The sequence below is a fragment of the Python bivittatus genome, unplaced genomic scaffold (assembly GCF_059951505.1).
Source record: "Python bivittatus isolate LINGU-HERP-01145 unplaced genomic scaffold, Pbiv_v1 ctg000610_np1212, whole genome shotgun sequence".
In the NCBI taxonomy this organism is placed as follows: domain Eukaryota; kingdom Metazoa; phylum Chordata; class Lepidosauria; order Squamata; family Pythonidae; genus Python; species Python bivittatus.
In genome coordinates this window covers 15557078-15629166 of record NW_028277088.1, presented here as the reverse complement: position 1 = coordinate 15629166, position 72089 = coordinate 15557078, and the positions used below count along the sequence as shown (strand labels likewise).

General features: G+C 41.3%; 1 protein-coding gene across 3 annotated transcripts; it reads right to left on the bottom strand.

The window, feature by feature from the left end:
• Positions 1-44563: 44563 nt before the first annotated feature.
• MAP3K8 (mitogen-activated protein kinase kinase kinase 8) lies at positions 44564-71313 on the bottom strand. Of its 3 annotated transcripts, none has more exons than XM_007426408.3 (9): positions 71119-71255; positions 62661-62750; positions 61035-61399; positions 58169-58333; positions 56593-56854; positions 52837-52943; positions 52046-52198; positions 48639-48885; positions 44564-46011 (listed from the first exon to the last, which is right to left on the bottom strand). In XM_007426408.3, exons 2-9 carry the CDS (start codon positions 62677-62679, stop codon positions 45881-45883), a joined length of 1449 nt encoding a protein of 482 aa, XP_007426470.1. In that variant the 5' UTR covers positions 62680-62750; positions 71119-71255; the 3' UTR covers positions 44564-45880. The 3 variants fall into 3 exon arrangements, with proteins under 3 accessions (XP_007426470.1, XP_025021313.1, XP_025021315.1); XM_025165545.2 differs by lacking the exon at positions 71119-71255 and adding an exon at positions 69405-71109; XM_025165547.2 differs by lacking the exon at positions 62661-62750 and having other exon boundaries at positions 71119-71313.
• Between the last annotated feature and the right edge of the window lie 776 nt (positions 71314-72089).

Genomic DNA, 72089 nt, shown 5'->3' with positions numbered 1-72089 from the left:
GCTAAGATATGAACCGATGACATGTATGGCATCATCCTGTTCCCACTGATGTCAAAGGGGAATCTTGCAGGTGATTTGCCAGTGTTTGTGCTCGTTCAGCATGTCACTTCATGGCACTCAAGTCTTTTTCCATTATACGCTCTCATCTTTCATAGTTTATAACTTGGACATAAATACACCCTTGGCAAAAACGCTTGAGCCTACAGGCAAGAGGAGGGGATATGGTCTTGAACTTTTTTTCCATGGATACTGAGAAAATGCACAAGAAAATGTGTATTTTTTTTTAAGAGTTGTTAAATTTGGATGTTTACCAGTTCTTTGGAATTTTTTTTAAAAAGTCTTATTCAGCTTATAATGGACTTCACTTTTCTTTTCCATAAATGTAAAAAAATATATCATAAATTATTATTGTAAAGAACCCAAAAGAGCACTAAATAAGGATGCAAGTTCCTCTCTAATGAGCTGCTGATCTATATTGCCCAAGATCTCCAGTTCTAGCTGAATTAAAATTGCTCAATGCTACTTCCAGGAAGTGAAGAAAGGCCCTCGCCCAGAGATTACAGGTTTGGATTCCCATGTAGCATGCCTAGGAGAATCATCTCCATACACACACTCTTCCTTTTGACTTACTATATTAGCATTATACAGTAATTTTGTTTTCAAACCTAAGTTTCAGTTCTGACCATAAAGGGTGGTGCAGTTAGATAATTTCAGATTCTGGATTTAATTCATCAGAGGTCCCCAAATTTTTTTGACCATGGGCACATTCAGATCTTTTCAGAGTATGTTGTGGGCGTGCACAAAATTTGAAGCTATTTCCAAAATCTACAGCATACAGACTTTCCACTTAAAAGTTAAAAACTAAAAATAAGGTCAAAGGGGGCAGAGAACTTGATAGGAGCAAGGAGAAATATCTGCAGGAATATTAGTGCCAGACGCACCAAGATGATTACCACTGAGTTAGGTAGACCAATGTAAAGACTTGGCATAAAGCAGCTCCCTGTGTTCTTTGAATGGCTTTTGCACAATTCTTAATCATGTCTGATAGATAACCATACTCCATAGATCAGATCTTCCTGTCTGATGCTCTCCATAGTGTTCCAAATCCACAAATCACTTGTGGGACACAAGAGAGAGGTTGCTAATCACTGAGACTAAGTGTAGGATGGAAATCTAAAAAAAATTAGAGAAGTCACTGATGGTGCTAGCCTACTTCTCTTTCTGTGTATTATTGAACAATTAAGTGCCCTATTTTGATCTTCAGATGGTGGAGACTCAGACTCAAATTCCCGAATTATGTAAGGCAATTTTTATGGTTCCCCAAGGTGTTCATTGAAACCCACCAAAAGTGTTTGTAAGCAGATGTTCCCAGCACAAGATCCATGAAGTGTAGGTGCAGCAACCTTCAATGTGAGCTGCTGGTTAATATAATGGAGGCTGAAGGCTTTGGTGCTAATATTTGCTCAGAATTAGCAATAATTCCACAACTCCTCCAAAATGCAGCATGACAAACTTCCAGCTGCAGTTGACTACATATAAAATCCACTGACTGAAGTCTGCTCCATCCAGGCCAGCCATATACTATGTGAACAAGCCAGTACCATTTTGTTACGCATGTTGATGCCATGATGTGGGCCAAAAAAGCACAACTGCAATGCCTGGAGCTAGATTTTTATCCACTGAGATCTGAAAACTCATTAAAAAATCCATATTCAAATAAAAAACAGGGATGTTGAAAGCCACCCCCTTCTTAGCAAAATGACTTAGAACAACCCACTTTGCTTTTCTCATACTTTTACCTTTAAAGTTGTTATACTTGGGTCATGGGAAAGGCAGGCTAAGAAGCATCAGCCTGTCAGACTCCTGAAATGCAGCTTGGCCAAACATTTATCTTTGAAACCTCTCTTCCAAGAATCCACCAAAAAAATATGGCCTAGTGCCTAGTGAACATTTCCTTTGTTCTCAGCCAAATTTTGCCAACTGTAGATGAGTTCCAGCCACTGAAAACATTCTATCTACCTTTTAGCAAACTGGAATTGTAACATTTGTCCACATTTTCATGCATAATACTTATCCACCCTTATGCCAGCAGAAAACCATATAAATGGCCCTCATTAGTGCTCCATTCCCATCTCATGACCATGGACAAAGAAACCATGAATCGTGGGAACTTAAAAAAAATACTTTACCCATGCACTAAAACTTATCTGCCATACATTTGCTCCTACATAAAATAACAAAAACAAGGCATATATCAGAGTCCATTAGAGTTGGGCAGCTATAACAAATTTGAATAAATAAATAAATAAATAAATAAATAAATACATGAACATCTTTACTGTCTATACCAACGTCTGGTCTCTTTTTAGCAGGTGCTGATATACAAAACCAGGTAATGGAACTGTGGATAACAACGACCTTCTGCATCAGTTCTGCAAAAGTTAGTCTAGAATACCTGAAGGATTGACCATATGATCCTCCCAGTTTTCCAAGATTATGAAGTGGCCTCTGCTCTGGAAGAAGGGACCTTGCAGAAGATTACTAGAGAAACAATGAGATTCAGGCTGTATTGGGTGACTCCTTTTGGGCCACCATTCTCTAGGAAGTTTTTTTTTTTTTTTTAATCTGCGCTCAGTCATTACTGACTCTCCAGTGACTGCTTTTGGATGAGTCCTTGCAGTTTTCAAGGCAAGGTGTTTTGGAAGTGGTTTGCCAGAGCCTCCTTCCTAGAGCAGAGCCCAGCTGGCGAGCGCAGGAGGCGGAGTGTCCGTTGCTTTGCGCCCTTTTCGGGCGAGCGTGGTTTCACGCTTACCGGCAACTGCTCCTGACTCCCTTTGCAAGGCGCCGCCAGCATTTTTCCTCCCACCGGAGTGAGAGTACCCATTTATCTACTCACGTGAGTTTTCGAACTGTTGGGTTGACAGGAACTGGGGAGGAAACAGGAGCTCAACCCTGTTAACGCAAAGGCTGGACTCGAACCGCTGAAGCGTCGACCATTTCTGGCCGGCCACTTTCAGCGTCATTAAGCCGCTGCGCCACCGCGTCCCCCTAGGAAGTATAGTAGGGGGCAATATTGTCTTATCACTTAGATCAGTGTTTCTCATCCTTGACAGCTTTAAGATGTGTGGACTTCAACTCCCAGAATTCCCCAGCCAGCCACTGGTTTATATCCTTTGCTAAGCCCTGGTTTAGATCCTTCAGTTCTGGGAGTTGAAGTCCACGCATCTTAAAGTTGTCAAGATTGAGAAACACTGGTTTAGATCCTTTGCTAAACCCTGTTAGTTTTGAACTGCTTATGACTATACTATCTGCAGCTCTACTGTTGCTAGTAGAGCAAGTAATTTGTTGCTACGCGTTGTTCTTCTGTTATCTGTAGAGCCTATTTTATGCCTTATTTTGTTTTAAAACAGGAGTAGACAGCTTCTAGCATCAAGGGCAATATTCCCTTGGGGGCTGTTGTTTAGAGATGTGTGGTGGACAAGATTAAAGCAAGCTGTGGATGGCGATGCAGCCAAAAATAATTGGCTCTTTCTCCCACTAACTCTCCTTTTCTCTTTCAGACACCCAATTTTGTCCTCTCCCAAGCAAGCAGGAGGCTTCAGTAGAGGGTCACTGAGTTCCCTCTGGAGGTGTGATCTGATTTTTTGCAGGAGAAGGGTTCAGATTAGACCAAGAGTGCATGAAATTAGTCTGAGGGCCACAAGCTCATGTACAGTTGCAAATTGTTTTAAACACTTAACAAGCTGCCATGAATGTCATGCTTCTGGGGAAATGGGGCATATTTCACAAGCCTAAAAAAAAATAAAAATAAAATCACTGTTTCTTACTTGTCATTTATAATCATTGGACAAGTCTTCTGCAAATGTGCAGCAGATGCTTTTCTTATCTCTTAGAAACAAGGGGACCCATGTGGGTTTGCAAAGCAGTTTCAAGGAAGTGCTGTGCTCAAAACATGATGGAATCCAAGCACCTCTTCAAGGATTTGCACAGCTCTACCACCAGCAGAGGTCAAAATGCGCAAGATGGCGGACAGGGCATTGCTGTCAAAGCCCTGTCCTTTTCATTGCATGCAGGTCCTCAGGGCGGAGCATCAATCACAGCGCCATCCCAATCATCTTGCCGATTTTGAGAGAGACACTCTGCGGACACCCCTGTCTAGTACCTCTGTGGTTAAGGGTTGTTTGTTGCTAAGGAATCAGCACGGGCAGATTTAGAGAGCTGGAGGCCTCTGGAGCTGTTGACGGCAGCCTCACAAGGCGGCACTTTTGAACTGTGCCGTTCAGTCAGACCCACAGGAAATGGGGGACAGCGTGGCTGGAACTTTGAAGTTGCCACAGCATAAGACCAAAAAAGAGATTGGCACATTGGCTGTGTTCACAGAAACCCTCCGTTTCTCTTTTGCCCTCCCTGCAAGGATGCTCGCAGGGGAGGGGAGAGGGGGAAAAGCACCTGGTTGGAGAGATTTTAGAGAAGGGGCGAAAATTGCAATCCTTGGCTTCTGCTGACAGTATATCAAAGCTCAGCTCTGCCCTTCATGAGAGTTCAGTCCCTGCTGTTCCCCGAAACACATCATTTCCCACACAATAGAAACATTATGTTGGGGGGGGGGGATACTGATGGGATGAGAATCGTCTAAGAATTAGGATTTTGATGTGGACTTTTGAGAGGCTAATGGCTCTACCACAGAGATGAACAAAGTTTGAGTCTATAGTGACAATATCCTGAGGAGATACTTTGAATCCAGCTCCAATTACCGCCTTCGAGGAGTGGAGGAGAAAGCAAAACAGCTCTATTAAACTCTTCTCTTGCAAACGGCCCAGCTGTTCTAATAAGCGACAGAGCCCTCCAGATGCATCGAAATTGCCTTTCTCTGCTAGGAATTCTAAGAGTTACTATCAGACATTTCTGGAGGATGCTAGGCTATGAACGAATTGTTTGGAGGAGATTTTCCCCCCATCGTTTCACATCAGAGAGGCATGAATAAAGTCAGAATCTGAACTTTGTTAACCTTATATTTCGGCGGTCATTTCTTTTATCATTAAAAGCAAAAATGAATATGCAGATCAGCAACTGAGTGGTCTGGTGTTGATGAGATTTGTAGCATGTTTTCTTTTTATGGTAATTTTATTGAAGATTACAATTGACGACAAAAAATAATACGAGCTAAAAAAAGAAATAGAAAGAAAAATAGAAAAGAAAGAAAAATTAAGCACATAGTAAAGAAAAAGAAAAGAAAAATATAAAGAAGTGACTTCCAACCTTCATTGCAACAAGTATAAACATTTTTAGTAACTTATCACCTCCTCTTAAAGTACAACAAATGATCTCTTCTTCCCATATCCATAGCATCTTTTAAACACAGTCTGTAGAGGCAGCCACTTGTAAAATTAACTTCTGGATCCTGGATTCTGTTCAAAAATATCCTTCAGTGTATCCAATGTTAAAATATTTTGCTTCATTCTGTATTAGTAAGTCGAGTTTGAGTGTTCTCCTTTAATTGTAATATTTAGTTCCTTCTAGTTACCTCTAGTGTCCAATTTTTAAAGTCTTATCTTATTGGTTTTTTTAAAAGAATTCAAAACCAAAGCATTTTTCCATAGGAAGGATTCTTTATAATTAATTCCAAAATCTTATTTCAAATTTATCTGGACTCTTAGTCCATTTGTAACTTTCTAAAATCAAAGTTTTAATCACCCTTTTGCTGTTTATTCCAAAAGGAAAAAAAAAATCCTTAAACTTGTATTTAAAACTTCTTTCGCTAAGGATTGAAAGAAACTCACCTGGTGCTGTAAAACTTGTCAACCCAAAGGTTCATAATAGCTGAAAAGCAGTTAACTATCAATTTCCAAAAGTTATTAGAAAAGGAAGTATGCGAACCCACTGTCCTTTTAAAGGCGCTGACTGCAATTTGGGCAACATGGCTATTCCCTCGTCTTCCAGAGCTCTAAACCCGCTGGAGACTGCTGTCTTGCAGTCTCCTTGTGGAAAGCAGCTGTCTGGAGCACTTGTGGGCAATCTCAAGTCCTCTCCTTGTCCAAAGAGGAATTACAAAGAGCCAGTCTACTCACTGGCTCCTCATTCTGCTGCAGTCATCAAATCCGTCTTCAGTTCGCCATTTCTTCCCCCCAAATTAAGATCTCTGCATGTTTTCTAACCATACAATGTGTTACAAGAATATTTAGATTCTTACAACATAATTCTTTCACATCAAACCACCTGCCTTTGCATGACAAATTGGAATACTAGCTTCCATATTTATACCAATTCCAAAATGTTAAGTGTGATCTAGAGAGAAACAGTTGTATATTAACATCTTCAGTGTTTGCTTTGCTTTCAGATGATAGAACTCACAGCTTCTCCTGGCTATGAGATAGATAGATAGATAGATAGAGAGATAGAGAGATAGAGAGATAGAGAGATAGAGAGATAGAGAGATAGAGAGATAGAGAGATAGATAGATAGATAGATAGATAGATAGATAGATAGATAGATAGATAGATAGATAGATAGATAGAAAAAACAAACTCAGGAACATGCTGAGCCTTGCTAAAAGTGGTATTCATAAAGATGGAATTAGGATGATAATTTTGAAAGGACACAGATCAGGGCAGAGATGAACTCATTAACTAATTTTCCATAGAAATCTTAGAAACCCAACTTCTTCCTTTAGCCTTTGGACAAAAAGGCTTTCAATAATTTATTGACTCTGTTCTGCCTGCCTGTTGACTTCAATCCTATTTATACAGTTACTGGCTGTAAAAAAAGGGTCTGATTTGAAGATATCTGACTCAGAGAAACAAATAATAATAATTTCTTAAACTTGTATGCTGCCCAACTCTCAACGACTCGGGGTGGCTCACAATAATCAAAGAAATTACAATAAAATCAATAAAAGATAAAGATAAAAAATGGCAAGCGCAATGAAGTGAAGGGCAAGTCTTCCTCACTCTGAACTTTGGTATTGCTGGCTTTGAAAGCTATTTGCTAGAAAAGGGGAAATCATACTAGTGTCATAGTGGACTCTACTGGAACGATCGGGAGGCGAGGAGAGGGCAGGAAAAGTCCAGATTTACTCTCTGCACTCAGAGGTGACTATATACACTGCTGATAAACTTGGAAAAATCAGACCAGTATTTGCTTTTGCTGCCCACCATAAAGGATTTGTTTCTGTACCCAAATATGAATGAATATTCCCCATCTATTAATTCAGCCCACCTCAAAGTATATATCCCCCAAGATGCATGGATTTCAACTTCCAGAATTCCCTAGCCCACATGACCATTGCTGAGAATTCTGGGAGTTGAAATCCACACATCTCGAGGGTACCTGAAGAAGATTGTATTAGTTGCAAACAGTTACCTCCTAGTCAGTCCCTGGCTTTTATTTAGGAAGAAATTATTCCTTTGTTGCAAGGATCCGTTTATCTCACGTTGTACCCTAGAACCAGATTTAAAAGAATCAGGATTTGTTCACTCACTGAAACAAGCAACTTTTGAGATCTACCAATAGCTGTGACCTTGCTGCTGAAATGTGGTTTTTCTCAGGGCTGCTGTCAGGAATCAAGCTAGAGTACACATTAAATTCACTTTTGAAAATACAAGCTACATTTCCCAGTGTGTTAATAACTTGACCTCCTTGGCAGGTCCTGCTGTGCATAGTGAAACTGTGTATTAACTCTCTTTTCCACTGCTGGCTTTGGTATTTAATCTCCACCAGGAATTTTAGAAGGTCAAAGTACCCTTCTTTGAGGAATGCCATACAAGCAATAAAACAAGAGCGATCTGCCCACTTTTTTTTTTTTTTAAAGGTATTTTAAGATGAGAGGTAATTGCTTAGTTTAAGTCATGAAAGGAGCAAGAGATGTAAACGAAGCACAATCCGGTGCAGAATTAGATGTACCTGAAATAAATGTGCCGAACCCTATCCTGAACTGATTTACAGCCTGTTGTTTGTAATTTGCTCCCTTCTACCCAATCACCCAAATGACTGGGATGCAACAACGGATGCGACAGAATCGCACAGAGACCATTGGAAGTAAAATTGACCTTGCCTGGTGGACTTGCAAAAAAGCCAGAAAATGTAGGGTTCAAATACATACAACGATACAAAGAATATTAAAGATTAATATTCAACTGAAACCTGAACTTTTTTTGCTGGGACTAATAGATAGACAACTAGAAAAGAGCCTGGAAGATTATTTTTATATGTGATCACCACTGCAAGACTACTATATGTGCAAAAATGGAAAGACTCTTGACATACAGAATCCACAACAGAGGAAGGGTTGGTGAAGATGATGGAACTAGCAGATATGGCAAAATTCACTTCTTTGCTTAGAGAAAGATCAGCGACTACATTTATTAGTGACTGGAAATTCCTTATGGACTTTTTGCTAAAAAAAGAAAAAAAGGAACGGGCGATGTATGGATTTGATGATTAGAATGGATAGATTATGGAAAGAAGGAAATTATGATGTAACCTCAGAGAGAGGATAAAATGTAAATGTTCTTAACTGCTGTTAAGAAGATTGGAAGCCCCTTCTTTATTACTTATTTCTTTTTCTTCCTTTTCTATTTCTTTTGCTCTATTTCTTTTTCACTTTTGTATTACTTCTCCCGATTTTTTCCCTCTTCGATTCAAAGTTTATATTATTTTTATTCTGTTGAAAACTCCTTTCGTAAAAATTATTTTTAAAAAAAGGAAGTAAAACTGAGCATCAGATGAACTTCTTAGGTCAAAAAATCCATCGCATAAAAATATATTGAATACTGAATATTGCATAGAAATAGTAGCTTACCTTAGGGAAGCCTGTATTTTACAAGCCTGCATGGTGGAAATGTAAATGTCAAAGAATGAAAGCAAGGTAACTTACATTTTTTTAAAAGTTTACAGCCAAACTTACATTAACAACTATATCTATATCTAAATCTTAGGGGAGGATGCATACAAAGAGGAAGTAATGCAAATGTTCACATTTTCTACCTATGTTTTATTAGGAAATCCTTTTTAAAAACTGGCAAAGGGTTTTACTAACTAAAACTGGCAGAGTTTTACTAATCCAGGCTTACTTCCCTGCTCTCAACCCAACTGAAATACTAAATCATCCCAAATTCCTTTTGCTCTTGATGAATTTAGTGAGGCCTGTAGGAAGTCACTGACCTGATTTATACAGTGTGTGCTGTGTAAACATACGATTCCTGTGCAAAAGAACACAAGACCGCAGTTCTCCCTGTATCCTCCCTCTAGAACTCTCTTGTTCCAAATATATTTCAAAACGCTGGATATTAACTGACGTCGCTGTTTTCTGTGATTCATTTCTACCCCTGGCAGCTTAAATTTCAAAGTTGCTTAAAGCAGATCATTGGAATGTTTCCATTCCCCTAATTAATAATAATGTTTTTGTTATTAATGCTTTCATCTTGGGGTGGGGTGGCTATGTCTTCTCTATTTGATAGTATATTACTATATTACATTATTTTTATTACAATTATTCCTTCAGTTTGTACCCTGCCTTCTACCCCTGCAGTATTCAAGGAGGCTAACAGGTAAACATACACAAAGGCACAAGTACAGAGAAATAGCTGCAGGGCAGGTCAAAAAAGTCAAGATGGTGGCTTTGCCATGCCCCTTTTTCACATGCACCACAAGATGGCGACTGCAGCTGTGCAACTGAAATCCTGTCCCTTTTTTACATGGTTTGACACCAATAAACATGGGGCAAGTCACAGCCACCATCTTGACTTTTTTGACCACAGCCTACAGTCACCCTTGGGATCAAGTTACATGGAGGGGGGGGAGATGGCCTGTCATTAACAAAAAGCATTTCATGGGAACTTCTTAAGAATTAATAGTTACTAGCCACCATAGAAGGCTCAAAGGGTATAGTGGTTAAAGCTGGATAAGAAACGTGCCATCTCTCTCCATCAGCAGCAGTCAATTGGGGACCAAGCCCAGCGCCACCTACAGGCTAAACAAGAAGGTGGCAGCCCCTGGATGGCCTTGTCTGTGGAAGCTAAGCAGGGAGGCCCATGCAGATCCCAGGACTTCAGGCTCCGTCAGGAAGTTGAGAACCATCCAGGAGAAGCCAGCGGCAAGCCAACATCATACCCCTGCCAAGGCAATCCCCGAAATCCTTAAGAGTCAAGCCTGACTGAAAAAGACGATTTCACAATCATGCACCGAGCCACTTGCAGTTGCACCGCTGGCCACCGTCGGCACTGATTGTCATGGATCAGAAGAAGGTGATCTCGGGGTCTCTAGATCTCACTTGGTTCTTTAAAGCTGGTTCCTCTTCTCTGCAATCTCTCTCCTCGATTCCAGGGTTGAAAGAACATAAATACACCAAATGCCAAAGACATGATGGATGGAGGGCAGACTTGATCCATTCTCCGAAAGCAGCTGAAGCTATTTTTCTCAATGCAAATGAATAAATGGGACAGGTTTCCTTCCCTTTATCTGGCTATCTGCAAGCCTCCGTCTTTTTTTTTTTTTTTAAGTGTATCAATTTTCCTGCTTAATTGTTTTTATATCATTTTACTCACTTTTAGAAAGTTTCAGTAAAGCAGCAGAGAGAAAGAGAGAGAGCAGAACAGGGCTGTAGAGGAGGTGAAGGAAGATGCCTTCCCCAACCTGGTGCCCTCCTGCTTGCTGGACCCATAACCTTGTTATCCCTAGCCAAAATGGTAACTGCTTCCAGCACATATGGAAAGCACAAGGAGGGGGGAGGTAGTTAAATTCTCCCTTGGCTTCTTCCAGAAGCATTCTTTCTCCTGAGAAATTAAAATAAATCATGGTTCAACTTTGGACTGCTGTTCTTTTTTCATTCTGTGGAAACTGAATTTTGTTTTGCTAATATAACATTTTTTTAAAAAAAATCTATTCCCCCCCCATTTTGCTCTTCTCCCTCTGAATGCTCCAGATGTAGAAGAAAAAGAAAAAAAAGAGGAGACCATATTTTGCCTCTTTTCAAAAAAAACCCTGCCATTGCTGTTTTATCTGTCGCGAGATACCATCAAGGGCAAGTCGAGTGTTGGGAGATTTCTTTGACAGTCCTCCCAAACATCCGATTACCAGTGGACGTCTCTTGTTCTCTACTTCAAAAGAGCTGCCTCTCCCTGCCACCACTCTCCTCCCAGACGGCCTTCTCTTCCAGCAAAGACTGTGTTTCTCCAACCAGCTGGAGAAGACACCATCCTTCTCCTTAGGCGCGCAGGACTCAACTTGATGTGGAATCTGGGCTAATGGCCTGGCAAACCATCCTCCGAGATGGGCAGGTCTTGTGGAATTTTGTGGTTTTTGAAAATCCTTCAAATCCTTCTGTTTTCATCTGCCAGGTTCACAAAAAGGAGTTCAAGTTCATGAACCTATTTTCCTCGTAAGTTGATACCCTGTTTTGTTTTCCCCCCGGGTGTGATTCATTCGATTAGTAAGAATTTTTTTTTTTTCCAGTGAAAGGGAAACCGTGTGCTACTTTTATATACAGCATGGCACTAGAAACAGGAGGAAAAAAAAATTAAACGAGGCTTGCCAGCAGTAAGTGCCTTCTAAACTGTTTATTATTTGTTTTATTGGGCTTGCTTAAATGTAGACACCCACTGCCTCAATTAGAGACAATAATGCCTATAAAAAAGCCTCTTCCTCTAACACAGTGTTTCTCAACCTTGGCAACTTTAAGCTGTGTGGACTTCAACTCCCAGAATTCCCCAGCCAGCATGGCTGGCTGGGGAGTTCTGGGAGTTGAAGTCCACACAGCTTAAAGTTGCCAAGGTTGAGAAACACTGCTCTAATATATCTACTTCGGGTTTAGAAGAGGTTTTCTCTTCTGAGAAACTTTTGAAATGTTTTGCTAATGGAAAGGGCTAGACTTGGCATTGTTCTGGTTTTATCCCTCTCTTCCACACTGGAGGCCTGAATAGACAGACTATGATCTGCTTTGAAAAGGTACTTTGTCCTGGAGTGACTTCCTCCTGAGGAAACATCAAGATGGGAATGATCTACTTATTTTACAGATGGGCTTCCTACATATACACTGAAGCTGATCAGAAGCAGGCCCACTTCACTGTGCATGGTGAGCTGAAAGGGGTGCTTTGCTTGAATCTCTGATTATAGGCGATGTATCCCTTTGAAGACCTGCACAGTCTTAATACATACTGAAAAGACTATTTCAATATGACCGTTTCACATGTTACAGTTTGTGCTAGGCACCTGAACCCCACCAACTCAGGGCTCTGAACCCCTGAACTTTCCCCCTGAGATTCAGAAAATAGTATAATTTTGAATAGATTTCCAAGCTTCTTCGTCATCCTATCAGGCCCACAACAATATCATCAGGAGCATCATAGGAATAGATCCCTCCCCAATGTTACAATGATACCCCAAAATTAACTGCTGTCCCCCAATGCCCTGCCTCCTCCTAAACTCCCCCCCCCCTTTAGTTTTGGCAGAGTCAGATCATGAATACTGTACTGTATGCCCCAAACCAGTGTTTTTCAAACTTGACAACTTTAAAATGTGTGGACTTCAATTCCTCTCAATCCTGGGAGTTGAAGTCCACAGATCTTAAAGTTGCCAAGTTTGAAAAGCATTGCCCTAACCATATTCTGACCATGCTTGTTCAAGTATAGAGGTTACTGAGCCACAGTTCAGAGGGCAGCTGGAACATCTGGCACTGTACAATATCTCTGAAATATTTCAAATTAAGAAGGACCAAGCCGATAATTTCCCTCTCTTCAAGCCACCAGGAAGGGTAGAAGATGAAGAATATTCAGAAGGAACTAAAAGGCATCAACTTGCCTTTGTTACGTGAAATAAGTCTTTTACTCTATAAAAGCAGGTTGGAGGAAAACTAGAGGTATTTGGGTTAATGTACACGAACAGGAGGGGGATTAAGAGGCCCAGTCAATTAAGGTGATCCCTTTAAGGATTTGCCCTTTCACCTCCCTGTGCTTGGTTTTAATTCCGATTCAGACTGATGTGACTAAACTCATTCTAACCTGACAGCTGACACAGGTCAAAAGTTAACTGCGCTCAGGCATTAAAAGCCAAAATTCTCATGGTCTCAGAAGGATCACAGAGATAAATTACACTGAAAGGAAACGAAAGGAAAGGGAAAATCTACAGTAGTTTTCCTTTGTGGCTGCAATACATTTGGGCTTGATCTAAATCAGTGTTTCTCCACCTTAGGAACTTTAAGATGAGTGGACTTCAACTCCCAGAATTCCCAAGCCAGCATGGCTGGCTGGGGAATTCTGGGAGTTGAAGTCCACTCATCTTAAAGTTCCTAAGGTGGAGAAACACTGATCTAGATACTTACTACCAAAGGAGAATGAGCCATTCTCCTTGGAAGTGGGCATGTATTGAGAGGCTACCTGCTACAATGTCAAAAGATGGGTAAATCTAGTTCAATACTCCAGCTTTTCCCAATCTGAGTACCATCCAGAGTAGTAGGTTTCAACTCCCAGGATTCCCAGCAAGCAATGCCACTGCTGAGAATCCCCAGCATTGAAGTTCATGCTTCTAGAGGGTATCAAGGCCGGAGAATCTGGACTGCTTGTGTGCAACGTTCTCTAGAAATTTGGTTGCTCAGCCATACTGTCCTTCATTGACCTGTAGGCCCCATTTTGGTCAACCCATCTGCAGAGTTGCTTTCCCAACTGAGAAAGGACTCTTCAGCGACACATGCAGTGAATCCCACACTGGTTTCAATGAACAAGGGTAGAGCTGTGAATTTTGTTTTGTTTTTTTTCAGGTAGAAATTTCCTATAACATAAGGAGAGGGTTGGGTATCAATGACACTCCAGGTGTTGTTTTAAAAACAACCCTTACTACCCTTCAACTTTGGTCATTCTGGCTAGGACTCCTGAGAGTTGGGGCGTCCAGCCCTGCTACCCAAACATTGCATGTGAAATAACTTTCCACCTAAGGAATGTTCCCTTTGGTATAATTAGGATTTTTTTTCTCCAATAAATTGCTAATTCGCATGACTACAGGAATTAGAAGGACAGCCCTTTGAAGGGAGAACATGAATTTAAAAGCAACTCTTTGCTTCACAGGTAGGCAATCGAAATCAACTCCCATTAGCCCCATCTACATGGCCAATAGCGAGGGATTGTGGCAAGTATAGTCCAACCCATGCAGAAGACAGCAGGTATTTTACCCTAAATTATAGCAATGTAGGAGCCATGCAATTGGATTCTTTTCTTATTTAATGGGAGCAAATCTCATTGAACTTGGTGGGAGCTTGCTTGCAAACTGTTCCTATTTCCTAATCTTTCTAAAATGTAGGTTCCCTGGGAGAATATATATCTTTATATAGAGTTCTTTATATAGTGTTCAAATACTTCTTCTACAATGTTTTATTGAATCATTACAATAGTAATGGCATAGGACAGGTCAATGCCTTTTGCTACTGAGGAATTGAGAGGGGGTGGCTTTCCTTAGGCCACTAGTAAATTTTCACCAACAAAGACCTTCCTGGGTAGCCTTAATTAAAGAGAAAGTTCCTTTACAATCCAACAGTATGCATGCTTACCCAAAAGTAAGACATCATTATGGGTTCTGGGACTTATTCCCTAATTGATCACTTATAATGCAATTCTAACTATACCTCTTATTTGTTGCATTCGTACAACTTAACTTGAATTGGTCACCGAAGTAACCCATAGTCTGGATTTAATACATTGAGCCATAAACCAAGCAAGCAAGCAGGATTCACACAATATGCTAAACCATAAAAAAAGAAATTGCTGTTAAAATGAACCAATCTAAGAAAATTTAACATATTTATGCACATGCAGCCTAAGTCTTCAAGCAACCTGGTAAAGCATGTTATATGAACATAGGAACTTAATTCAGTGAATTGCAATTTTAGTTTCAAAGAATCTGGACCAACCATGAAAATCATGATTCAACTTCAAACGCTTTTGAAGTATCTGGTTAGATGTACAATATGCACTATGGAAAGCCCATAATATAAAAGAAGTTAGGTTGTGGTGATTTTTCTTTCATTTGTTGTTATTTTAAGCCTTTGAATAATTTCTCATTGCTTTACAGAAGCCACTCTCTCTTTTATAAGACTGGGGAGTCTTACGGGCAGGGGTGTCTGTAGGGTGTGGTCAAAAAAGTGAAATGATGGCTGCAGTGATTTTTTTATGTGCTTTTCTTGATTTTTTTATGTGCATCAACATAAAAAGCACAGTCATGAGTGCCATCTTGACTTTTTTGACCATACCTTGGAGACACCCTTGCTTGTAAGCAAGCATGTGAATAACCAAGGAGAGAACAGAGCAGCCTTGATCTCCATGGGCTATTCTGTGTGCATCTAAAAGACTCTTGATGGTCTGAGCTGTGATCCACAGTCTACTTCTGGCCGTATGTTAACTACAGGCTTCTCAGCAGCTTCAGAAGCAGCAATTATAATAGACTTCAAGCTTCAGAAGCAAGGCTCTGCTCATGCAGGATCAAATAAACAACATGCCTTATGGATCATAGAGGTTTGCAGATCCAAGTACAGATCACTAGAACATTGAGCCCCTTAATCCACATTTGATGGTGCAAGATAAGATTCCCTTCCATTACTACATATTATTTTATTTCCAGTAACCCTAAGCAAAGGCAGAATTGGCAACTCTACAGAAAATGACTTATGTTAGAATTTAGCTGGTATTATGTTTCCTACAAAGACAGTTTCTTAAATGAGATTCATTTTGTATCTGGCATCATTAGGCTTACATAAACACTAATACATACAGAGAGAGAGAGAGTTTTTCCCTTGCATTGCTCCAAAGGCTTTCTAGTCATTTTAATTTTAATGGCGTTTTAATAGTTTCAGGCTGCTAGCTTCTTTTCTGGTGTCTGAAAATTTGCATTGTGTTCAGCCTTTGGAAGAGCACACAACAAACCATTTGAAAACAGACTACATTCTTGCTAGAGTTCAGTGGTTCTCAACCTTAAGATGTGTAGACTTCAACTCCCAGTATTCCCCAGCCAGCATGGTCGTAAGTCAAGGACTACTTGTAATGCATTTCCTGTAAATCTCCTTTCGGTTGTAGTTATAAAACTACTTCACTAACCATCACCCAGGTCAGATTCCCATTCACAGGGAACACTCTCACCCAGAATATTTCACCCTCTAACAAATTCACCTGTTATTCACATGCAGAAGGTGGTGAAGCGTGCAAGGCAAACACAACTGTAGTGAATGCAAGCCTATGGCCGTGCTACTCAGGCAGTGGTTTTCAGCGCAGGAGCGTATGAAACAGGGTGGACAGCATTTTTCTCCATGGCTGATCACATTTTTTTCAGTGTTGGTGTGTGGAGCCAAATGCAAAAAGGGATGAGGACACCATTTTCTCCTTGACTGTTCTTCAAGCATTCTCTGGTCGGTCTCCCCACTAGCAGAGTGAACCGAAGAGAGAAAAAGATGGAATGGCAGCGGGGGTGGTGGTGGTGGCATTGACCCAGAGTGTCCACCCCAATATAACAAGATTTGGAACGCACAAGGAAGGCTAACTCAGTGATACCAAGACATGGACATAGGAAGCAACTGTACAGTGGCGAAGGGGGAGGAAAGAAGAGCAACACTGGGCAGAAACGTTAAACAGGCTTGGATAATTACTTTATAGGTTTGTTAGCCAGTTTGGACTGCAAATCTCCAGCTGCATTGACTACAACACTCTAAACCAATGTTTCTCAACCTCGGCAGCTTTAAGATGTGGGGACTTCAACTCCCAGAATTCCCCAGCCAGCATGCTGGCTGGGGAATTCTGGGAGTTGAAGTCCACACATCTTAAAGCTGCCGAGGTTGAGAAACAGTGTAGTAGAGAATGGATCCCTTGTTTTGACATAAATATCTTCAACAGGGCACATACTTTAATTTCTACCAAACTGCTTCGATTCTGTCAACATACAGAGATGATAAGGTCTTTGGTATGGCATGCTTGTAATTTTTTTTTTTTTTTAACTGCTGCAGCTATTTATTGCATAATGCATCCTTTGTTAAGGTATTACTATGACAACACAGTTCAGGCCGCTAATGGATTGTACATCACACTTAAACAGTTTGGTACAGAGTACATTCACGCCAGATGCTTTTCTCTTCCTGCAGAATTTTAATTTTGTTTTTATTTTTCCCCTATAGCAAAATAGGGAACAGCAAGATTTCAAGATGTTTTTTTTAAAAAATGTTGGATTCATTCCTATAGCCCAAATGACATTAGCTGTGTACTGCTAGACCCGTGTTTTTCACCCTTGGCAACTTTAAGATGTTTAAGCTGGCTGGGGAATTCTGGGAGTTGAAGTCCACACATCTTAAAGTTGCCAAGGGTGAAAAACACTGTGCTAGACCTTACAACCAACCAACAGGCATTGATGCATCAAGGGTATCCATGCTGCGAGGGAATTGCCTGTCTAGGCAAAATGAAACTATCTCTTCTAGTAGCAGAGCAAGACAGATCAGTTAGACCAGTTCTCCTTCACCTAAGACAGTGTTCCTCAACCTTGGCAGCTTGAAGATGTGTGGACTTCAACTCCCAGAATTCCCCAGCCAGCTTGAAGTCCACACATCTTCAAGCTGCCAAGGTTGAGGAACACTGACCTAAGACATTTGACTCTTCTGATTCCTGCCAGTCTTCATGGCTACCTGCTTCATGACTACCTGTTAGGCATGACCTTGATTCAGTCATCAGAGTGAGATGTTATGAAATGCCTGTCTTAGCCACCTACCCAGGTAACCATGATGGTAACCATTTCGCAATTGCATCATTCTGAGGATCCTTCAGAGTGGTATCTCCGGGGCAGCCAGGTAATTGCTAGCTGGTGGGGGCATATCTATACTGCCATTACAGAAGGAAAGCCTTAGAGGGAATGAATGCATAAGGAGGAGGAGCAGTTAGATTCAGCAGCAAACCCTGGGTCTTCTTGGATTGCTCCTGAGGAGGAGGAGCACAAGGGAGGAGGTGAAGCGTCAGGGCTGTCAGGGCCAAAACCTTCATCTCTTACCTTAGGCAGCACGTATTTTCAGTAGGCTCTGGTTCACAACATAGTTGGAAACAAAATATAGAAAAGCCAGAAAGATTGTTAGGATTTGAGTAGGCGGGAAGTTCTCCTGCAAAAACCTACTAAAATGAATGGCAAGTGGCAAAGGGTGGGGTGCTTCGTTGTTGGCCTAGTGATTGAATGAAGCTTACACTGAAGGTTATCCTGACCAATAAGCAGTGTGAGATGGAACATCTGGGAATTCCCTCAAGGGGCTGGTTTATATTCTCAGGGTGTGTGTTTTGGCAGTAAGAGGGGGGAAACCGTCCTTTGGATTTTCTGCCAGGAATCAAAGTGACTCTGGCTATCATGGCTTATACAAGGAAAAACAGTGGAAGAGAGTTATGGGCTCAGTGTAATCTGTTTTGGTTTGTTGTTGTTGTTGCTTTTTATTAAGAATTTTAATTACAATAGTAAAAACTAATACAAACTAAACTTAGAGAAAGAGAAGAGAATGGAAAGAAAGAATAAAAAGTGCAGGAAAAAAGAAAAAGAAAAGCAATATATAAAGAAGTGACTTCCAACCTTCATCACAACAAGTATAAATAAATTTAATAACTCTTAACCCCAGATATCTCTTCATCCCATATCCCATCCCTTATCTATAAGCAATTCCATAAAACATCAACTTTTCAATCCTAGTATCAGCAAAAAGTCCATAAAGGGTTGCAAGAACATTACAAGAAAAGGTCTTATTTATTTATCTATATGAAAACATTTTCTAGGTCATTCTCTTGGTTTATCATTTGTATTTCCCTGTTAATTTTTAAAACTTCAGCCAGTTTCTTTTGTATATCCAGTAAAAAGTCCTTTTCCAAACCATTCTCTTGGCCTGTCATTTGTAGTTCCATTTTCAATACTTTCTCTGTCTTGTCATATAATGTTTGTTCCACATCTGTCATTTCTTCATTAACATCTTTTAGACATGGTCTATCCATAATTCTATCATAGAAGCAGACATCATTACTGACAGCGTTGATATTGTATTTACTAATTTCTGGCTCCATTCTTCAAAGATCTCCTTTAATATTTCCGATGTTATAACGTTTTGTGTCATTTTGTAAGTCCCAAAGAACAAGCTTGTATTTTTTTTCTTCTGCTTAAATCTTTAGTCCCCTCTAGTGTCCAGTTTCTAAAATAATCACTTATCTTTTGTTATGACTTGCAAAAGCCAGGACAGCCCAAATAAGTCTGTTTCCCACAAGAAGCTGTTTATTTTTTTATAATTAATTCCAAAATATTATAGTAAAAGTCAATACTGGAAATTTATCTGGACCCTTAGTCCATTTATAACTTTCTTAGATCAAAATCTTATTTAGCTTTTTGCTGTTTATTTCAAATTCTTTAAGTTCTTAAGCTTATAATTAATTTTTCTTTGGTTCAAAGTTGAAGATAAACTCATCACATGAAGACTTTTCAAATGTGTCATTAGTGTCCTTTAAAAGGCTCCTCCGCAGTTGCGAGCAAGATGGCTGATCCCATCACCCCCTAGTGCTCAGACCCACAGAAAACCGCTGTCCTACAGTCTCCTTACAAGGAGCAGCTGTCCGGAGCACATGTGGGCAATCTCCCACCCTCTCCTTATCCGGAGAGGTTCCAAGGAACCAATCCACTCACTGGTTCCTTGGTCTTTGCCATGGTTGTCGCTAACTTCAGTTCGCCGTACCTCCCCCACAAGTCTAGCTCAGACTGTAATCTGTTAAAGAAAGCTAACAATGCCTGGATGAGGGACGGTTGCTTTCCTATTAAAGGCTTTTTCAGGATCTTCCTAAAAATATACTCAGTCTGATCAGGATGAATTATGCAATATTTATATTGGCATTAAGACTCACATGACTGCCATCACTGTGGTATTTATGGCCCTCTGCCATTTTTATAGATTCCAGACATATATAACCAAATTGCTTTCAGATTATTGTTGTTTGTTGTTGCTATTTTGTCAGGAAATTTTTTTCTTCCAAAGAATCAAATCTAGGAGAACTTCTTAACTCTGTACATGTAGCTGTTAAACATCTTTCTGTCAAGCAAATATGTTTTTCGAAACCCATGTTAAGAATATGAAATTTACCTTATTCTTAAGTATCGTTTTCCTTGGCACTTAAGTCACACAGATGGCAATGGAATTTCCCAAGAAACGTAAGCACTGAGTTCATATATTCCATGTATACAAATCTTCTGTATCAGAAATTTCTGGAGATGTTGGGCTATCATGCACAGTCAATGCCCGTGGTGGGTTAGAATTATGGATGGGTAGCCTGTCACAGCTGGATGACAGTTGGAAGAGGAATGTTTATCAGATTATAACTATAGAATTAAGAGGTAAGAAATTCACATGGATGACTATTGCAAACTAACCATAGCTGACAAAAGTTGCTTATTTCTACCACCACAATGCTTTTCTCATACCCAGGTGAAAGTCCCCAAAACAATACAAGAAGGATGAACCTCGATGGATCCAAGGCCTATGTCATCCAGCATTCGGGGACACCCAGAGGACAGCCAGACATATCTGGAAACTTCACAAACATGGATAGATGATCATTCATTTCCATTGTTGCTCTAGTCATCTATTGTTAGGGTAGAGTGGCTTTGATTCTGGAGCTATGTCATTGCTGTTGAGACTAGTAATTGCTAAGAGCCCTGTTTAGCACAATAGGAGATATATTTTATGTTTAATTGTACAGTATATATTTACCATTTATTTCCCAATACTTAAATTTTGTCCCAAAGATACAGGATGGGTAATTTCAGATTGTCACAATCTGCCCAAAATACAACCTTATTATGTGAAAATAACTACCAAGACTGGTTTTTTTCTTTTAATTTCCTGGGTCAGGAATTTGCTCAGCCTAGAGCTCTGGGACTTCTCCAGAGGACAGCATTCCTTACATCTTACAGTGACGTCTAAGAATATTTCTTTTATATAGTCCCTCTTTACCATTCATGTTTGTACAGGGATGGTGTTATTAGTAGCACTTCTTTGTTCAGTTAAGAAATGATTGTATCCAAAGATATCCAAAGTGGGAGGTCAAAAAAGTCAAGATGGTAGCTGCAACCATGCGATCAAAGCCCGGCTGCTTTTTCATGTGTGTTGCGCTCCCAGTCGTACAAAGAACAACCTGATAAAGCCAACCTTGGAAGAAAAACCAAGATGTGAGACTGGAATAATCAAAGCAGTGATGTTGCCCTCAAGCAGGGCAAAACAGTAGCTCAATCACAATGCCCAGCATCCCCACCATTGGCTTAGAGGTTGGGGCTCAACAGTCCCTTGGAAGCCCCAAGGCTCCCAGTCCCAGCATATAACATTTGAACCTGAAAGCAGAACTTTCTTGGTATCGGAGAGCCCCTTAGGTCAGTGTTTCTCAACCTTGGCAACTTTAAGATGCGTGGACTTCAAATCCCAGAATTGAAGGATCTAAACCAGGGCTTAGCAAAGGATATAAACCAGTGGCTGGCTGGGGAATTCTGGGAGTTGAAGTCCACACATCTTAAAGCTGTCAAGGTTTATGTCAAAACAAGGGATCCATTCTCTACTACACTGTTTCTCAACCTCGGCAGCTTTAAGATGTGTGGGGAATTCTGGGATTTGAAGTCCACGCATCTTAAAGTTGCCAAGATTAAGAAACACTGCCTTAGGTTAAAAAAAAAGAATTCACAGTGCCACAGCTAAATATTTGTGTGGGGTCATTTGGAAATCAAACAAGGTCAAACCATCTACAACAAGGAGTCAGTATTTCCATTCTGGAACCCTGGGCATTGCAGTCCACCTGGCATTCGTCTCTGATCCCAGAACTTGGCTAGGATTTGGCATGACAAATCATGTATTAAAACTCAGCCAATCATAACAGCCATTTGGTACGGCTGGGAAGATAGCATCCCATTGCCAAACGCTGCTCATGGGGGAAAAAATTACATAAATATTCTGAACGTATATCAAAATAAATATTACCAATTGCAGGAAATATGTTTAAATTACTCCCATTAATATTTCAGGGTGGATTTGCATTATAGTGATGGTTATAAAAGGGCCCCCTCTTGTGTCCTTTGGCTGATTCTCGAGCCCAACTTTTACAACCCCAACCCCAAAATATGCAACGAGGCATCGGTTTTCTATCTCTAGGAAATTCCCCAATCTTGGCATTTCTCAGCCAGATTCCATCATTGTTTGGTATGATCTTTGTGGCCAGGTTCTTTTTATTGCTGTAACTCAGAGTTCTTGAGAATACAAGGAAGAATAAAGAAAGGAAAAGCTTGATATCCAATAGTGAAGAAGGGTACAAATGCCGGACAGTGACAATCTCACTATGAACCATAACAATGTGTCTGGTTTTGCTTTAACCAATTTGTGGGAAATGAGTCACGGAGATCTGTAAAACCTACTTCACAGTTTAGATGGTGACAAAGCCAACTAGCGTGCTTATACCGATAGCACAATTTGACAGGAGATGCAACAAATGCAATGGGGGCAGGATAGGGATCGGTGATGCAGACAGACAATTTTATGATGGCACTGTTTTGCAGTGTCGTAAGGAACAGCAGACAATACTTTAAGTCAGTACAGTAGTGTTGAAATAGCCTGTGTTTCTCATTCCAAGGACATCATCTTTTTATCTTCTGCTCTGTCTGTCTGCTACATTCTTGCATTAATTGCTGCTTGGATTGCCCCATGTCCTGCTCTCTGTTTTGTTTTGTTTTGCGTCTAATTTTCCAGCCATTCTAGTACTTTTCTCCTATAAAAAGTTCTTTTATTTTCTCAATTATTGTTATCTCTGAGCGGTTCCCAGCCACAGCTTTTCTTGGAGGATCACAAAGTTCTTCCAGTACGTCTTGCATGTCATTGACTTCTCTATTTTTCTCATTTTATTTGTTATTTATTATTTATTTGGATTTATTGAATTGAATTGATTTATTTGAATCGATTTATTATATTTTGAATATAGTCCAGAGAAAAGGTAAGGTGGGTGGTGTTGCTGTGGGCTGTAGTAATCTAAACGGTGACAGCTAATAATTTGGCCAAACATTTCCCTATTACTAAAGCATATTTATTTATTTTATTTATATTTCAAATTTGTCACCGCCCATCTCTCTGTGGGGTGACTCTGGGCGGTTTACAATAAAAATAGAATAAATATTGATTAAAATAGATAAATATTAATTAATTAATTAAAATATGTTAAAAACACACTTCCTTTATAATACTTCCAAGAGACAGATGTTAATTAGGTGTTCATAAACTCAGGGCACATCGTCAAGGTGCCAGTCATCCCCAGAGTCGATTGTATCTTTCCTCACCCCAGGCAAGTTGGAAGAGCCAAGTCTTCAATTTCCTCCAAAAAATTGGGAGGGTAGGGGCCGTTTCACCTCTAGGGGGAGAGTGTTCCATAGGGCGGGGGCAATGGCAGAGAAGGCTCTCCTCCTAGGACCCGCCAGTCAACATTCTCTCACTGACAGGATCCACAGTATGCCTTCTCTGCAGGACCAGGTGGGACGGGTCGATGTAACGGGGGTGAGATGGTCCCTCAGGTAACCTGGACCCATGCCATGTAAGGCTATTGTATGATCTGACCTTGTGGTGGGATTGCCATTCATGGCATGCAGAAACAGATCCAAAGATCTCCTACTCCATACTGATTTCACAAGTTGGTTGGATAGAAATAATTTATGGCAGGTCAAGAAAAGCATCTGTTCTCAACTGCAAGCTTTCCCCTCTTTTCTCAACAGCCTGCTATTTCTGTATGAGATAAATGGCAAAAGAGGTGGACCAGAGGTGTCTATCAACAACCATTAGATTGGATGTTCAGATGGAACTTCTGTAGCAGATCTAACTCTCAGAGCAGAAATTGGAGTAGTGAAGCAGAGACAAACTATTTCATATCCATGCCACCCTCACCCCCCACCCCAGTATCTGGATGTTAGGAAATGATATGAGCAAAATATTTAGAATGGATAAAATGTTGGGAGGAAGGCAGATAAAAATAATTAATCAAAGATTTAATAGAATGCCATACTACTTGAACGCATATTGTTTTGTTGTGAACCAGTGTTTCTCAATCTGGACAACTTTAAGATGTGTGGACTTCAGCTCCCAGCAAGGCTGGCTGGGGGATTCTGGGAGTTGAAGTCCACACATCTTAAAGTTGTCCAGGTTGAGAAATACTGGTGTAGACTGATCCTCATATCCTCATTAGCTTCTGTTAGTCCACACTGGAAACCAAATGGTAGATTACAAGAAAGCCCTGCCTTTCCCCATCTGCTGCTCCAGGTATGTTCAATTCCTATGTTCATTATCTCCCCAGCCAGTTGGAAAACTAAACTGGAAGAGTTGAAGGCAGAATTCCGGGCCTAATCTAGTAGGATAATTTTCCAAGACTTACAATGCCAGACAAGTATAGATAACAGCTGACAAATATCTAAACTTGATCTAACGGGGATATATACATATACCTCAAGCCATATTTGCTGTTGCATTGATTGGTTCCTCGCTTCCTTGGATTCAGAAATATTGCACCGATCAGATCACTTTGATTACCACAAGGAAAAGGAGATTACTCTTTTCTGTGCAATTCATCTTCCCTCAAACCTGTCTGAAATATAATAAGACCACTTACATAGCATATTATATTATACTACAATAGCACTGGTCCTAGCTAGGTGGTAGCCCCTAGCTGAATTTGATGGATCTTGAAAAGTTAAGCAGGACTAGAACCTGATTACTACTTGGATGGGAGACCATTAGACAATCCCAAGGCTATAGGCCAGACTGGAGTTGGGAAAAAATGTAGAAAAAGCCATAGCAAGGCATTTTCATATTCTTGCCAAGGCACTACGTGGATGTATCCATGAGGTCACCAAAGAGTCGTGCTTGATTCAAAGGAACCTTTATTTACTATGTAATACTACCATACTGATATTATAAAAATTCCTGGTATGTAGATGAAAAATCGATAATCTTTTCTCTCAAATTTCCATAAACTTCTATTTACTTTCAAAGGAATAAGCAATTTGGTGCTTTACAAATGTGGACTGCAATTGTCCTCTGGGACAAGTTGGCTGGAGCTTAAAGGAGTCGACTTTGAAAACATCTGGAAGGTACTAAATTGCCAGTCTCTGATTTAAAACATGCTTCTAACCACAGAAACTGCTCCTTGCTTTCGATCAGCCTTCCCTAAGCTTATCCAGCACAACTAAACAACATGGAATTCTGGGAGCTGTAGTCCCAACACAACTGCAGAGCATCAGATAGGGGAGACTGATCTAAAGCTACAGCAACAACAATGTTTGACAGATCAGCAAACATGCACATATGGACATATATTACATCACTTACGGGCTTTCTCCACTTGCAGCTAACCAAGACACAAACATCCCTGGTAACCTTTTTCTTCTGCTGTGCTCCCATGAAATTGACTTGGTCTTATCCCTGGCCCAAGAGGGAGACAGTCTTGAAGTCATCCTAAGCCTTAAAGGAGTATTTCCCTTCTTATTCCAACACCATTCAAGAGCGGCCTCACAAGGTATGTAAAACCTGTTGAGTTTTGCGACCCATTATCTTGAAGGGAAGTTGGTAGTTTTTATGTCTTTGTATCTTTTGTCCTTTTTTCCCTATTTTTCTTTTCCTTTTTTCCCCTCCTTTCTTGCACTTTTAGCTTTCTTTTTGATTTTTTTCTTTTTTCTTCATATTCGTTTGTATTCGTCTTTTACCTTCTTTTTTAAAAAAACGATAATAAAATTATACCCTCCCCCCCCCCAAAGAAAAGGAAGTTGGGGACTACAGTTCCTTGGGACAGAGGCAGGAGGATTGGCAACAGGGGCAACACGTTTCAGGTGGGTACAGTTTTCTGCAACTCAAGGGTGGTACGTAGCACTTCAGCTCAGCAGTGAGGAGACTCATGATGACTAGCATACTGCTGGAAGAGCATGAATTGTCAACTCTTTTTGTCTAAAGATCTTTTAAGAGTCTTGGATTGGATTTACTTGAGGATTATTTTGCATTTTTCACAAACGTTCAGTGCATGGTTTAGCGCCCTCTTGATGTTTTGGAGATTGATTTTTGCCTTTTACCAGGCTTGACTAACCAAGATCGGTGACTTTAGAAGTATTTCCATGGGAATCCATCTTAGCAGTCATTTTCAAATAGACAAGCGCATGATCTTTTATGTTTGTGTTCATTCGTAATTATAGGTGTCCTGCTTGAGTCGCTCTTTCTGCAAGAAGTAAGTCTATTGCTATTTTTATCCAAACAGTACTAAATAAAAATGGTTGTTCAGCAAATTTCAAAGGAAGAAATACTCAGCTTTAACAAAATATGTTATATCTGTCTCTGGTTCCTTTGCATTTCTGATTCTCTCAGGCCAGAACAATGTTATGTATCCAACTGCCATCTACTGGAAAGTAAAAAAATTAAAATAGATATATGCAGGGGAAGGCTGACAAAATGCAGGCAGTCCAAAAAGCAGTATTTGTGTTGCATGTTGATGTTAGAAAATGTTTGAATAGTCACGGTTTATTTTTATTTTCCTTTTTGCCTATAGCCTAATTCAGTGTTGTCCAAACTTGGCCACTTTAAGATGAGTGGACTTCAACTCCCAGAATTCTGGGAGTTGAAGTCCACTCATCTTAAAGTGGCCAAGTTTGGACAACACTGGCCTAATTCATACATTACACTAAAGATACTATGGTTTGGTTTAGGTCTAGCATGTGCATGAACCCAGCCATTTGATTGGAGAACCATGGTTTATAGCTTTGAGCATTGCATAATACCCAGTCAATTGCAGTTTATTTGATCACCATCAAGCAAATCATGGCTTAGCCCACTAAGAGCCAAAGGAAATACTATTGGGTTTTTTTGTCTCCCCACTCCCCCCTCTGGGCAACCTGGAAGTGCTTCTTAACATAAATGTTCAGAAAAGCAGTTACTGCTAGGCCAAAAAATAACATCTGCCAGAGGACAAAGAGGCAGAAGATCCAGCCTCCCACTAAGTCATTATAGGAAATTGTGGACCAACTCTTTCAGGGGTGTCTGTGGCCTATGGGTTTGGGTGGCCTGGCTTGGCTGCTGGCATAGGTCAGCAGAAGGAGCAAGAAAAGTGTGGAGAAGCAGTTCAGGCTGACTTGCAAGCGCAGCTGGGCCGATGAGCTGACCTGGATGCTAGCCAAGACTCTTGTGGGGCAGATGCAGGCAGCAGTCTCATTGGTCAAGCCTTGTATATAGGGGTGAGGACTAAAGTTCTGGGGAGAAAACCCACTGTCTCAGTTGCTGGGGAACATGCTGCCAGTCTGACCTGTGAAGGAAAGAAACAGATAAGTTGCCATGTTTGCTGCAGAAAGTGCTGTTGGCTGCTAGATTCAGTTGATATGCTGAACATCCACTGAAGCAGCCCTGCGTACAACAGCCAAACATCCTGATGCAACCACACCTTGCTTTTCACACATTGGAGTGAACCATAAAAATGGTTCAGTCATGCAAACGTGCTTACCCTGTCACAAGATGGCGCACGATCCTCAGGCGTCCTTATCCCTGAAAGCTTGTAAGCCTTCGGCCCTGGCTAACTTCACAGAGGACAATGCTTTTCTTTCCTTTTTTGAGGTTGGGGGGGGGGAGAAGGGGGGATTGTTGCATGCACACATGATTAAAGAAACCCATCCTGTACCATCTCCATCCAGTGCTGCCTTGAGAAGGTCACCAAGAGCCCATGGGGCAAAGGTTACACACTCATGCTATTACGGTAGTCGCATGGTGAGTGGGAAGCAGTTTCAAGAATTGATCATTTATGAAAAGGTTAAAGATGTCTTTAAGTCAAACTTGCTCCTTAGCAATTTCACAGATACAATCATGTAATGATTTCAGCAGCAGGACAGAAGTGGTTGACCATGATCATCTTCCAGCATACAGTATTTCTCAACCTCCCGGTCTAGCCAAAGCTCTAATATTCCTTGGAGATCCCCCATCCAGATACTCACCATGCCTGAAGCTGCTTAACTTCCACAGCCAGCCAAGATCAGCCAAGTGTTGCCCCCTGCTGAAGGTCTTTGTAACTTAAAGGAATCAACAAGAGTCCCGAAGCAGCCCAGATTTAAATTTGGCCCTTGAGTGGCAGACTAAATGATGAATCCAGTGGCACTAATTTGCCTGTGCTGCTTTTCCAGGAGTGTACACAATATAGGATACAATTACACCTCTTTTCAAAAGATAGGTTTCACTCTTGTCGAAAGATGGAGCTGGGCAGAAAAATCAACCAGTGGGAGGAATGCCTCTTAAGGCATATTTTAGAGTAAATTCATCACAGAGGAAGTTATTTGCTTGATTTTCAGGCTGTTGATTCGCTAGGTTGGCAAAATGTTTTTGTCACGTGCCACAAACACAATTAAACCTGCTTTTCCACATCGCTGCCCTCTCAGTTCTTCTGACTCATTGTTGTTGAACAAAATTGAGCAGGTAAAAAAAAAAATCAGAATGAAGCTTGCTGCAATCAAATGTACCAATAATAATAAAAATAAAAAATGGATCAATTGATCATCGTTAGAAAATAAGCTATCTCAGAGAAATGCAAGATGGAAAAATATTGTCCTCATTTGATCCCAGGGCCCTGGAAACCTGTTGCATCAACTCCAGTGTTAATTGTCTCAGTCAGTTAATCTAGAGAGGCATCAGTGTCTGCTCACTCTCGCACTTTCATCATGAGGTCTCTATAAGCATCTTGTTTCATTTTTCTTTTTTCAATGGGGCATTTCAGTTTCATGTCACAGAGCACAAGAGTTCTGAAAGACATACCCTAATGCACAACTAGATCTATGCACAAAAATCTGGAGTGTACCTCATTACCTTTAAAGCCCTACATAGCTTAGGGATGGGTTACTTACGGGACCATTTTTTTCCAGTTGTTTCTACTCATCCTATCCCAGTGTTGTCCAAACTTGGCCACTTTAAGATGAGTGGACTTCAACTCCCAGAATTCCCCAGCCAGCCATGCTGGCTGGGGAATTCTGGGAGTTGAAGTCCACTCATCTTAAAGTGGCCAAGTTTGGACAACACTGTCCTATCCAATCTGGCGGGAAAGGCATGTTTGCGAGTACCGTTGGCCAAGGAGTGTTGGCTGGTGGGAGGCCTCAGGGAGGCCTTTTCTGCTGTGACACCCACCCTTCGGAGCATCATCTCTCCTGAGAGTAGGTTCCTCCCCCCCTCTGGCGTTCCAGAAGCACTTGAAGTCCTGGTTCTGGGACCAAGCCTGGGGTCCTGTGTGTGGGATGGAGCCCATTTTTGGCTATGTTGAGGGAATTTTAGGATTCTCCGGCTGCTGTGTGTTTTTATTTTTTGTATGTTTTATTTTTTAAGTTCATTTTAGTATATATTTCTATTTATTTTAAAGTCGTGCACCGCCCAGAGTCATATATGTGAGATGGGCGGCCATACTGAATCAAATACATAAATAAAATTACTAAGTTTGGACAGAGAAATAACTAATAGTAGACTTAAAGAATGTGGAAAAATAAATGTAAGTTTCTGGCTACACCTTTACTTATCTCTAGAGAGATAAAAGTCTCTTTAAACAGATGGCCCCTCTGCTAAAGGAGATGGTACATACAACTTGTTTTCCAGCCTCGGTCCAACAACTTCTGCCTCATTTTAAAAGGGCTCAGCAAAGAGGGGGGAGTTCTGTATCTGGCAAAAAGAACAGGGGTGTTGATTGGGGATGTCAGAATCTCTGTGAATGTCTGAACCTATCAATGGTAAGAAGGCTACATTCACAATAGCCCTCCACATAGTCAAGGGTAGCTAACTTCAGTCATAATCCTCCTTCTCTCTCTCTCCCCCCCGCCCTCCGGAAAGGAATAAAAAAAGAAAATAAAAGACAGGAAATGGGAGGGAAGTAATAACTATCCAGCCTCCTATTTGGTGGCTGGGTGGAGTAAAAGATGGTCACTGGCTGAGTGATCCCATCATCATGGATCGTGTGTTGATGACACGTGAACTTGGGTGAATGGACTAAGGTAGGATCACTGGGTGAGCCATGTCTTGCAAACAAAGCTACTGAAGGAGCTTTATCAGTCTGTAAAAGAGATTTTTGCAAGCTGCGTGCAACTTACTTCACAAAGAGGTTTTTCAGGAGTGCCATGGACAAAACTTCACACGTTATCCATTCATGAACCATGTGGCCACAGGAGAATCAAACTGTTACAGTATCTCTTTTGCATAACTCTAAAACTCTTAAATTCATCCAGATAAGGAATCAAGTAGGATACAGAGAGAGAGCCTAAAGCATTTGCTTTGGATTCCTTGTGAATACAGCAGGATTCAAGATTAACATACCATATATCAGGTTTCCTAAACCTAGTACCTCCCATTTGTCTGGACCATGCTAGTTGGAAATTATAATCCAGATAGATCTAGATGGTGCCGATTGAAAGGCTGACCTGTATGATGTTCTCTTCTGAGAAATTAAAACACGTGCAAACATGCTTTAGCATCTTCATGTGCAATAACTAGGTATCAACTCATCTGAACATTCACTTTGTGACATAGCTATCCTGAATTGCACAGATTTTTTTTTAAGACAGGGAAATGGTATCTACCGAAAGATCAAATTTAAAAAAAAATGGCAAGCCATGAACTCCAGCTTTTTTGCTAGATGTCTTTCTACATTTGCTGGAAACAATTGCTTCTACTAGTCAACAGCTCCTTTGCTAACCAAAAGTAGCACTTTCTATGTGTGGTCCCCACTACTGTCTAAGTCCTAGCATGAGAATAAATTGTGGAGTTTATTGTATGGGGAAAGGAGAATCAGAATCAGAATTAAGAACATACGCAGAACCTATTAGATCAAACTTCATCTACAGGTACAGCATGACATTTGGTTAGCTAAATGTTTCTGAGGAGGTCACGTGCAGGGCAAGAAAGCAATCAATACAGAGGCCAAGAATTTGGGCTTTCTTGATGTAGAACTACAGTGATGTACCTTTCTTCTGTTTTGGAGAGATGGAAAGAGAGAGAGAGAAGACTCCTTAGACATTTCTTCAGCAAGTAAGGCTAGAATGCTTCCATTTAATACTGAAAGTTCAAGATATCAGTCCAAGCACTTTCTGGCTAGAAAGAGAAATCAAGTTCATTGTAACTTTTCCTTTACTCTGATGACTAAAGCCATTTTAGTTCTTTTTAGGGAGGCAGGGAGCATAGTCTCCTAGTGGCTTACAGTCCAGACTTTCATTAGTTTCATTTTAATTCTGTACGTTTACTCTGTATAGCACATAGGCAGGGATGTCTGGAAGAAAGGAGTCCGAATATCAAGATGGCAGCCACAACCATGTAATGAAAGCCCCTCCCTCTTTTTTATGTGCATTGCTGGGTGCAACATTGATTCATTCGTCCGACAAAATATCCCCCTGCTGTTAATGTGCATATTATAAAAATGTTTAATAAATTCAGACCCTTACTTTAGACTAAGACCCTAACTTTTTACAATAATCTAGGATGCAGTTTAAGTTAAGAGCAAGTTGGATCATTAATTTGCTGAGCAGTAAATTACTTTTCTTCAGGTAGAGAAAAAAAAAAACTTTTTTAATGTTTTTAGCAGACTCTTGGTTTCTGTTCTCATTCTGTCTATGAGGAACTTCAATGTGTCACATTTCTAAATCATTTGTAAATAAGGATATTGAAACTCTGCTTTAGCTGTTACAGAAAATCATGCACTGATTGTGGCAAATAAGTCCATCTGTTTTTTGTTATAATGAATTATTTCTCCTTCATGGGTACTCTGCCTTTGGAGCTGAACACTATTCAAAGAGGTTCATACTGCATAAAACATAACATTGGTTTCACCATAAAATACAAATAGACTGGGGAAAAAAAGTTTTAAATAGTAGCAGTTATATCCTTTCAAATCTCCAAATGTTTGACTGAATAAATAATTTGAGCTGTTCTCCTAAAAGCATACGTATGGTACAGCTTTCTAAAAGTTCTACACTGCAGACGACAGGACGTGTAGCAACCAGATGTAGGTCCTCCTTTGTGGTGGCACCTGGCATAACATTTGTTCTCCTTTCAGCACCAGATTGAAGGATTTTGGACTTGTGGAGATTTTTCATCCTATACATTTTTAGCATTGCTTTCTATCTGGTTATGCTGTATGGTTTGTTGCCTTAGATTTAAGGTTATTTACATTTGTATTAATTCACTCTGAAAAGTTCTGTCCTGAGGAGCAAGGTATTAATGACCCTTCTCCCCAAATCCTTAAAGGATGGCGGTTTTTTTTTTTTTGGAGCAGTACAGCTATGAAATACAGAAAGATGAAGTACAAGCTGAGCAAAAGCCTGAGAAAGAGATATTATAAGGACATGAAGGTACGCTTCTTAAGGCTTTAAAAAGATCAAAATCAGAGTATTGAATATTGCACCCAAATAATCCCAGGCACCTAATCAATGTACTTAGGTCATGTGAATGTATCTATGAAGGGGGAGGTGGTGTGATGGAATGCAGTGGAGATCCAGGTTCTCAGGAAGAGAGAGAGCACTCCAGGAAGGAAAGTGGGGAGACAAGAGGCAACATAGTCCAGAGCAAGAGTGTGAGAAGAAGAGACGTAGGATAGCCACTCCTTAAATTATCCCTGAGTATATCTATTAGGTTAGCATAGTACAGATTTAGTCTGGCAAGATTCTGTCTACATGGTGTAAGCAATAAAGAACTGAACTTGGCTGGATTGTTTCTCTGTTGTTCTTGGGCTGGGCCAGACAGATCAACACGTTAGGCCCATGATCTACATTCCAGGACAGCTCACTCCAAAAAGCGATACCTCAATTAAGACAACCAAAGTATGGATGACACAGTTAATTTACCTTCCTCCTAAATAGATTAATGTTGGGTCATACAATGACCAGGGCTTGGGAAGAAATGGCAAAGGCCTGCTATTGCCCAGCATCCACTGCTTCATTTTGCTGAGTAATAAGACTGGCCCAACCACACCTGAACCCTGACTCCAGGTGCAAAGATAAATCAAAAGCACTCCCAAGCTATTCATCTGATCCTTGAAAACATGCACCCACATTCCAACCAACATACAACTTTTGACTAGGTCATGCCAACATTCTGTTGGCATCTTCATTTTATCCAGACTCATCTTCTGCTTGATAACCTGCAGATGCTCCATAAACAGTGTAGGTTGTAGATCAGAACCATTGGTTCCACTCCTGATCTTCACAATATCTAATTAAATAATTGGCTTATTTTGATGCATTGCAGGTATTACATTCTTGTAGATTTGCCTACTTGATCACTTATAGGCAAAACTACAATCTCTCAATGCAACTTTTGCTAGAAACTGTTCAGATGTATAATATCCAAAGATGTTAAACCTCTAAAGTTAACTTTGGACTGAATTTTGCTTCTTTCTCCTTTGTTTCCACCTTGTATACAAAGCTTTATTTTCCATACTTGTTCCTAAGTAGTTGAAAGTTCCTAAGTACTTTGTAATCTTAGATTGATGTACTTGTTTCTGGCCATGAGTTATTAAAACATAAAACATCACCCTATAGACAACTCCTAATGTTGGACACCAACAGAGCTTCTGTTTTTCCTGACCTAAGTAAGTAGAAAGGCTGGTTAAGCAGCTGTCTTTCGTGTGCATTTGGTATGGCTGTGCTGTGTCACTGATGGGAACTGTGCTAATTTATACTTGCATGTGTTGTGAACTGGCCAATGTTATGAGGAACCAATTTTAAAAAGCAAGTTATGAGTCAGGTCTCAAGAATGAACATCAAGTAAGATAGATGCAAAGCTAATTTTAGTATAACACGGATCTTATCTCATGAGAAGCACCAGGCTGGAAGAAAATTTCCCCTGGACAGACCAAAAGAATCGGTTGCACCACCAGAGGATTATAAAACATTTATTGGACCAGAACTGATCTAAGGACACAAACAACCCATCCATCAGTTACTTCTGTGGGAGAGCTATCTAATTTTAGATCCTAGATCTAATGATCCTACAACCCCATTCCTTGTTTGAGAGGATAACTTTGTGTGCGTAATTGTATTTTTTTTTTTAATTTGATTATGTGCCTTCGAGTTGATGAAGACCACATTAAGATTACTATTAGACCACATAGATAAACTTCTCCTGGATGATCAGTCCCCAACCTGGCCCTTCAGGTCACATTGTGACTATAATTGAGCCCGTCCACCTTGATGGTGGTTGTCCTCTTCTTTTCTTGTACTTTTAGATTATCTCAAAATGCAGGACTCTGGGAAATGTACACAGGTATTAAAATATATTATTAAAATGGGAGAAGCATACATACCAAACCCAGAAAACAGTACAACAGAGATAGTATAATAAAGAGCAACAAATAGGAACCCAGCATAAGAATCACAATAACAAAGAAACATTCAAAACAGTGACCTTCTAGAAGCACTAAAATGGTTGTTTAAAATGCATGGGGGGGGGGAAGGGAGGGGGATCTGGGAGCAAAAGATGCACTGTGTAGGCACCAGATGAGTCTCTTTGGGGAGGACACTACATAAATTGGGCACTCTCACTTAAAAAGGCTTTCTCTCACCTGTCTTGCCTCTTCTGGGGACGGTGGCTCTGGGTCAATTGATATGAGAAGAGGTTCTCCTCTTTCAGATGATCTTCCCCCAAGGTTTTCTGGGCTTCATATCAGCATATTAAATTGGGATTGAAAATGGACTGGCAGCAAGTGAGCAGGCACAGTGCTGGTCTAACATGATTGTATCTCCAGTTTGGGTTATAAGCCTAGTGGCCCTGTTTTCAGTTAACTGCAGTTTCAGTTAACTGGTTTTCCAAGGCAGATCCCCATATAACACTTTGCAATCCAAGCCAATGTTGGCAATGTGAGCACCACTGAGCAGGGATCGCAGATGGTATAACAGGTTATGCTGATAAAAAGTGAACCAGGGAGGCCACTTAAGCCACCAGATCACGCTGGACATCCCCAAGCTAAACACCTTCTTCTCTTATGTCATGTGTGCAATGGACAACAATATTTCTTTTCTTTCTTCACCCCATGATTCTTGCCATGCTTTACTCTATCTACATTGTTGATCTGGTAAAGAAAAAAAAAAGATGAATCAAACAACCCAAAAGTAGTTTCTAGAAAGGCAACTGTGTTCACCTTTTGCAGCAAACTCAACCAAGAAGCTTGCGGCCCTTTTTATATAAATGAACCTGCCACGAAAGTTTAGTTTGTTTGTTTATCTGACCATGGGCATTTCTACAACGTTTGGTCATAATCATGGGAATGCAGCTGAGTTTCCTTCGGTTGTCTTGTTGCTAAACACATTGAAAGAAGCAGAAAAAGGCTGCTGTGACAAGCAAGGTGTGTGCCAATACTCTGTGCATGTCCATGACAGCCAACACGATGATACTAGTCTCTTTACTATAGGGCCACATAATTTGCCATTCCAGGGAGCTGGGAGCTGAGCTATGAGTTTCTGGCATCCTTCCCTACATTCCTTGTTGAATCAGCTTCCAATAAACAGGCTGTGAGAGTTATGGTGCATCATTCTCAGCAAGGTTCATGAGACTCCAGCATCCTCAATATCATAAGGAATTGCATTGTGACTATTTTATAAAAGAGCAGCCACCTGCAGCAGAAATCTCTCCCTGCATGAATCTCCACCGTGTTATCTCAGAGGCATATTCCCTTGACAAGGGGAACAAACCAAATTACCTCTTGGGCAGGTATACAACACCCTTTGTTAAGACAGAGGAGCCAAATTAGCTGAGAGAGCATCAGCCTAAGAAACACACTTAATTAGCCTAGTATAGAACCATGAGTCTCCTCCTAGATAGGCTGAAATCCACATGAGTTTGCTCCACTCTTTCCCAATTCTCATCTCATCTTTTGAGTCATGATTTGGAAAGATGGAAGAGAAACTTCAACTTGAGTGAGCACTAGAGCAACTACAAAGCAGCATCAACATACGCGGATGCCACTCAAGATTCATAGGCCATGTGTTCAGCAACATTTCCACACTTCCTTCCCATACTCAGCTGGCCATGTTGCTCTGAAGCTGAAGGCTGTTTGCACAACCGTCCCCTGGGTGACCCAGAAACAACCTAGCTCAGCATCTTCCCAAGCTCAAGAGCAACATTCTGAAATAATCACAAGGAAAAGCAGATCAGATTGTTACACATTAAGGATTTGGCCGGAGAACTGTCTCTGCTAGCCAAATGAAAGGAATTTGTAAAGGAAGATTGGTGCAAAGTCTGAACATGAGAAAATCCATGTGAATAAAACTTTTTTTAAAATTAGCAGAATAAATAGAAATAAAAATGACTTTCTTAAGGACGTTTTACAACAGTCACAAAGTAAGCGGTTAACAGCTAGAACCAGGCTATATTCAGCCTTCTTAGGCACCCATGGTTTCCAAGCCCCCCACCTGCATTCCTTACACAGATTTCTATTACACATTGATGATATGGTGAAGAGAGGATTGGGACTAGAGGAACACAACATGGCAAGGAACACTTAGGTTTTTACTTAAGTAATGGCAGCTCATGGAAGGAGAGGAAAAAGCATGATCAACTCCTTCCCCCTTGCACAGTGACTATAGTCAATTCATAAGGGTTTGTAGCAAAAAGGAAAATGAAATTTGGAAATCTCTAATGAGACTGTCACAGCTACCTACACCTTAATCTCAGGATGGAAAACCACTAGAAGTGAAGATGAGAAATGAATCTTCCTCTTGTGATACTGAACCGGCCTTCTGCAATCTGAAGTCATCTATAGTTTTAGACTGCAACTCCCAGTGCCCCTAGTCAACAGGCAGGGATGATGGAAAAGGAAGTTCAAAATACTTGAGGTCACCTAAGCTAGTGTGTTGAGGGAGAGGCGTTCATAAAACTGCCATTTTTCTCTCTCATGAGCAAGGGGAGAAAAACAGAGGGCCTATGGTGGGATTTGCTTCAACCACAGAATCCCAAATTATGGGTCATTGTGACTCTACAAAATAGCCCACTGGGAAATGTTAGTTGCTAACTAAAACCAAACATTTGGCCAATATGCTATCTACCAAGTAAACTTTATCAGCCAAATTCAAACTTATCAGAAGAAATAAAATATAGAATGTAGTTGCTTTTATTTTCAGATCACATTAACCACAGTTATCAACACAAGGAAAGAGAAGGGAAGAGTTGCAGTTGTGAGATGGTCAGTATATAAATTGATAAACAAATAAATAAATCAACAGAAGCCATCACTGTTGGGAACTACATACAGGTAGTCCTTGTTGAGTGACCGCAATTGGGACTGGCAACTCAGTGGTTAAGCAAAACGGTCACTAAGTGAAACTGCAACTGTGCTTATGGTCTTATTTCAGTTTTCCTTTGCTTGACAGACTTGCGAAGGTTGTAAATGTAAGGATTGGTTGTAAAGTTACTTTTTCATCACTGTTGTAACTCTGAATGGTCGCTAAATTAGGCAGTCACTAAACGAGGACTACCTGTATTTCTTGTCCTATAATGTTTATTAGAGTCAATTGGATGTCTATTGGAGGATGACTGCTATACTGTGGCTGGTGGTGTTCAGTGCTTGATTTGTATGTTTTTATTGTTGAGGTTAAAGTCAGTTAACACACTTCAATATGACATTTCCAACAAATGCCACCATCTAAACTAGAGTACTGCTGATTTGTAGTTAGGGTCAACTTTTTGAAAGTTGCATGAAAAGGTATACATGTGGCTCCTGTGTTTGTTTTATGTGTCCAGAAGGATAGTCCTACTAGTCTATTGTAGCTAAAACAATCAAATAGTCTATGGCACCTTTCATGCTAACTAAGTAATTTGGTACATGCTTTCATGGACTGTAGCTTATTTCATCAGTATCCATTATCATCCAACTAGGGGAATATATGTGTCTGTCAAGGTAGTTCATGGATCTAGTGATGTAGTCCACAATATGTAATTCACAGTCTTTATGGTGCCACAAGATTCTTGGCTCTTTGTATGTGGGTGGAAAGTGACAAACCACTCTTGGAATGTCCTACACGTACCAGAGCTGCCCCCCCCCAAAAAACTTGTAGCCCAGATAACTTCAGGAATAGGGTGAAGAAGAGAAGGAAGCAGACAAGAGAGTGAAGAAGAGAAGGGAATAAATTAAGATCCAGACATCCTGATTTTGCAGAGCTCCAATGTATTAGAATTTAAAAGATCTCTCATGTGGCTCCAAACTGGTCCTTGCCAGCATGGGCATTGAAGATATTGTTATGAATGCTGTGTTAATTGTGCCAGCCATATTCTTTCCTAAGGAAATTGTTTAGTAATACTCAACTTAGCTCATGGCTAAGGTATGCAGAAATTTGTCCTTTGGATGGGCAACACCATTTGGGGAATGTGACTCAGCTGTTATATTATCTCAGTTAAGAGTAACTTCTAAAGTATGAGTATGAAAGAAATGGCAGTTTGGGGAGACACAGAGATGTCAAGAGCTAGTTGAATATTATAAAGCAGCTTTTCCTAATCTAGGAATTTCAACAAATTGAAACTATTCGGAGTTCTAGCCTTGACTCATTTGGAGAGTAACCCATGCTAGATGAGACTTCAGACCTACCACTTGCCTCCACCCGTGCCTACTTATGTATGACAAATCAAATATTACAAAACTATGGCCAATTCACAGCGCATGTCCCTGTAATAGATCTATCACCACTTGGAAAAGTGGAACATAGAGGAGTGCATAACAAGGCACTCTATAGCAAAGTTTTCATTGATTGCTTGGTTTCATAATGTCTAATCCATATTTAGCCTTGGTATTATCATGGCCTACTCCACACTTAAGAAAGAACAATGGATGAGCTCAGGTGATTGATCTAGCTACCCAGAACTTTTTACTCTGGCTTGCAGCTAACTTCCAGGAATCAGAGCTCTTTCCCGGGTATCTTCTGGATCAGGTCAAAGGCCCATCTAATTAGACACTGCATCATATAATAGACAGTTTCATGCGTTAAGAAAGCTTTCAAGCTTAACATGTAATGATAACCTTCTTCCACTGATGCTCCTCAATAGCTGGAATTTAGATTCAGGCAGTGCTATGCCGCTGTCAAAACTAGTAGCTATTGATAGTCTCATTATCCATGCATTTTGTCTAGTTCCTTTTTAAATCCACTAAACTGGTGACCCTCATCAAGTTTGATGGCCCCAAAATCCATAATTTAACCATGCAAGGCATTGTTGTACCACAGAGCTGTCTTTTCCCGATGATGATAGGTATTGTATTTCCATTTAAATGATAGTAATTATTTCTAAGTTTGTATTTGTATGCAGCCAAATTGTATATCTATAATGGGGGTGTAATTGTTCCTCCACCTTATTCCAGCTGCCCTTTGCCACAAAAATGCTGGATTCCAATTTGAAGTAGGAAATTGGTTAGTGTAGGAATTCACTCCAGATCAGAAGCACACTCTAAATTGTGACTTTGGTGCCACGTTTCTTTCAGGTTAAAAGTGATTGGTTTAAGCACATGTTTTTTAAAAAGTGTGAATGAAAAATCTAATGTGTTCTATGGCCATGACCTTCTACCCAAATCTGAATTTTGTGACACATATGATATTTTCAGATCATATTGCCACCTGCTAGTCAACATCTAATAAACTTATGGTTGAAAGAAGATGCAAAAGGCAGTTTGATAGATCTAAATACTTAGATGATTTATATTAATTTAGTAACTTAATTTTTTTAGGCTTTTTTCTTTGTTTCTTTGTTTAATTGGTTAATCTCTTTTCTGTATGTTTTGATATTACAATTCCATAATTAATTAATGTGTTGGATATTATAGTTTTTATTTTAATTTTTTTCTGTTTTTCTGTATATCTCTTTGAAAAATTACCATGAAATTAAAAAATATATATTTTCAAAGTTATTCTTTCCTCTTTTTTTTCTGCTTCTAATGGTACATTAACCCAACAGAAGCATAACATATCTTTGAATTGTCAGTGCTAAAAACTGCATTTATTGATACCCAATGACATACTTCTGAATTTGGGGTGCTCAGTCTGTCCACCTTTGTCCGCTGTAGGAGGAGTGTAAGTAAATTGAAAGTATCTATAGATTTTATTAAATCTATTCCTGGAAGTCTAACAGTGGTGGGTTGGTTTGTTTTTCTTTTCCCCCTGTTTACACAAGTTCTAAGATGGCTTTTCCCAATCTGGATTCTCTCCAGGAGGATCATTTGGTGGGCAACGTGCATTGCTCATTGTAGTTACAATTATGGAGCCTTTAGGCAATGTCAACCATCATCAACCTGTTCATTTAAAAAAAAATCTTAATGAAAATATAGCAGAATGATGAGTGATGGAAGCACAAATGTGGATGTTCCATAGTGTCATATTCCAAGATTTTAGTTGCCTATGGCATCTATCTATCTATCTATCTATCTATCTATCTATCTATCTATCTATCTATCTATCTATCCATCCATCCATCCATCCATCCATCCATCCATCCATCATCTATCATCTATCAAACAAATTCTATGGCCATTCATCTACCAAAAGAACTCTGGACAGCAAACACAGATAATACAATACTGTACAATTATCAAGTTACTTTTGTGATTGAAACAACTTCAAACATTCCAATAGAAAATGTCTGAACTATATATAAAGGGAAGAGACATTTCCTTTATGTATGTTGATATATTATTAAATGATTCTGCTGTTAAACTTTTAATTACAATCTATAATAGTCTGTAGTTCTGTTATTATTCATTCATTCATTCTTATTGTGACTTTTATGTTGAGAGTTTAAGGTGACTTCAATGGAGGTCTTCCCTAATTTTATCCTAATTTTAGAAAAAAGTAGGCTGGGCTAAGAAAAAAAAGTAGGCTTGGGCTATTGGCCCAAAGTCACCAAGTGAGTGAGGACTTAAATTTGGTCTCCCAGGTGCAGATCCAAAAACATTCTCACTTGTCAGCCCCCCTTGATACACCAGACCAGGAAATCAATCCCATAGGAAAGTTGAAACTACTTTTATTGAGAGTGGCTATAATAAGAGAACTGTAGAGAGCTTGGTTGTTTTCTTGCAGATGTTTCATTACCCAACTAGGTAACATCTTCAGTGCTAGAAGGGAGTGGGGTTTGCTCTCTGTTTATATACAGTAGCTTGCCCTGTCAGTGTTGAAGGGGGTGCTGTTTTTTTCTTGGTAGTTCCTAGATTAGGCTGTTGTTTACTGCTTACTGGGAGTTGAAGCCCACTCATCTTAAAGATGCTAAGGTTGAGAAACACTGGTCTAGTAGATCAGGCACCAAGCAGGATGGGGGACCAGATGACTTCTAAGGTTTTTTCCAACTCTATAAACTATATCTGAACATGAAGAATAAGGCACTGGCATTGGCAGGGCATTGGCAATGTCCTCTCCCTGGGTATTATATGACGAAATCCTGGCACATACAGTACTTTCCAATATAGAGTCTCTCCAAGGGTTTCTAATGGCCAGTTACTTTACTGTGTGTACATAAATCTCAGAAGCTTCTTCTGAAGCTAATTGTGATTTATTGCTTTCTGTATGTAAGAATGAAAGGGGAAGAGAAAATGTCTTTAGAGGCATCACTTTTTCTGAGCATTTCTCCAACTCGTGACAACTGATGACTTCTGCTGTGCTGGGAAATATATTGTGTTAAGTTGATTCTGTATCAGCTAGTAAGTGGGAAAACCTCTTCAGAAGTGAAACTCAACCCAAGTGATAGAGACATCTCAATTAGACTGAATTCATACATTGTGAAAAGCTCTGCTTTGCTTAAGGATAGTTTGTTGAGTTAACTACAACTGGCTAAGATTGCACAACATACTAAGCCATCTGCCATGGTTTACAGACCATGATGAATGGAATTCCACAACATATTAATCCAAAACCAAACAAAGGACATTGTAGTTTAGTATATGTGAACCCCACCTTTCAGCTGCACTTATACTAAAACGGAAGTAAGTCTTACTGAACACCATGGGGCTTATTTCTGAGTAAACTGAACTTTGGAAGTCATCTTGTTCAGCTTCCTGAATACAGAAAACTAGGCTCAGACTGTCTTATTTTATGTATGGCAATGCACATATGCTAAGCTGCATCTTCATGTTGAATAAGACATTTCAAATATGAGATTACCGGAGAGAAGGTTGGAGGATTGTAAGAGTAGAAATAGGAGAACTTTGCCTTCCAGAAATTTCCCACTCCCCTTAAATCCCACCCCACAAAACAAAAGGAGAAAGAAGGGCAAAGATTTGCCCTGAGGGGTCAGCATAAGTCACCACTAGCCAGATTGCTGGATGTACATGGCCAAATGGAGTGAGGAGATGTGAGGGAAGGCAAAGGATGGGATATTGGCTCCCATGTTAGGTAGGTCAAGATTGAGTTAGGGGAGGGAAGCAGCTGCAATATTCTGTTCTTGTTGGGCTGAGGGAGATATAATGGGAGGCACTGAGTAAGCCATTCCAGGCAAAGAATCTCCTCCAATTTTGTAGTAGCTCCTTCTTCTGACTTTGCTGCCTTTACCTAGGGACCTGTTGGCCATATTGTTGGGATACCTGGCATCAAGGTGTTGGTTAATGACTGGTCTGTCTGTAAAAAGACTAAGTCCATCTATGATTTGGTGATGAATGAAAGGACAGATCTGCTGTAAATCACTGAGAACTGGCTGAGGGGTAGACAGTGATGTTGCCCTCTGGGGTATCTGCCCAGAGGAACCTGTTTTCAGGTTCTGTACCAACCTTGACATCAGGGCTAGAGAGGTGGGATGGCACTGATCTGTCAGGCTTCTTATCTGTGGTCAGGGTAACTGTTCCAAAAGTGGCTGGGTATGAGCGCCTATGTGTTTGATTAGGCTATAGGGACAAGCTTGATATACTGGGTATCCTGCTGCTTGTTAGGATCCCTTACTGAGTCCCTGGACCTAGTGGCCAGTTTGGTGATGGAGACCCGCTTGTTGGTACTGGGGGACTTCATTCTTCAAGTAGGTGGAGCCAGGTCTTGTAGAGATCAAGAATTCATGATCTGTATGACAACATGGACTTGTCCCAAGTCATCTTGGCTTTGACACATATAGATGGGCACATATTAGACCTGTTTTTCACCTCCAAGCAGTTATTGTGTGATCTGCATGTGGGGGTATTACCATCTTCCATATGTTGTGGTCATATTACTTCCTGATCCAGATGTGATTGACTGCCACTCATTTCTTCCACAGATGATCAATTCAGATGATCTGCCCCAGCCACCTTATGGATCCATCTGGTTTCCAGCAGGTGTTTTGGGATTTCTCTGACAATCTTGTGGGTGACTCAATTAAGGGCCTTGTCATTGCTGGCATGAAGCAACATCTCAGGCCCTTGATGAAATTACTCCCAAGCAGCCTTTTTCTTCCAGTGATTCCAGGTGGTTCCTTGGTTTTCTAAAGGCTTCCAGGAAATGAACCCATAGAAATGATGCCTGGAACGGAGGTGGAGAATGATTAAGACTGAATTTGACCTAGCATATGTGCGTGTCCAAATTCAGGCCTACTCTGTAGTGGTAAGGGAAGTGAAGAACTCTTACAATACTTCTCCCCCCCCTTATTGCATTGGCAGATGATTGTTGAACAGCCCTTTTTCAGGTGGCCAATTCCCTCAGGTAAGGGCTGCCCTGTTGATTTACCATCTGGCCATTGTGACCATTTTGATACTTTGCTAGCAAAGTTATTCAAATTTGCTCTGATCTGAACTCCACTTGAGTGGAATCTTGTATAGTGACTCTCTTGCTAAATTCTGGTCTTCCTTTTAGCCTGTTACTTCCAAGGAAGCAGATAGGGTGCTCTCTAGGATGTCTTTGACCATGGATCCTTGTCCCTCCTGACTTCTCCAGACAGGTGGGGGGTACTCTTGGACTTGCAGCTCCTGCTAGATCAGCAAGTGGAGGCTGTAGCCAAGGGGCCTTTACTCAGCTTCAGCTTGCGGTCTTACTTGGTAAGGGAGAGCTAGACTGAAGTGACTCCCACCCTAATGGCCACCAATTAGACTACTGCAATCACTAATATTATGCTGGGGAAAACAGGCGGTTGTTCCTCATCTGAGGGGAATGAGGGGGACCAAAGCCAGAAGCATTGTTTTTCTGCAGAGGACCACCTGTCTCCAACATTATTGGCCTTCCTGAATAAGTTCAAAAAAGAGTTTTTCTGGAAGGCTTTTATGGTATGACATGTATTGTTTTAATGTATTTGTGAGATTTTTGTTTGATTACTATGCTTTCTTTACTATCATGAGCTGCCAAGAGCCTTGTATGATTGCAGTGGGATGTAAATTTGATAGATTGGACGGACTGACGGATGGATGGAGACAGACAGACAGACAGACATATGCCCACCCTTCTTGTCACAAGAAACCTTCCTGTGACTCTCCAGAAAGCCCAGAGGTTAAGAAGCAGCCCCTGACCTCTGAAAAGTTGCCCAGGTCTACTCTAAGGTTGCCCTCCCAACGGCTTTGAAATAAGCAAGTATGTTTAATAGCAAAAAGAAAAAAATGGAACAAAACAAACTAGTAATTTCATATCACTTTCATCCAATGCAGTAAATATGTTTAACAGAGATTTATTTTTTTAAATAGCTGATTCAGGATTCAAGACTTCAAGAAATTAATACAAATGCATTGTGCATACAAATACGTTTAAATATAAAATCTAAACCATGATTTCATTAATTATTCTATTTATAACATACATAGTATGTTACTTTTTAAAAAATGCTTCATAAACTACTGAACAGTTTTATAAAAGTTGATATAGTCATCCCATAGGATGTACAAAGCTATGTTCTTGAACCAGTTTTACTACCATTCAAAACACTATGTTTTAAATGTACTCAACATCTTCAAGAGCAAAAGGAGAGGCTTTCTTTCCATAGGAACATAAAATAACCTAACTACATGTCTATTTTTAACAACACATAGTCCCACAGCCATAAATTAAGCTCACCTTCATGAGTCATCAGACATTATACAATATGTTAGCATTCAAATAGCCTATGATTACAGTTACTAAGTCTTTATGTTAATTTAAATTCACATGACAGAGTTTATCTCAGGATCTGGCATAGTTCCCATTTGTGCCAAAGAACTACATGATGGAAAATATTGCAACCTTGCAGCCAGCATGGGGAGCAGGCATTTTGACAATTCCCTGTCTAGCAGCTTCACACCTAAAAACTTTAAACAGGAGATGCAGCCGAAGTCACAATAGGGTTTTTTTTTCCTTCAAAGCCAGTAGACATAATAAACTAATACACATTAATTAGGAAACTAGGTGACCCTGAATTCTATAAGGTTTTCTTGGAAACGTTCTTAGCTTATGTACAGAATTCTTAACTTTGCCAAGCTCTCAGCCTGAAAGAAAGGAGATCACTGCAGCAGCACTGAGAGTTAGGAAGTATGATAAGGAACATGAGAGAAGCCCCAGAATGTTATTTAAAAAGGAGCTGTTTGTCTCTCTTCATAACCAAAGCAAGCCATCAGCAAAACTAGTGGGCGGTTGCATAAAGATATTCCTTTGTTCCACCACCCCTTCATCCAAGCAAAACTTCGTAAGATGACAATGGGCAAGTAGGAGTTGAATTCCAGGTTACAAAATTTCAGATCTTTTTAGGTAAGCCAGATGATAGAATCCACGCAGAGGATTCACTGTCAGTACAGCTGTATTAAAAAACACATTACCAGGAGCAGGTGGTGGTTAGAAGTAGCAATGGAACTTCTCCAGAATGTTCATTAAACACTGTTAGAGTTCAAGGAATCCAAGCACAGCCAATTAATGCTCTCGTGCTTCTTTCTCTCTCCCATCCCTCTACACACATTACCCCTCTTCAGTTCAACACAAGAGACTCCCAAATCTATTCATAGTCCAGTGTTGTTGGGCCCCGGACAATGTTAAAGTAGCCAGCTAATGCTCCAAAGTCTATATATAATGAGCGTTGTCTCCTAAGCAGATCCGACTCCTCCGTAATCCCAAGGGTTGAAGAATCTAACAAGGAAAAATTAAGGAAAAGACATATTACCTACTTGAAAAGTAACTTCAGAACAATTAACTATGTATGTTTTTTGTTTAGCTTAAGTTTTCTAAGCAAGCTTCTTTTCAATATCCATAATAAGGCAGTAGGTTTCCCCAGGGCAAGGCCATTTTGCTTAAAGAAGAGAAACCACAGTAAGTTATAGTAGCTGCAACCACTTTTAACAATACTGGGGGTGCTTCACCTCGAAAATGGTATTGTAGAGTCAGTAAACGACAGAAAGTGATTAGGAGGCCAGGACAGCTCTCTCATGGGGAAAGGCATTTGGAGTTTTACTTTTCACTTGGTTATAAAACAGGCAGGTGAGGAGCGGGATAAGAGATGTATAAAATTAGGCATGAGAGGGAGAAAATGGAGAGAAATCTAACAAGACTTGGGGTTCTCCATCTCTGGAGGTCTTTAAGAAGAGGTTGGTCAAGGATTCTTTAACTGGTTTTCCTCCACACTGCAGGGGGTTAGACTAATTCTGTGGTCACTTCCAACTTCACAGTTCTGTGATTCTATGGTTCTATGAAATCTCCTCCTTCATTTACAAATATGTAGAGCAGTGTTTCTCAACCTTGGCAGCTTGAAGACGTGTGGACTTCAGCTCCCAGAATTCCCCAGCCATGCTAGCTAGGGAATTCTGGGAGCTGAAGTCCACACGTCTTCAAGTTGCCAGGGTTGAGAAACACTGATGTAGAGGAACTGTACGCATAATGATGGCTCCCAACTAAGATGGCTTCAAAGGGTGATAAGACATGGAAGATAAGGTTATCAGCAGTTTTACTCTTGTTAGCTAAACATTATCATTAACTAAATAGATGTTTGTTGATCTGGTGAGCCTCAATGTGTTCTTCATTAAATTCCTCTATGCCATCAACTAAATGAACAATGAGCATGAGAGATTTTTCATTTTGTAAATTGATTTGCGGTGGGCCCATTTTTAGTGAAGTTTGATATCCAATATAAAGTATGAAACAGAGCCATTCTTGTACGTGCTATAGTAAATATATGGGCTGTGTGTGTTAGAACAGGAATTGTTCAACAAACTAATGCAGGGAAATCAGGAATGAAGTCCACCATTAGTCAATTAAAAACCATGTGGTTGATGCATTTGGTTAGGAGAAAGGTGATGTCAGGTCCAGCCCAAGAACAATGATGAAACAGTCCAGCCTAGTACAGTTCCTTTATTTGCTTACACCTTACAGACAGAATCTTGCCAAACTAAATCTGTACTACAGCAACTAGTGGATATACCCTGTGAGATTTTAGGGAGTGGCTATCCTGAATCTCTTAGTCTTCCCTGCTCCCCCTGTGGACTGTGCTACCTCTTGTCTCCTTTCCCCTCCTGGAATGCACCCACTCCTTCCTGACAGCCTTGATCTCCCACAGGTAGCCACATTCCATTGGTGAACTGTGAAATTTACTTCCAATTGCACTATGAAAGGGCTAGGAATATAATTATGGAAAAAATAATGAAATTCTAAGAAAACTGCCGAAATCAGATATAGCAGAGAAATTCTGTGACACCTACTTCTGTCAGTTACCTATTTACAAGCTTCAGTGCTATTAGTCCTATACTTTGGCTCCTATATTTTAAAACATACTAGGATTCAGAAAAGCTCTGCACTGTTTCAAGTTTGTCTTCTATTGCTTATTTCCCCTCTGTGTAGCTGTCAGCCTTCCCAGGTAAACCAGACAGGAAACACAACCAGACGAGCTAATTCTACTTTATTGCCAGGCTACATTAGCAGAATCTTGCAAGTCTGAAAGTACAATCTCCCGCTGTCCCTTTTTACTGCCTGATCAGTCAGGACGGGTCCTTTCTAAATTTCTTTCTCTGCCCATTACTCAGTTGCGGGCTCCTCCCCCTTTTATCTCATTGTTCCCTAGGCAGCATCTCTTCCCCTCATCTTCCAAGGTCATTCTCACATTCCATTCCAGTAGCCTTTAAAAAATAATCTTATATTCCAGATTCTGCAAAACATTACAGGTAGTCCTTGGGTTATGATGGCAATCCAAGCACCTGGATCGTGATCATGTGACTATGGGGACACTGTGACGACCAGAACTCCAAGGACCTGTTGTAAGTCCCCCTCATTCAGCATTGCTGCAAGTTTGAACAGTCACTGAATGAGTGGTTGTAACCTGCCGTGTTGCTGCCTTGAACCATCGGCCTCCTGGATTTTTTTCCTTTTATTTTTGTAAACGTGTGCTGTTATAAATTTTAATTGTATATCTATTTATTGTTTTAATATGTTGTGAGCTGCCCAGAGTCCCCCATTGGGGGGAGATGGGCGGGGACAAGTTTAATAAATAAACAAACAAACCTGAGGACCACCTGTACTACACAATTTTGGAAGCTCCAAAATACTTGTTGAGATTCTGAGATGTCAATGTGAATTTGTCACTGAACTGATTTTGCAGGAATCATACATTTAATCTAAAGCCTTTTCTGTTGAGAAGTCAGGGAGGTTTCTGCCTTGCACTTAGATGCAAATTTTGCTGGCCTTCAGACTTTTATTAGTAGGTTTCAATGGGAAGTGCTTGGGTTTTTGCCTAAGTATAGAAAATAGCGAGAGATAAGAGAAGACTATACCCGAAATATTCTCTGATAGTTCCAACTCATTCTTCTCCAGCAACCTCTTTCGTTCAAAGAGAGCTGAGTCCAAACTCTGACACCGAGGCTGTTCCTCCCGTGGTGGGTGCAAGGCTTCGTGCTTGAGCAGTTCTGTAGCTGAAGGTCTCTGATTTGGGTTCCTTTCAAGGGCAGCTTCCAGTAACCGCCTCATACTAGCACTGCAGTCCTCAGCAATGTCCTCAAGGGGTGGAGCTTGCTTATGGATCTACCAAAAGAGTGTTAAGAAAAGGGAGGTTGTAACGTGATGCTCAAGAGGAGGTAGGGAAAGGTTTCCGAGAGTTGCATGAGTATGTGTGTGTTATAAAGTTACCGCCCTAGGAATTTCCTCACCCTGATTCACAGGTTGGAAAACTGCCACTCTACTCCTGTGACAAAAAGCCACAGGAAAGCTAGAAGCAGAGCCAGTTTCACACTGAAATGTGAAACTCGCCTCCAAAACAGCTTCAAGTTCAACCAAAGGTCTGCAGTCCTAACTCAGAAAATCCAAGGCAAACAAAGATAAATGCATAGCAACTGCAAGCGAGCCATCTAGCTTGGGGAGCAAAAAGGAATGGAGACGGATGAGCAAACACAGTTCATTCGGTTTAGGCTGGTGTTGTCAATCCTGCAACACAACACAACCTCCCAAGGCATAATTTGCCAGCTTTGCATCTGGAAATACTTAAGTTAGTCTGGAAGTGATGCGGTGGGGAGGGGGGAGAAGGAGTCTATACAGGAATATTGAATATATTTTTAATGTTCTATTTCTGGTCCTGTAGAGAAGAAATTCTCCAGAAAAATGTTACCTAATTTTAATCCATTGATAGCTCTGGCTGGCAACGATTTTTCAGTAACTTCAAAACTGTACTGGTGCATTTGATAGCTCTGGCTGGCAACGTTTAAGTTCTGTGCGGACAATTAAGCTCCATCACTCAGAGCTGCTTTTTCAAAGTTCATCTTTTGCTTGTAATTTTCTCAGCTTGCAGTTTCTATCTACCTCCCACTCAGATCAACAAAACATTATCATTCTCCAGATTGTTCCTAGTTCCACAGTCTTGTGAGGTTTACCAAGGTCTGCACAACAGGAATGCAAAAGGCCTAAGAGCCAGCACAGCAGCATTCCAGCTTCCTGCATAGATTCACATCCACAATGTTTTGTTCCCACAATACAGTGGAACCTCGGGTTACGAAGGCTTCTGTTAACGAACTTTTCAGGTTATGACCAGCTCCGGCCGCAAAATTTTGCTTCGGTTTGCTAACTCCGCCTCGGGGTACGAACAGGATACGCGGCCATTTTCCCTCCCGTGACACGGTCCGCGGCCATTTTTCTGCCCCTGACACACGGTCCGCGGCCATTTTTCCGCCCAACACGTGGTCTGCGGCCATTTTTCCGCCCCTGACACGTGGTCCGCGGCCATTTCTCCGCCCCTGACATGTGGTCTGCGGCCATTTTTCCGCCCCTGACACGTGGTCCGCAGCCATTTTCCGCCCCTGACATGTGGTCGTAGGGAGGGGGACTCTCCCTCCAAGCAATAGCTGCCTCCCTGTCCTCCACGCCAGAACGGATTAACGGTAATTACATTGGACCTTATGGGGAAATTTCCTTTGGGTTGCGACCAATTCGGGGTGCGACCAGAGTCACGGAACGAATTAAGTTCGTAAACCGAGCTACCACCGTATTTTAGTAGTCAAGCCTCACGGGGACTAAGTACACTTCCATTGTTCCCCCTCCCAAATACCAAAAACCTCCCCTCTGACTATTGCTTCCTGGGAATAAGAGTTGACTTTGTATCACTTGATATATAATTATGGGACCACCATCTCCATTGTCTGGACTGTATAAACTGCCTGTGCTAATGTTAATGCTAATGCCAAACAATGGAAACATGGGAGTTCCTGATCAACCAGTTGGGGAAGGTTCCTCACAGAAATTTTGATTGTAGCGGTGCTACTGCGAGACAACCCCTTAATCCTTTTTCCTGTGCCACTTGACAACTGGAACGGTCCCTTCCCCACCTGCTAAGGGCTGGAAAAGCAAGGAGTCATACACCGGGAGGGAATCTCACAAGCCTTCGAGTTTAGCTCCTTGCATATTTCAAGAAACCCTGAGTGACAATCCTTTCCACCACACACAAACACACACGTACCACATACGAACACACACACACACACAAATGTCCTGCTATCAGCTAGAAGAGGAGAGACATTCTTTAGGTTACTATGGGAGTAAAGGATGACGAACACAAACGTATTGAGTGTGGAAGCACTGATTAGAGTCCCTTGCAGCTTCTTTTAAAGCAGCGTTTCTCAACCTTGGCAACTTGAAGATGTGTGGACTTCACCTCCACACATCTTCACACACACCTCCACACATCTTCAAGTTGCCAAGGTGGAGAAACACTGCTTTAAAGTGTTTAAAGAAATAGGATGGACACATAGGATTCCAAGTCTCAGGCAAACCATTCTGGGGGAACTACCTCATTCCTTTTGCAGCAGCCTGTGTTCTTGTTCTGGCCACTGCCAGATGCATTATGTGACCCAAATTGTAAGGCTGCATTTCTCTGGAATGAAACTCCAGTATTAAATGTAGAAGGTTTCAGACTGAGTTTCTGTCTAGTCCATTTAATAGGTTCAGGATGCCAAACCCCTTTGTCTTAGGGAGGCAAAGGACAGAAAATACAAGGAGCTTGACCTGGCTTTCAAAACTTCACCTTCTCATTACAGTTTCCAAAATGGCGCAGCAAATGCCTCTAGGATTGGATCCCCACATGGTGCCCAGGAGCAAAAACACGGCTTTTCCAATGTCTCCTTGGGGACTGAGGTAAGCATGGGAGACATACCTGAGCTTGGCATGAATCTAGCAGTTTTTTATATTCTAAGGCACTATATTTTTATAACTGTAATATGATTTTGGTTAACTGCACTTACTATTTAGTATATTGGATAACGCTGATAATGTGATGATTATCGCAATGTTATATATCATATGTTGTTGCCGCAAGCCTCTTTGGAGGTAATAAACTTATAATAAACAACAAATAAACAATGTAATTGCCAACTCATTCTTGTGCTTTGCCTGATTTTATGTTCAGGGATTCCTTTACGTAAAACACAATGAGCACACTCCCCAAGCATAACCTAAATTTCCAATGGGCCTGACCACACTATGATTTTCTTCCAGTTCTGCTGCTGAACACACCCCTGCTGACACCAAGAGCAAGCCAACACAGTTCCATTTCTAGCTTCTAAAAGCCTCATTACCTTTACAAAACCAAGAGGTTTTTTTCTAGCCACCATACTACCCTAAAGTCTACAGAAAGAGTTTAAGGCTGTCAGTTGGCAGCTGAACACCACAGGCCTATTGAACGATCAATTAAATAACTTACTATATAGAGATAGGAGGGATAAGCTGCCCGGGGATATCGACTGACCCATGGGGGGATGCCAGTTTGCATGTGGATGATGGTCGCTCCCAGGCTGTAGATGTCAGCTTTCGTACTGTGGCCCCGGCAGAGAATCACTTCCGGACTCATGTAAATCTGCAAATGGAATCCAAAAGGAAATTAGCTTCTGCGCCAACCTTACTCCAATCATCTTTAAAGCAAAGCCGTATGTCACAGAGGAAAGGGTTTTTTTAAAAAAATCTGTGCCCTTTTAGCAGATCTCACTCAGAAAATGCAAAATCTGAGATAGGTGGAGCTCAGAAAAACCCAGTATAGTCCACCATAACTGCCAATTTTGATGCAGTGATATATTGCTAGCAACTAACGAAGGGCAAGAAATCATAACACACTTCCCATTTAAGATGTAACAAAGGTTCATATGGACAATAATGAACAAATATATAGGGTCACTTGCTTCTGTCTGGGTCTGAAATATTCTTTAATGGAATTTCAGCAGTTCCCCTTACCATTAGACAATAAGATGCTGGTGTAACTCTATCCCACAAGAATGTTCACCTAATATCAATCTTGATAAACCCTAGATGACACGTCAAAGCAGTTTAACCAAAGTATGGTGGTTATTTTACTAATGCATAATAAATTGAAGGGGACAGAGAAGGAGGAGAAGTTCATGGCAGACATTCTCATTGGCCTATGCTCCATCCCATTCTTCTGTAATTACTATGATACAGATAAGGCAGCAATTAGGCTGTCTTCTCAGGGGGAATCATTACCTCCGTTCCTCGAAGTTCTTTGGGATAATAAATATCTTCCGTCATTTGAACGCTGAGTCCAAAATCCACTAAAACGGCTTTGGTTGACATGAAAACAATGTTGCTTGCTAGAAATTAAGGGAACAAATGAGGATTAGGATGTGGAAGGGACATCTGCACATTCACTTTAACACGGAAAATAACCCACAGGCAGGAATTAAAAGGAAAGCAATCATTTAGCAGGCACACACCAAGCAAAAACATACTTGGGAATTCTTCTTCCAGTGATTCATAATTAGACAGAGAAAGAGCCATTATAGCTGCTTTGCCCCAGTCCCTGCATTTCAACAAGTTTGTAGACCGGTGTTTCTCAACCTTGGGAACTTTAAGATGTGTGGACTTCAGCTCCCAGAATTCCCCAGCCAGCATGCTGGGGGATTCTGGGAGTTGAAGTCCACCCATCTTAAAGTTCCCAAGGTTGAGAAACACTGCTGTAGATGGACTACTTGACACAGATGTGGGGTTGCATATTACAGAGGGGAGCCTCTGCACACAGAGCATGGGCATCGACATATATCAAAAGAGATAGCAGAGATAGAGGTGGGGCACTGACCTTGATCCCATTTTCCCCTAGGCCATTGCCCCACAAAGGGGTACACCCCAAGAGAGTCTAATTATGGCTTTTCAAGAAGCTCAAAAGGACAATCCCAAATTAAGAGACTCCCCAGGCTTCCAGCTGGACGCAGAAACAGCCCAAGGCGTGAGAGACTCTCAGCAAAAGACACTTTGGTGGACCTCCAGCAACAAGCTGAGTTGCTGGTAGACCCAATACACTCTTTGGGTGTTTCACAACATTCCAGACTTTGTGGGGATTGTGGTCCTATGGCAAATTAAAATTTTGAGTTCTGAAATGCCTATTTTTTATATCTTCAGAGCACTTCACAAGGATCAAACCATGACTCCTCAGATCTCTATGTTTTTCTAAGTTTCAAAGCAACCCCAGTGGTGGCAATGATGGGAGAACTTCCTAAACTGATGAGGAAAAGGGAGAAAGGGAAATGTTTCCCCCTCCCCCATTCTCTCTTCAACTAAATCTTGGGGAGATCAATTTAAGCAGGAAAGCATGGGGCAGGCAAGAGACTAATTCTCATTTTCTCTAGCAGACCTTCCCTAGACAAACAGGAGAAGAAATTATTCAGTGATCAAAATCCTGTATCTTCTCCATCATGGGTGGTGTAGTTGGTGTCTCTGGTTCAAATCCCAAAATGATTCTTTAGCAACCCCTTCCCCTGTTCTACAAGAATAATAAGATGGACCTTTCTTGCTGGACTTTTTGAAAGATTGTGAGATGACATAAGCTAAAGTGCATGACAAACTCTGTGTGGTTTGGAGCTCAGACTTCTGATTCCTACCTGTTGAACAGCAGCATTTCCCTGCTATCACACTCCTCCAGCCAGGAGTCCTTCAGATGCATTTAGGACTACAGTTGCAGACAAATCTAGAAGGTACCAAACTGGAGGAAATTGGTTGGCCTAAAATACGCTACTGAAATGAAGTAGACCTGGGCCAACAAGGAATAGAGTTTTGCTTAAAAGGATGGTGATAACTGCAACTTCCAAGGGTTTTTCCTCACTGCTGAATTCAAGTGCTATCTACCCAGCCTTCACTTGGTAGAAATTTTGTTGAACTGTTGTGCAATTTTCTACCCACATTGCCAATCTCTATCCTGCCTCTAATGCATCTGTTCTAAGCCACTGCTACAGGCACTGTTGTGGTTTTGGATGATGGAATGGGATAATGAAGCCAGTCGGTCAGTTCCTCCAGTTTCGCTGCCCTCTTCTGCATGACTTCAGCTAGAAAAAAAACCTCTGCCATTTGCAGAGCTGCAACAAGAATGGGGCAGCTCTGGCTGAAGGACTCTGTCAAAGTTCCTTCCTGTGTCCTTTTCTGACCCCCCATTCCTTCCTAACCCAAGCTGAACAAAATAAAAAATGAACAGAGCAGGGTCACAAAGGAAGCTGAGTCAGAAGCAGCTCTTTTACTTAGGAGTTTTCTTCCTTTCGCTATACAGGCAACAACTGCCATTCCAGGAAGGCAACACATGGGGATGTGGCTGAAAAAAGAGGCTGAGTCTTTTGTGTCTCAGTCAGATGCATGGAGAGAAAAGCCTGGAGTGTGTATCTTTGAATATAGAAGGATATTAAAGTTGTAGTGGTGTTGGGCAGGAATCTGAATTGGCTTTTCCTTGCTCTAAAGCAGCGTTCCTCAACCTCAACAGCTTTAAGATGTGTGGACTTCAACTCCCAGAATTCCCCAGCCAGCATGGCTGGCTGGGGAATTCGGGGAGTTGAAGTCCAGACATCTTAAAGCTGTTGAGGTTGAGGAACACTGCTCTAAAGCACTTTGTAAATGCTAGATATGAAATGTCTTCAATAGCTAGGGTTTCTGCCACATTTCTCTTTGCTGGAACTTCTGATGCATTTCCATGCCAACATAAACATCACCCACTGGATTTTTGAACGTCAGCATAACTTTAAAGAGAGAGGAGCCCTGGAAGGGACAGGGAGGCATTAAAAACAGGGAATCCTGTTTATACAACTTTATACATTTGGAGCTTCTGGATAAATTTAAGGAAATGAGGTCCTTTCGGATAATAAATACTAAAATGACAGATACAGCCCTCATGCCAAATATTACTGAATTTTGAACAGAGAACTTTATTGCAGTTAAACTGCTTTGCAAATATCTACCTAAACCTAATGATGCAGAGCAACATGATGCCCTCCAGATGTGCTAGACATCTATACCTTTCAACCAGGAGGGCCAAAAGACAGAGAAAGTGCTTCTTGAAGTGTAGGGTGGGAGAAGTTCCAACTTCAGTGTTCCTGCTTTTGTAATCTGTCAGTCATGAATGCAAAACTTCCACTGCATACCTTATGCTATGCCGTAATGTGGTTTGATTTTGGCTTAGCATTCTGTGTAAAACTAGCCAATCAGGCCTGTAACATGTATTTACTGCACTATCTAAACCAGCCAAGTGAATGCCATGTATAAAGTGTAAAAGCATGGTTAAGCAAGTATAAAATCATGGTTAGGCAAGTCATGGCTTAGTGGTATGCATGAGCCCAGAAAATGTCTAATTAAAACAGAAAACCTGTGTCAGTAATTGGTGACCCCCATTCTCAGAATGTTTAACCCTACTAATTATATCAACTTCTACTTTCCAAGGGGTTACTTTAACAGGCAACATAACAGTATGGGAAGGAAAAAATTCAGAATGTTCTTTGATAGCGATCCTATATAGCAGCAGGAACCCGCAGACCTCCAAACTGACAATAAGCCTGCAAGCTTCTGACAGCTGGCTAGGCCCAGCTGTTGTGGAATCCAGTAAAAGCTACAGCCACCCCAACTGTCCTATACCTGCTTACATGAACAAGACCCACTGAATTTCATGGGACTTGTTTCAGAGCAGCTATGCTAGGGTTGCACTGCATAGAGTCCATCTAGCATCCAATTCATTCCATTTCCACATAACATATTGTCCTTAAAATGCTCTCAACTGTTTTTTTTATCTACTCACTGCAGATGAAAACATTAGTAAAAGGTAAATTCAGTATACCTTGTTGCCCTCCCCCCCATGTGCAGAAATTCAGGTAACGTTCAGTAAGTAAACTCCAAATAATCTTAAAAGAGGCTTGGATTATCCTGAATATAGTTTATATTAGTTTATACACTCTAGTTTATAGTTTATACACTCTAAGGACCATGCAAACCTACGTTTGATATCCTGATGAATAACTCCCTTTGAGTGAAGAAATTCAAGTCCTTTGAGGATATGTTTTGTCAGCCAGATGATTTCAAATTCTCTCAAAGGCCCACAACTTTCCACCTTTTCTAGGATAGAGCCTCCTTCTCCCGCCTCCATGAAGAGATGGATTGTCTCATCCCACAAGATCGCTCCATAAAGTTCAGCAATATTTTCATGACGGAAGCAGGCTTGGATTTCAACATCTGATGGCTTGAACTGTTCCACTGGGACCTACGATGCCAAACATAAGCTGATTAAACTGTGATGTCCAAGCAAAGATTGTCCTACTAGAATGCCTGCAGCACTTAGCTTGATGATCTACATTGGTGGGGTGCTACCCCATGTTCACATAACTGTCTGGAAGTGCTAAGGTTATTATGTTGAAACAAGCTACAAGAAAGCAGGTCCAGCAAACATTCAACTGTTTGGGGAAGCAAGAGTTCATTGTTTTGCTTGGCACTGAAAACCCTGAGGCATCACACTGATTTGCATTCAAAAGACCAACCCCACCCTTCCTCTCTGGAGTCCCAAGGAAAAGCTAGGGCTTCTTTTAGCTTCTTTGAGTAGGCAATTCTATCCCAGCCTTATTTAGCTAGAATCGGGGGGGGGGGGGGGGGAATCTTCCTTCGTAGTTAACAATAGACAGAGAAAGCCCAGCACAACTGCATTACCCATCTTCTTAACCACTTTGCCAAAGAATGATGGGAGTATCTAGCATGAAGAAGGGGGATGAGAGCAGGATTGTGGACTATTGATTGAAGTTGTTGCTTTAATACAGCAACTCAGGCAAGGTGTTACAAATAAAAATCCTTCTACATGTTTCTACTGTAAAACACTGAGTGATTAGCAATAGCACTCATACCCTTCAGAAAACTTAGATAATCTCCTAGGCTTACAAGAGTTCCAAGGCAAGATTTATTCTTGTCCTTTACATATTATCTGGTGACTCAGTGATCCTGAAAATACCAGCCAGAGTTTTGCAGGAGTTAATAAACGTGTCCTTACTTCTAAGTCATATGCATGCTGAGATCAGTACACAAATTTTCATATGCAGAAGCTTCCTGTCCTTTTTTATGACAGAATGCTCATAATGTCCCATCCTTTCCCATGGCATTCACAGCTTTAGTTTACTCATTTCTTCTAGCACTATTCCATCTTTCCTCCATGGATCTCTCATTGACAAACCAAGATTATCCAAGTGATATCCTATCTTATCCTGACCAGACTCAATTAGCTTCAGCATAGTTGCTCTTTTATCTACCTCCAGACCACTGTTACCTTATTTATTTATTTATTTAGTTAATTAATATAGCCACCCATCTCACATATGTGACACTTCAAAATTTGTTGACAATGCACATATGGAGTCTTTCCCAAAGAAGAAGAGAACTAGGTAGGCCCTCCTTAGATGGAGCTCCAGACACAGACTTTAGTCTATCATGTGCATGTTGTTTCTATCATAAATGGAAAAACATAGTCTCATTTATTACAGCATTATAGGGAAGGCCCAACCTGTCACAGGCATTACCAAAGACAGAACCTTACCAGCTTGCAAGCCATCCGCTTTTTGGTTTCTGTATCCTGTGCCAAGTACACTTTCCCAAAAGCTCCCCGTGGAATGAAGTCAGTCCCAATATTTCTGTACGTTAGCTTCCAAGGAAATAGCAGCACGTCCGAGTCAATCTTATAGCGCCCATTTTTAGGTTTGATCTATTTAAAGATAAAGGAGAAAATGAAAACAGGATACAGTACTCCCTCATGACCTCCATATACTGAAATATGGATGTGTTAACTGGAATACACATACCTGAATTAACCCATATACGCCAACCTTCTATACCTTTACCTTGCAATGCCTTTTCTAGGCCTTGCATTTTTTCTCCCAGATCTTTCCATTGCAAATTACTAGGGCCAGAGTCTTGGCAGGTAACAGCAGCTACTCTACCTTGGCTGATCTCAGAAGCTAAGCAGGATCAGCTCTGGAGTGTGTCTAGATAGGGGACCACTGGGACGTCTATGGCTGTTGGCTAGACTGGGAAGGAGATAAAGGAATCCCAAAACAATCCCAAAACAAACTATTTGTGTAATGCTGCCAGGAAAAATGCATGGATATGTCCATGCAGTGGCCAGAGCTGAAGCTTGATTCCAAGGCATTTTTACCTTTATCTAGGACAGAAGCTACGCCTTACCTATACGGTGGCAGCAGCCCCAAGCTATAGGTCTGCCTCTAACAGAACACTGCTGATGTTCTACTTTCCAGAACATAGCAGTCTCATGACTACAGCAGTCTTTATATAGAACAATAAAATGGGAACAGCATGTGAAGCATTCAGTTTGTCTTGGAAATATTTACAATTCCAAGTGGTGATTAGCCTTGCATAAAGCATAAGTTGCACTTAATTGTCTGGCAACAACAGCCTGATTGACAGCCTAATCAGCAGGCTTACGTAAGGAGTCCTCCTGGTGGTTTGTTGGTTAATTCTGGATACCTCCTAACCTGTTGCTCTACAGAGTTGTGAGTTTGGCTATGGAAGGTAAGCAAATGCAACATATTCCACCTTCAAAGGTTGCATGAGGGGGTTGGCGGAAGGGGAGAAGCCATTTTTTCCCCAGAATAGATGATGCAGAGAAGATTTAAGATCTAATGATTCATATACTACAATGCCTGAATGGTTCTTTGAAAGTACAAGAATCTCTTTAACCAGGTAAAACTCTCCAAACGAAAACTGACCAAGAGAAAACTATCAGAATACCTGGGGATAAGAAGTAGATTGCTATATTTGATCCGGCCTCATACGCTCTAAAGTGGCTGGGATTTCAATTGCCTCTACACAGATTAATCTCTGTTAAGGAAGTTTAATTATGTTGGAGGCCATGATTAAATTGGCAGACAAGCAAAGCTAGTGTTGAAAAACAGAATGGTGAATAGGTTGGCAAGACATCATTTGGTATGATATCTGATTGGAAACCATTGTGTAAAGTCCCGAAAAGATGGAAAACAAAGCAAAAAAACCAACTAGTTCCATCCAATGGTTTCTCACAATTGTGGCCTACCATCTGGTTTTAAGCTGGGGCTAATATAAACAGTGGTTTGTGAGCTAGCCTCACTTTTTCTCACCTACAAAAATTGACAGGAAATCTGAGGGCAACCTCTCTTCAGGAGGGATGACAAGAAGCTTGAAGATTTTGTTTCCCTGATCTTAATTTCAGCCTGAGTTCTGGAAACCCCATCTTTAATTTGTTTTTGTTAAGAAAACCTAACTTTCTTGTCCTCATGGTTGCAAAATAGCAACCGTGAACAAGGACTGATAAACCAGCAACTATAAATGAGGACTGACAAATATGCTGTCCTTGGTGTCAGATGAACATGCTGTCACTACACCTGATAACTGCATAATTAAAAACATTTAATGCTCAGACTTCAGAGCTTTGTCTTGGTCTGTATTTTTACACTGAGATTTTTAATTGCATCATGGCTGAGATTTAAGGTTAGGGAATGGACAGTTTATAGATGGAAGGCAGCTTCAACCTAATTTCATGTAGGGTGACACAGGGAGATAACTTTATACATCTCAGAAAGGGGCAAACTATTCCATTTTAGCTGTATGTTCATACCTGCAACTCTCTTTTTAAGAAAGTTCACCAACTTAGAAAATAAGGTCTCCCTCACCAAGCTCAGCTTCTGGCAGCTTCATTGACCCCTCCATGTCATCTTCTCAGCACTAAGTGGAAGGGCTGGGCCATTGCCTTCTTTTGAGTTCCCAGTCTAGCCTACAGCCTGGGATTCCCTTGTGACCCCCCATGCCAGTACTAATCAAGTCCAACCCTGCTTAGCTATTTGAGAGAAGCCGAACTCAGCTAGGTGCTAATTACCACATTGCACTTTGAGATTTGTTCATTACAGCTGCAAAAGGAATCTTAAATCCTAACTAACGTATCTGCTTCCAGAAACCATAGCTCAGCTCAGGACCCAATTTCCTGTATTATATAATTTTCATACCACCTTTTCTCCTGGAGCTTCAGATGGTATCCCTAGGACTCCTTCCCCTCCCTCTTCTTCCCAGCAGTAACTCTCTGGGGCACATGGAGATGAGAGAATGGGTGAGTGGCCCAAGGCCACTCAAGTGAGGTTCAGTAGCTGAGGGGGCTTAGTCCAACACCTTCACCGCTACAACACTCTGGATTCAAACAATATCTAAGTCCCATACTTAGATATTATACAGCCTGATAAGGGTATAGGAATGTCTCTGGTCAAGCAGTCAGCAATGGCTGGTCAGCAAAGTCTTTATCGGCCAGGCCTAAATTGTGAAGACTCTAAATGCAAGCCACAAAACCCGCAGCTTTGAGCCATGATCCATGTGAAATACATTCATGCAGAATGGCAGTTGGAGGTTTTAGAAAAACCACATACCATGTTTAAAATGATCCCAGACTCTTGTCTCCTGTGCCGGCATAACTGCTTTGCGGTGTTCGACACCTGATTGGCGAAAGCAAGCAAGTCTTCCACAGTCCCATACTTAACGCACGACAGCAAAGAAACTTCTCTTCGGCTGAACAGCAAAGATTCAGTCCGTTCTTCATTTTTGTTTTGTTCTGGACACAGAGCGATGAGGCTGTCTTTGTAAACTGTCAGGTCACCGTTGGGATAAAGGTTCTCCATGATGTCAATTACTTCAGACACATTTAAATCTGTCAGCAATAAGTCAATCTCTTCCTTATTTTCACTACCGGTACTCATATACTCCATTACTGTCTGTCCTCTTCCCCCTATTCTACCTAAAAAAAATAGAGTAATATTTCATGGTTGGTTAAGAGATTGCGACAGAGGAAGTACTTTGTATGGGCAACTTACATATCTCTACATTGAAGAAGGGGAAGAAGCAGAACTGTGCAGTCTACATAATCATAAAATGCAAACTAGCACATTTTAAGGCCACGATTCTACCCTGTATAATTGAAGCAAGTCCGCTGAAAGCAGAAGCATTTCAAACAAGCACCTATACCAGTTCTTCCCCAATGTTGTCCTCCAGATGTGCTAAAGTTCAGCTCCTATTATTCCCAGTTACCAAGGTTAAATGTGGCTGGAAACTAGGAGAGCTAAAGTCCAACACATCTGGAAAGCAAAAGCTTGGTGCAGGCCAATGTGTGATCGGGGTATCAGTCTCACTTAAAGCCATGGCATCTTAGCACTGGGCATGATCCAGAGTTACATATGCTGAAGTACCACTGAATTCAAGGGGACCTGCACGTCAACTGTGCATTAAGCAACCATTGGTTTTGAAGGGAGTTCATGCCCTTTTCCAGCAGATAATAAAAAACACATTTAAGTGCTAACAGAAACGCTGGGACTTCCTTCACTCATTGACTGAAATGTGCCTGCCATTCTAGCCTCCCTGCCTTTTATAGTAATTTAGTGCAGGAACCCTCTCCCCAAGGGGAAAAAATGGGGATACTGCATAAAACTGTAGCACAGACTGTAGGGCAGGAGTGTTTGGGATGATCTGCCCCAATGCAGACACTAGTCAATCAGTGCCCGTGATATTCCAGCAGCCACAAATCACACTGCAGGTCCATTAGCAATATTTACAACCACTGGGTAGGTGGATAACAATTTCCTAGACAATAGGTATTACGTTCTTCAAGTGCTGAGAAAATGTGATATCTCAGCAAGCAAAGTGCTCTTTTGTGTTACAAAATCATTTACTGCAGACTAAGGCAACAGCTTGGATTGATCTGTAAACCTGATCAGAGTCATAACCACCCCTAATGCCTGCTTCACTCTGAGGATCAGAGAGCTTTCGTTGCGTGTGAAGCACTTACTATCGTTAAGTAATTTCTCTGCAAAGTGCATTGCAGCAAGTCAAACTGCAGGCTAAAAAAAAGTGCCATAGGAAACTTCCAAAATTTTTCTGCCACAGGACTGAACAATGGTATCACAGAGTTAACTTTCCCTTACATTGTTTCTAATTTACATTTTTTTCTATGCAGATTTTTGACACAGTTTCAGAACAAAGCTGGGGAGGGGAAGTGAACTTACAGGAATCCAAAACTGACATGTCAACTAAAATCACTTCCCAGTCCACAATCAGAAGGAACCTTCCTATTCACAACAGCCTCCTTTAAAAACCTGGAAAAACAAGGATTGCATTATTTTAGACAACTAGATCACTGGAAATCCCCAACACTTCATATCTCTATAGACAATGCTCCTGGTTTTTTTTTTTAAATCATTAGAACAATTTGGCTGTAGAAACACGTTTATTTTCAGATTTTATATTCAAAAGTGCATGTCAACCCAGGATTTCTCCAATCCACTTTTTTCAAGTTTGATATTATTATGCAAAGAACAGAATTTCGAGAAAACAGCCTCTTTTCTGGAGAACTGTACCATTATCCTAAAATCACGTGGCACTGGAATCAGAGAAAGAAAAAGAAAATTCAAGAGAAAAGGGGGGCTTTTGACAGAAAGATGGCTCAGCCAGCACAAATTCATCTGCCCACTTGGGACTTTTAGACCTGATCAAAGGACCTTTCTCTGAAATCGCTCTCATTTTTGTTATTCTATCTATACCTAAAACTACCTTTCCTCAAGCTGAAGGCCAGGTGCCCGCCTCACCTGGATCACGTAACAGAATCACATGTATCTGCGGATGAAAGGATGAAAAACTGGACAGTGACACAAGAGACAGGGAATATGGGTTAACTCCTCCCAAGGTTAGGTGACACCTGATCTCCTGAAGCTGCCAGGCAATGTGGCGTGCATAGCTGCAGTTTCTGGTCCAAGATTTTTATCTTCTTTCTGCTGGCAGGGAGCCTTTGGGTCAAAGCTTTCACATGGGATCAGTGGAAAGCACGCTTACCAGTTCTGTCTCAAGCGTGCTGTGGGGACTAAGAGCTGCCAAACAGCTTTGTCCAAAACGTGAGGACGACCACCACACATTTGCAAGCAGCAGGCAGGAGATCTCAAGGACAGAAAGAGGGAAGGGAGAGAGCTGAGCACGCCTCTCCGTGGCCACAGAGAAACTGGGGAAGGGGGATGTCGCTCACACACTCTCATGGTGCGTTCACCCAGATTGCGTCAAGTTGAAACCAAGCAAGGTGTTTGGGAATCTTACTTTCTCTCTCTCCAAACCACAAAGAGTAGAAAACATTCCAACTTAATTTTGGAATATTTCAGGCCCAGTTTTGGGCTGCCTACATCACTGATGGCTTTATATGCTGAAACAAAATTCATGAATAAAATTGTTTTTCAGCTCCACATTTGCTTCTGAGGGCTGCCTGAAATCTTGCCCAGAGGATTCCTCCATAGCCAGCAAATATTTAAATGTCCTCCACTGAATTTTCCACATGGATGTTCTCTATCTGTACACTGATGGGCTTTGTTCCATTTTTTAAAAAAAATCTTTCAATCTTTCTGCAACTGGAATGTCATACTGGAATTTCCTACGGCAGAGTCAAAGCCTAGGCAAAGTTAAATGCATGAACCCACTGATGAAGCCAAGTTTGGCACAGGTAGGGTTACCAGATATCTGAACAGGCAAAGGAGGACACAGACAATTGGAAAGGAGGGGAAATGGGGGGAAAGGGGGACACAGTGTTTAACTTTCTTGGCATCCGTGACAAAATTTACAATGAAAAACTGCAAAAAAAGTACTTAGGCTTGCATGTATATATAAAATTACTTTTTCTAGCATCAGAAAGATGGGTTTTTCAATTGCAATGTTTTTCCAACAAATCTTTATTTTCAAGAACCTACGCTAGCAATAATGCAGAATCAACAGCAATGCACTTTTCAAATTTCACCATAGAAACATGTGACGAGTCATGTGATCTACAGACTACAATGATCATAGATCTGAAGGGGCTGGATTGAAGCCGATTGCTGGAATCAGGAAATAGTGTCATAAATCTAGGCTGTCGAGTCTTGTCAACGGACAAGGGAAAAAAGCAGACAATTTACAAGGTCACAATACACAAACATCTGAATGATTACTGTTGTGAAAACAGTCCATTAAAAAAAAACAAAACTCAAGACACTCAAAAACCCAGACAATATTTGATTTTAAGGCTATGCCTACCAGAGGGAGGATATCTGGTGACTCAGCCACAGGTTGAATCCAAATAGCTGCCAGTTTCCAAGCTGAAGGATACTGTCTCTGGCTTTAGATATACTTAAAAATAATGTTACCTCCACAGCTACATATAATCCAGCCTGACCAGATTCAAAGTAGATTAGAATTTTAAAAAATGTTCCAAGTCAGCATTTAACTCTTTAGTGCTATAGGTTTTGAAAGGTTTTCTCTTTCACCGAGAACAGTAATGGTTTCCCTAATAATCACAAAAAGTCCCTCAGTGTCGTAACTCCACCTTACAGCCTTTCACACAGTGAGATTTTAGTCACAGTTCAACCAATCAAAAGGCATTCAACAGCAGTTCTTGGGATCTGTTTTCCTCCCTAATGCATTTCCCTGGAAAGAAACATGATGGTAAGTGACACGAAAAGGCACGAGGCTTGTAAATAAAAGAAGGATATCACTTGGGCCTCTGATAAAATAACAGGGCGACTGTGCAATACAACTGATAAAAGGAAGCAGGAAATTACGTTTGGTAATTTTTTGGGTAATGATGAGTGGAAGAGAAGGGTAAGAGCAACTCTTTTACAAGCTCAGTGCTTATTAAGAACCCACAGTGTGTTCTTAGGAAATCTGGACCTGACTGCTGATTGAACCCCAAACTGATACCCAAATATCAGTGCTTGAAATCTTGTTATTTACAAAGTACCTTAAATGCTGAACCCCCCCCAAAAAAATCATTACCCTAATTTAACACTGTATATGCACTGTGTGAATATGTCCTTTTATCCGTACATTATGGCTGACTTCTCTGGTCAGGAATATTCCGTGCTGTTGATTCACGGGTCAGTGATCCATGGCTAGACAGGTGGAGGATCGTGGGAGGACATCCCACATGCTGTCCATCACGCCAGATCATCTCCTGATCACCTTTGCAGTGAATTCCAAACTCTACCCATACAGACCAGAGAGGATAAACATGGCATTGTTTATGCTTCCACTTAGTCCTTAAATGTCTCTGCCTGTATCTTCTTATAATTTCAGGATAATAATGAATACCTGCAGCCTCTGGAGACGGAGAGCTTTACATAGTTGACATCACTCTAATAGCTCTAGACGGGGGAGGTTGTATTACAGAACAACTTCATTTACCACAAGAGACAACTGTGGATCACACTTGTATCAGAATAGAAACCCATGGGGTTGGATTCCGAGAGCAAGGAATGGAATGGGGGTTACATGAGAAGCCTTCTGCCCCCTCTCCTTCCTGTGCTTTGCAAAAAGCCCCTGGATGATTGGTAACCCCTCAGGAATGGGGTGAAAAAGTGGGACATGGAGCAGGGGAACAAAAGCACCTTTCTGATGAGCTGTAAGCATAGGAATTAGCCCTTAGATCAGTGTTCCTCAACTTTAGCAACTTTAAGATATGTGGACTTCAACTCCCAGAATTACCCAGCAAGCAGTCATTCACAGCTGAAGTCCACATATCTTAAAGTTGCTAAAGTTGAGAAACACTGCCTTAGATATTACAAAGTCTATACAGAAGGAGCTTCTGGAAACGCTAATGCCATTTCTTGGAGATGGTATCCCTGCTACAAACTTCCACCATATAATGGACAGGATTCAGCAGGCTATGCCTTGCCAGAATTGAATCAGCCAGTCCAATCAAGAAAGGTCCTGCTGAAAGTCCCCAACTCTCAAAAGTTTGGGGGCCAAAAGGAGAGGGGCAAAGATGGCAGTTGTAATAGGCCCCATCTTATGGAACAGGTAATCCGCGTTTAGCGACCAGAATTGGGACTGGCAACTTGGTCGTTAAGCGAAGCTGTTGCTAAGTGAAACTGCAACTGTGGTTATGATCTTATTTCAGCTTTCCTTTGTTTTACAGACTTGAAAAGGTTGTAAATGCGAGGATTGGTCACAAAGTTACTTTTTCATCACTATTGTAACCACAAATAGTCACTAAATGATGCAGTCGCTAAATGAGGACTACCTGTACTCTCTCCAGAAGAAGTACAGGTAGTCCTTACTTATGGTAACTGGGACCAGCAACTCCATTGCTAAGCGATGCAGTCGTAAACTGCAACACCATGTGACTACACTGACTTATGACAGCAGTTCTGACAGTCCCAGTTGCCGTTGTTAGGCAAATTCTGTACAGTTGTGGCATCCCACAGTCACACGATTGCCATTTGTGACCTCCTAAGGGCTTCTCCATTGACCATGCTTGTCAGAAGCTGGCAGGGAAGGTCACAAATGGTGATCATGTGATTGCAGGACACTGCAACGTCGTAATTGCGAACCAGTTGCCAAGCAATCATGTGACAGCTGGGATGCTGTGATGGTCACAACTACAAGGACCCATTGTAAGTCTCCCTCATTCAGCGTCATCATAACTTCAAACAGTCGCTGAACGAGTGGCTCTTCAACGAGGACTACCTGTACTTGCAGTGCCCACCTTGCTGCGGTTCCATAGGCAAGTTAACACTGTTTCCTTTCAAAGCCCTTTGGCCACTGGCTGACTGTAGGCACCTCTCTTGGGTTTTATTGGGGTTTTTAGCTTTGCCTTCTAGGGTTATTTTTGGTTCTGATATTGTTCTGATTTAGTGGTTTATTTTTTTTGTTTTCTCTTGCTGAGGTTGTACACTGCACAGAGTCCTTTGGGATCAGGTCAAGTTAGAAGTCCCATAAATCAGTCAATAAACGTTGCTTGTAAAAGTTCTGAGATCTCTAGCTACTGTGTCCCAAACTACAGCACTCAGAATTGTACCAAAAGGGACTGGCCAGATTAAGACAGTAGATCAAGGCTTTTTGAACTACTTTGGCACATTTACTACATAAGTTGCTCCTTCGTATTTTTCATCTCTCTGTTGTTTGGCAGATTGCCCCCAGAATCACAATTACTCTAAGCGAAGACTAATCATCATCACCAGGAAAGAAGCTCATAGGACGTCTTTTCCAAGCATTTCGTTTTTCTCATTCCTTGAATGCACCATGTACAATGTATCTTCTCAGAAAAGGAAGCTTGCCAGGAGGTAGAGAAGCTGTTAGGGAGCTTATTCTAGACAAAAAGGAGGACATGTGACCCTTGAAATGATTTGCACAATGAAGTCCTGAACTAAAGTTAAGGTGATTGCAAGGGCGCTTAGTTGACAATTATTTGCTGCAGAATGGCCTTCCCTGACCAGGTGTCCATGTGGCATGTTGGACTACAACTCCCATAATTCCCAGCCAGCCTGTGGAGGATACTAGATTAGGCAAGTCTGCTCTACAATTTGGACTGGTCAAGACAACATTGCCCAATATGTATACTAAAATGCTGACCACAAGGAATGCTTAAAATGCAGTGAGCTAGAAAAGTCACAGGGTCTATAAAGGTGGCACCCCAATTAACTTTCCACTAACTGATGAGCAAAGCCAATCAGGAGAGGTGTAAACCAGCATTCCTTGGGGCAGAGACAAGTGTTGTGTGTTTTTATGTCCTCGCTGAGTTGAAACATGACCTAATTTTGAAGCAAGTATTTTTCGGTGGCATTTCTCCATACGTTTGATTCATGCAATTCACTCCTATCAGATCAACGTGGCAGGTGATTCAGGATTGGAGCATCCAGACAAACTTGATGCTGGAGTGTCAGGCTAGCAGCATATTTTGCCCACTCCACCCAAAATGCCAGGATGAGGGTTTTCAGAGGATGCCATTCCTCTTTCTTGGCTGGGATGTACTAACACAGGAAAGCAGGAGGGTTCCAGCTATGAGTTTTTCTTGTCTTAGGTGGCTGGGGAAAAGCCACCTAAGAGGTTGGGCAGCTGCTGAGTTGCTTGGTCAGTAGAACCCAACTCACCTTCCCTCCTTGAGGATTCAGGATTCTTCATTCCACAAATAAATAGGCAAATGATAATGCAAAAAAGCAAGCCAATGCCATTCGCTGGCTTCTCTTCTCAGCTACCCAGGAATTCTCTTTTAAATATTTCCATACAATTCCCCAAAGAGAGTGAGAAAGGTGCTGTTTCCTCTTCTGTGTGCTTTGGGGAGCAGCGGTTGAACTGCCTTTCCCAGTATTTTATTTATTTATTCAAATTTGTAATAGCTGCCCAACACCAACAGACTCTGTGCAGCATATAAAACCCAAAAACCCATAAAAACAATTAAACCATAAAACACAGAGACAGCCCAGACTAAAATGATCTTAAGGGTAACACAGATCACAACAGGGCCCCCAAAATGCATTAATATATTAACCCCAAGCCTAGGACCAAAGCCAGGTTTTAAGACCTCCCCGGAACCCCAGGAGAGAGGGAGTCCTGGCTGGGGAATTCTGGGAGCTGAAGTCCACACATCTTAAACTTGCCAAGGCTGATAAACACTGACCTAGTCCAATCTCAGTTAGCATCATGAAGAGAAGCAATGCCTCACATCTCAATATAGTGTTTTTAACTGTTGTTAGCCACCCAGAGTCATGAATTTGAGATGGGCGGCCATATAAATGGAAATAATACATAAATAAAGGTCAATCATGGGTTGGTTTCATGGAGGAAGAAGACAGGAGAATATGATGATATGATATCTGGGGACACAGGCACATTTAATCTAAGTAGTAACTTCTATTAAAAATAAGTACAAGAATCCACATTCCCTTTAAATTGGACCCCAGGCTTAATTATACTTGGAGAGGCCTGCTGAAAGCAATGGGATTTGAGCTCATCATTATTACCTTGAAGCCCCACTGACTTCATTGAGCCTCTTCTGAAGTATGATTCAGTCTGGATCCAGTCTTTTCTTCCCTTCAGTGACGTTATCAGCAACATACAGGGTGAAAGTCAGGTTGCATAGGCCAGTCACAATATGCTTTATTTTTTTTTCCAGAGAAAATGTTACAGTACTTGGGAATGGTCAAAGGTCATGTGTCAAAAGAGTAAGAAGTGTTTAGAAGAAAATGGCAACCAATTCAAACATTTAATATAATTTTTACAATAAATTGTTTATGGGGCCTGACTTTGTCTACTGGGCTTTCATTACACTCTGTATATTTTAGCAAACGGACTCCGTTTCTTATTTGAAATGGGGAACAAGCCAGTTTTTTTTAAGGGGGGGGGGCTTTGCCCCTTGTCTCCTGCCCTGCACCAGCCAAATATAATTTCTGCATAGGAAAATCCAGAATAATCTCAATTCAAAACAATAAGACACTTGTACAGAGAGAAATAAACAAGATGAATGCCCCAATTCCAAACAAATATTATAAACATACTTTTAATTTGTGAAAAATAAACATTCTTTCTTAATTCAGTGGTTTAAGGCATCTTTAGGAAATGAAGCAAGTGCCCTCCAGAGATTTTGGGATTGCTATGGACTTGCTGGGAACTTTGGAAGCTGAAATTCCATTGCATCTGGAAGGGGACAGGCTGGAGAAAGAATATTCAGAGCACTTTCTAGCATAGACTACCTTAACCTTTGCAACAGCCCTATCAGGTAGACTAAAGTTGCTATTCTCATATTGCAAGCAAGGGGAGGAGGGTCCTGCACTCACTGCAAACTTGGAAAGGGGATTTCCTAGCACAGATTCACCTTCCTCTCCAAGGACAAATATATTCCCTTGAGCTTCTCCCACACTAGTAATGGGAACATGTGGTGACTGCTAACATGGAAGACAAACAGATACTTGTGTAAGTTTGCCTTCCAACCAATACAACCTTAAGATCCATTCCCAATCGACTGATACAAGAATTCAATGTTAAAAACGTTCAGCAGTTTCAAGTTAGTGCATGTCACATTTACAGCTTAAAATAAGTTCATGTCCATTTTGTAGGGAATTATTTTTTAAGCACATGTACATCCATTGCTTAGCTGAGCCCAGTAAAGGAATCAACCACATTTTAGCAAGCAAACTGGGGTGAAACCAGACCAAGAAGAGCGACAAAAGGATTTTTTTTTTTACCACCCTTCCCAACCTGGTGCTCCCTAGGCTGGAAATAAGGTGTGTGGAAGGGTCCAGATAGGAAACGTTAGTCCAGACAGTATGAACGACTACATTTCAAAAAATGGGCTTGGATCGGGAAAACCCGAGCACTAAAGAAAACAGTGCACCGAGCGAATGCTGAGCTGACATTCACTATTTAAAGGGACCTACGAAGGCCACGGAAGACTATTATGAAGAGCCTAATCCCGGTGCAAAGGGTTCCTGGTTTCAGCTTCCCAGCTGTAAAATGGGATGCACAAAACATTTCCCACTAGTACGGTCGCAAAAGCACAACGCAAAAGCACACTCTTCGAAACACAAGTTCCTACTGCGTCGAAATTCCCAGGTCATCTTTGACCATAAACGGCCGAGGATCAGGACAGGGTTATAGCAACCCAGAAGAAAGAAGGGGCTTTATTATGTCCAAACCCGTCCCCCTCCTCCCTGGAAAACAGGTTGCTGGTTTACTTACACTGCGGAGCGGCTCTGCGTTGGCACCTCTGTTTCCCGGACGCGCGCGCGCTCTTCTCGCCCTCCCTCTCCCCGACTGCCGACCGGGGCAGGGCTGGGTCCGTCCCGTCCCGTCCCCTCCAGGAATCCCGTCCCGCGCAAGGAGAAAAGGGTCCCCGCGAGGGAGACGCCGGCGAGCACACACAGGTGAGCGCGCTGGCTCTCTCCGCCCGTTGCGCTCGGCGGCCGCTGGGCAGGCTGAGCGCTCGGCTCCCCTGCTGGAACGGGAAAAGCCGGGCGGGCGGGGAGGGGAGGGGAGGGGAGGGGAGGGCCGGGCGGAAAATCCAGCCTCCCCGCCGAGCTCGCCTGGGAGGGCGGAAGGTCCAGTTGCGTCGCTTTCGATTTCGCTTCGTCGAACAACCCGGAAGGCCAGCCGGGGGCTGCGGCGTGGAGGGGCCGGACCGGGCCGGTCAGGCGACAACTTGTTGTCTCGGGCCACGTTTCTCGTTCCGCTGGAGGTTTCGAAATCCGTGTGTTTCCGCCCGCAGGTCGGAGCCCTGCCGCCTTTTCTTTTCGGTCGAGTTCCTTTTGACCTACAAAAGCTAACAGGCGTACGAGGACCCTGTTTCCTTTAGAACTGGGCTGTGTGTGTCCTGAGGAAAGAAAAGAGAAAAACTTTAGGAACTGAATTAACGGGCTGGGGGTAGGGAAACGACCTGAAAATGGCAAGTTCCTGTAAGACCACCAGCAGCAGCAATACGGTGGACCCTTGCGTGGTTCCTGCTACAGTTTGTAATCTAAAATTTGACCCAGGAGCAATGTTCATTTAAAAGAATAACTCCATGCATGTAACATGTAGACCATTGTCTAACCATGGTTTGTGGAACAAACCACTACTCTGTTGGCTGGGCTCAGGTAAGGTGCTAAACCAGAAACAATCACCTTGGAATATATTGTGGGAATCCAGCCTATATTTCATTCAGTTACAAAGTC

What these genes read in the sequence shown, in the direction of transcription:
- MAP3K8 (XM_007426408.3), bottom strand. An exon ending in AGCGGATGGCTTGCAAGCTG is followed by an intron (nt 56,855 to 58,168) that starts GTAAGGTTCTGT and finishes TTGGCATCGTAG; the next exon opens with GTCCCAGTGGAACAGTTCAA. An exon ending in TATTCATCAGGATATCAAAC is followed by an intron (nt 52,944 to 56,592) that starts GTAGGTTTGCAT and finishes CTTAATTTCTAG; the next exon opens with CAAGCAACATTGTTTTCATG.